This window comes from Lepidochelys kempii, chromosome 14 (genome assembly GCF_965140285.1).
Source record: "Lepidochelys kempii isolate rLepKem1 chromosome 14, rLepKem1.hap1, whole genome shotgun sequence".
Classification (NCBI taxonomy): Eukaryota; Metazoa; Chordata; order Testudines; family Cheloniidae; genus Lepidochelys; species Lepidochelys kempii.
In genome coordinates, this window is record NC_136393.1 from 10,830,511 (window position 1) to 10,891,458 (window position 60,948).

The 60,948-nt window shown below is 41.7% G+C and overlaps 1 protein-coding gene across 2 annotated transcripts; it reads right to left on the bottom strand.

The window, feature by feature from the left end:
• Positions 1-15,642: 15,642 nt before the first annotated feature.
• Positions 15,643-60,654, bottom strand: HLF (HLF transcription factor, PAR bZIP family member). Of its 2 annotated transcripts, none has more exons than XM_073311844.2 (4): positions 60,126-60,654; positions 58,137-58,472; positions 24,347-24,567; positions 15,643-19,852 (listed from the first exon to the last, which is right to left on the bottom strand). In XM_073311844.2, the coding sequence occupies exons 1-4, from the start codon at positions 60,229-60,231 to the stop codon at positions 19,637-19,639; spliced, it is 879 nt and encodes a 292-aa protein (XP_073167945.1). In that variant the 5' UTR covers positions 60,232-60,654; the 3' UTR covers positions 15,643-19,636. The 2 variants fall into 2 exon arrangements, with proteins under 2 accessions (XP_073167945.1, XP_073167944.1); XM_073311843.2 differs by having other exon boundaries at positions 15,643-19,855; positions 60,126-60,650.
• Positions 60,655-60,948: the final 294 nt, after the last annotated feature.

Genomic DNA, 60,948 nt, shown 5'->3' on the forward strand with positions numbered 1-60,948 from the left:
CTTCCTAAACATGCTTCTGATTCAGCAGCAACATGGGCCTGTTTCTCAGTGTGTGGGATTTCTTCCAGTAACTGCGTCTATCACAGAACTCTAAACAAGTGTCCGTAACCTTCACTGACAGTGAAAGAACAGCTCCAAAACATACCAGTGCTCATTTGACTTTTCTCTTCACCCCAAAGGCTGATCAGCACCCTGAACATGCCTTCTAATGGACTGCTTGTTCCTAGGTACCCAGGTACTCCTGGCATCCGAATTGCTGTAGTTTCTGAGCACCTCACAATCTCCAGTGCATTTAAATCCTACTACACCTCTGTGAGATATTGTTATCCTCATTTTACCAATGGTGGACAGAGGCACAGAGTGACTTGACCAGGGTCACACACGGAACCTCACAGTGGAGCAGGGAATTGAACCCACATCTCTAGGCTAGTACCCCAACTCCGAGGCAACGCTTCCTTCCTGACCATCTTGTATAGTGACACGTCTTGAATCAATATTTTGCAGGTACAAAAAACCCAGAACAGTTTGACTGATGAAATGAAAACCCCGGGTACTCCAGGAGTCCCAGAAGAAGTTCTGGGCATGCTATATGAATAACTGGGCCTGCTCCAGTAAAACTGGGACGTATGGTCACTGTAGGAGAACTGTGGCCTCCCTGCTCATCTATCATCCCCCCTCCCTACCCTGCACGATCCCGAGGGGTTGTGGTTGGTCCAACAGCCTGTTCTGCTAGAGAAGTACCATATAAAAGAATGGTCATGGGGAAATAGCCCCAAGGATAACCTCCTTCACCTTGATCCCCTCTAGCTTGAAGGAGAGCCCAGGCCAGACTGCTGTTAGTGATATATATTATAATCACAGCAGAGCCACCATTTGCCACAAGAGGGCACCAACTACCAGGAATATTAGAAAACAAAAAGAGAAACTTCATGAGGCAAATGGCTTCATATAGGGGCCAAGCCCTTCGACTCCCACTCACTCTTCACTCATGCCAGACTAAGGTAAACTACTATTATCTGCAACAGACATGTGTGCACATGGGGACGACGACTCACTGTTTGGCAAATGGTCAAAGAGTTAGAAGGGAATGGGGAGTGAGCCCTGTCTATTGTGGGCATGTGGCTAGGGAGTTCTGTGAGCAAGTAGTCAGAGTGGAGGTATTTTCATAATGAGCATAGGGCTATTGTGACATCACCATACAGTCACTACACTGCATTCAGATTGGCTATGGGCCATTACTATCTTGTTCAAGTGCAATCTACTGGCTGTCCATGTGTAACTCCTGGGGCCTGAAGCCCTTAAGTAGGGAGCTGACTCACTATTGACTCCTGTTGGTGAACAGGGACAAAAGCAGCCCAGAGCTGCTTGAGAACTTCAGATAGACAGGGTGGGTCCAGAGAGGAGGGAGCCCTCTGCTGGCACCACTTGGTGTGCAAAGGGAAATGAGTGAATGGGCCAGGCCTCATTTGCATTTCAGCTATGTGGCAGTTTGGGTTATTTCTGGTTAAAAGACAGGTACGTTTTGAGTTTGTGAACAATAAAGTGCTATTATGCCTGTTTGGAAATGATGGAACACGAAAACTATACCTAATGTGACTGGGATGAGGGGTCTCCCTGACTGAGACGGCAGTCAGGCACAGTGGCAAAGCTGGGTAAGGGGGCTTGGGAAAGGTTAATGCAGGAGAAACTTTTATCCTTTTTGGGGGAGTGTGTGCCTTTCTGGTGATAAGGACTCTAAAAAAAGATCCTCTGCGATATTGATTCTTCTCCAAAGACTCAGCACAGAGACAGTGTTGAGTGAGCAGATAGAGGTCAGCTAAGAGGTGAAGCTGAGCTGATGTGGCATCTAGGGTGGCAGTGGATGGCACTGAAGTAACTAGGGCTGAAGCCACAGAGAGTAATGACTTACCTGAGAGATTCCAGTGTGCTCCTCCCTCCTCAACACACAAAGCTGAAATAATTTCAGCTGGGTCAGGTGGTAAAGCCTCCAGAGCAGCACTTCCCTTAGGGGCTGGAAACTGAGTTGCCAGAAAGAATCCTTGGACTTCACCGACCCTGGACAACAAAGTGTGAGTGGGGATTCGGGAAAGAAGGAAGTGGCTAGAACACTCACAACTGCAAGACGAGGACTGAGGTCATCAGATAACCCTGACAGTTGGCATCGTACCGAATAAATAGTTAATGGATTAATTGATGGCTTTTCCAAGTTTATTTTGTTGTCTCTTTGTTCAAATCCTTGGATTCAGTGCTTGCGAGTAGAGAAGCCCATCCAGGGTGCCCAGGGCAGTGTCTCTAGTTTCCCAGGTTTCTGGGTGCAGGCTCCAGCCAATGTTGTTTAAGATTTTTGGAAAGAATCCCTAGAAAACTGGACCCAGCCCTTTTTGCTCTCAACAGCATCAGGCAGAAGTGTTACAGATGTGCTGAGAAATAATCTTGCTATCATGAAGCAACTGTGTTGTGTCTTTCCTGCATGGCAACTGACAATAGGATTCAATTAAGTATCAGAATTTCTCCTGTGATTACTGTAACCTGAAGGGGGTTGCACTCAGACAGCCAAGTTAATGTCAGTGATTAATGGGAAGGAAGATGGGGAAAGGAGGCAAAGAAAGGGAATATCAGTTGCCTTATCCTCCAAGGACCTGACCCTGCAGAGCTTGCATGCACACTTAACCTGACTCATAAAACTAGCTCTGTTGAAGCTCACGTGAATAAAGAGAAGCATGTGGGTAAAGGTGGGATCTTCAAAACACTTAGTGTTGGCCTAACTTCTGCTCCCACCGAAGTCCCTGTGTGCTGCTGTCCAATGAGAAGTCAAACCGGGAACAGGAGTGAAAGTTTTGCTGCTTTAGCATTACCTGATATCTTCTGTGGGTTCAAATCAATCAACAGAAATATAATTTGTGTTTCTGTGGATTTAGGTTAACCTAGATATTGCCAATCTGCACCCATTCAGCCCTTTCGTGATCTACAATAAAATCCATTGCCTGATCCATAATCTGCTTTCTATATATTTCCCCAGGGGAAGGTGTTTGGATCCTTTCCTGTCTGTTATCTGTGCTGTCACTGTGTAAATAACATGACTGATTAGGGAGGAGTATGGATTTAGGTATTATTCAGACATGTAGGTGTCTCTTCTCTGTCTTTTTGCACATTATAAAAGCCTGATGGATTGCTAGCTGTGGCTACACAGAGAGTGCCAAAGCTTGTAAGAATGGACTCTCTATAAATCATTGTTTAAATTACAGGAGTGCCAAGAAGGCCCAGTGTGCTAGGCTCTGTACATACATATAGTTAGAGGCAAACCCTTCCCCCAAAGAGCTTACAGCTGTTAAGACAGGGAAAGGAAGGGTTATTTTCGTATTATACTGATGTGGAACTGAAGAATAGAGAGATGAGTGACTGGGCCAAACTCTCATATGGAGTCTGGGGCAGAACCACAGTCCAATGCCTTACCCACAAGCTCAGCCTTTCTCTCTGCCAGTGTCTCTCCCATCCTCATTCCCTTTTCTTCCTGTGTACAATTCTGGTCTATCAGATCTTTGTAATTTGTAGTTTTAGGGGACTGGTTCTGCTGCTGTTGGGTTTCTTGTGGTAAAGTTTAGGCCACGATTATACAGCGCCCCCTAGGGTATTGATGAGTATGGGCCACCAGGACAAACATACTGGGGCCCTAGCACAGTTGGAAGTGGTGAAACTGTCTCCTCGGTCAAAACCACACTGCTGCCCCGGAGCTCTGCATGGAGGGGACTTCGCTGGGGTGTGAGAGCAGGCACCCGCCCACTCCCAGTGGCACAGTCCCCAGATGGCTGTGTGGAGGTAGGTGAGACAGCTCGAAGCAGTTTCATCTCCCTTTCAGTCCCCTCCAGCCCAGGTGTACCAGAGCCCAGGTGTACCAGAGTAACCCAGCCCAGGTGTACCAGAGCAGAGGGAAAACTCTGGGGAACAGAACAGACACTGTTCAATACTGACTCTGAGCAAAGACTGCCCCCTACTGAACCACCAGTGCCACTGCCCTGCAGGCCTCCAGACAAGTCCTGACTTGGACAAGGACCTGTGTAGCTTCTAAAAGCTGACGAGGGTCCAGCTTGCTGTGCTAATGGCTGCATTCTCCAAACAGCAGCCTGTAGCACTAGCTATTGGGAGGTTTATGCATGAAATCACACGTCACCTTTAATACGCTCGTCTTAATACGAAGGGGCTCGTCTCTTCCTTACAAGATCACAGGTTTGGTTCCCTAGATTGTAAAAAGTTTGTCTTCACATGCTGGGCCAAGTTCTGCTTTCAGTTATACTGATGTAAATCTGGAATCATTCCATCGATGCCAGTGGAGTTAGGCCAGACTTACACTAGCAAGATTTGAAGCAGAATTTGGCCTTCTGCTTGTAACTGGGGGACTTTTATTGTTCACTGTCTAAATGCCTTGGAGGATCAGAAACCAGTTTGCGGCTATTTTCCTTTACAAACCAAACCCATTACAAACTTTGGCTCAAATCCCCTGTGAGTTCTCACTCAATCGGCGGCCTCCGCATGCAAGTGAAAGCAATAAAATATAATTGAAGAGCTGCCACTTTTCTACTTAAAACTCAACCCAAAAGGGCTTTGCCACAGAGGTGTTTCAAACACCTGTGGCAAAAACGCATCCATTAAAACAAAATCCATCTTTCCGTCTCTCCTCCATGCCCTGAAATAGATAAATAAAATAAGAGGCAGCAGATGATAATAAAACTCACAAGTATTTTGGGACTGCCACTGCTTTGCATATTTATTAAGTAACATGCTGATTTGAAAGATCTAGGTTTACAGAAGAAGAAACGGAGTGTGAAGAACTATTGACCAACTTAAAAAATAAACCAGAAAAGGTTTGCTAGAAGCCAGCATCAACAGGAAGCCTGAGGTGTGTTGACAGGCCTGGAGCCCACTGCTGATTTCCAGGAAGGCAGCCACATTACGAGTTAGCATTGGTAAACAAGTCAACTTGGAGCTGCTGCCTAAGGTGGATTAGTGGTATTTATATAGAAAATAAGTTTTTGACTAGTAGATACAAGAGAAAAGGGCAGAGGGAAAAGCTGTAGGCAGAGTTTCTGGGCTTTTCCAAATTACTACTATGGGCTGGTGCAAAGGAGTGCAAATCACAGCTCTTCCAAAGCCAGCAGGTCTGATGCATCTATTGTAGGTTATATCTCCGTTATATCTTTACATCTCACAGTCTTGAATGTATCCATCCTCTCAGCACCCCTGTGAGGTAGGGCAGTGCTAATATTCTCATTTTACAGATGGAGGACAGAGAGACTACGGACCAGATCCTGAACTGTATTTAGGTGACTAATTCCCATTGGCTCACCCACTCTCCAGACCATTCCCTCCAGCACTGCAGTAGGGCGAAATGTAGGACTTAAGCTGCAAAGGTGCAGCCATGATTTACACTACAGCGGTGTGATCGGAACTGGTGCAGCTTGCCCTTGTTTGAAACGAAGGTTAACTACACTGGTGAAGACTATACTTGTATAAATCGTGCCTGGACTTGGGGTTTGCATTAGTGCACAGACAACAGTGACTGAAATCCCAGTGTAGACATAGCTACTGAAAGCAGCTACGTTGGCACATTTCATTGAAGATTCAATTACGTCACAAAGATTTCTAATAGTGTCTCTTATTACACCAGCAAAGTTCAAATGGGACTTGAGTGATGCATAGATCTGCTGTAGACCAATTTTCCCCAGAGCATGTACACTATCTCCATCACGGGTGTAAAGATGTGACATACCAGGGTACAATCCAGACTAATAAGTAGCTGTGTCTGGGAGTGGCTAAGTCATTATGCAAGGTAGCCTGTTTCCTCTTGTTTTTTCCTACCCCCCCCCCCAGATGTTCTGGTTTAACTTGGATTTAAACCTGGAGAATGGTCAGTTTAGATGAGCTATTACCAGCAGGAGAGTGAGTTTGTGTGTGTATGGGGGTGGGGGGATGTGAGAAAACCTTGATCTATGCAGGAAATAGCCCAACTTGATTATGTAAAGAGTTGTCACTTTGGATGGGCTAGCACCAGCAGGAGAGTGAATTTGTGTGGGGGGGTGGAGGGTGAGAAAACCTGGATTTGTGCTGGAAATGGCCCACCTGTTGATCACTTTAGATAAGCTATTACCAGCAGGACAGTGGGGTGGGAGGAGGTATTGTTTCATGATTTCTGTGTGTATATAAAGTCTGCTGCAGTTTCCACGGTAAACATCTGATGAAGTGAGCTGTAGCTCACGAAAGCTCATGCTCAAATAAATTGGTTAGTCTCTAAGGTGCCACAAGTACTCCTTTTCTTTTTGCGAATACAGACTAACACGGCTGTTCCTCTGAAATGTGTCAACTCTGACATCTAACCTGGGGAGCCCTTTACAATACTTTGCTGTTGTAGCCTCTGGACTGCAATGCTGCAATGCAATGCAAAGAGCCTTCAGCGTGCAAGTCACTCCCAGCTATGTCTGGGTATGTGCTGAAGCCAGCCAGACACACCCTGGCTCTTATCAGCAACGGTTATACTTCAGATGACCCCAATACACTCCCAGTCTTACATCTTCGCCCTAGAAATGTATGTCCTGTACTGCCCAGCCCGCTCCTGGACAATACAAGCTTACATAAAGTCCATTATTTCTTTAATAGAAATAATATGCACACAGCTTGCCATGCCAGATGGATTTTCCCAAACACTTCAACTTAAACACATTGGATTAGATAAAACAGTAAAACAAGTTTATTAACTACGAAGAGATAGACTTTAAGTGAGTGCAAGTAATGAGACATAAAAGTCAGAAATGGTTTGTAGAAAATAAAGTTAAAACACTACTGGGACCTAATATAACAAACTCAGATTCAAATAAGTTTCTCACCATGTGCTTACAGCAGTCAGGACCACTGTTCCCTCTCAGCTCCCACACGCGCACACAGATCTTAAACCCCGCGCACACGGCGAAACGCCATGCGCACTTCGGCTTCGGTAGCGGTTGCTGGGTCTTTTTGCTTCTGCTGCGGCACTCCGGCTTGGGTTTTTTTTTGCTTTGGTGGCAGCACAGAAGAAATTTTTTGCGCACATGGCCTGTTAAAAATGAGAGGGAACATTGCTCGGGACCCCTTCTCCCAGAGTTCCATCAAATGCTTCCTTTGTCGCTTCTGGTGCTGCGATTGCAATGGACAGGGAGGAGTGTGTCTTGGTCTTTGCCCCTCCTTTTTTATAGTTTCAGTTTCCCTTCTGAAAAACATTTCCTGCTGGGTACCAGGAGACAAAAGGTCTATAGGGAAGGATGTTCCCTGTGGCTTTTTTCTCACCTATTTTAGCTTCTTTTATCTCCCCTTCCTGCTTGATGACTCTGTTTACTGCTTACATGCAAATTAATCGGATCACACATTGCTTTGTTGGAGACAGACCTGTTTGCCAATCACAGTTTGGAACATGAGTTAATAACACCTTACAGTGGAATCTTATAATTTCACATACAATGTTGCCACACATATTTTATCAGGACAATATTGACAAGCAAATTATGAGTTTTCAGATGATACCTTACAAGACATACTTTGTACAAAGATTATTACAATAGTGTGAATGGTGTGGGGGACACAGGGGTACATTCTGTCACAAAACAGCAATCACCTTTGATGCAAGCCAAAAGGGATGAACTTGAATTAAGGATGATGTCATTCTTCTCCTTTTGGTCATAAGAATGCACCATCCTTTCCACTCACTGAGCTAATGGCTTTAATTCCCCCCTCAGACCAATCTACATTCCTGGATAAAAATAATCATCATTTCCAAAGAGAGGAGGGCAGGACATCTGCATCTTAAACCTCTTTGTTCATTTCTTTGTCTTCCTTCACTCCTTTTTCTCTTGGATTCCTTACTTTGGCGTTGGTCATTTTGGGGTTCTCAGTGATATCACTGAACTTCTGTGAGACCTTGGGCAAATCACATCTCCGCTCTGGGCCTCTGAGTCCCTTCCTACGGTTTGTCTGTCTTGTCTGTTCAGACTGCAAGCTCTTCGGGACAGGGACTGCCTCTTAGGGCTTGTCTATATGAGGAAATTAATTGGAATAGCTATTGCAGAATATTCTGGAATAGTTTCCCTTGTGGACACTTTTATGCTGGAATAACCTATTGCTACTCCTATTTTACTTTAAATTCACTACCTAGCTTATTCTGGAATAACTTTCCCATATAAACACGATCTTACTTTGTATGGTATCTAGCACCACGGTCTTCCTGATCTTGGCTGGCATTGATATTTCAGGTGTGCCTGTCATACAAACAACAGTATAATTTACAAGACAATTTGTTTCTTAGTTCCCTTTATGAAGCCCCTGAGCCCAATATTTTCTACATGGGCTGGAAAATCAGGGGGCTCAGCACCTCATTTAGACACTCCGGCACCCAGCCACCCATTTTAGACTTTCAGGACCCAGATCTCAATAACCAATTAGCAATCGTCCAGTTATCTCACAACATCTGACCACTGAGCCATAAGAACTCATAAGTCCCGCAATGGAGTAAGCTGGGACCCATAAAACGGTCCAGGGAAGGCCAGCTGAAAATGATGGTGTTCTGAAAATGGGCCACAGGCAGCCAACAAGTGACTCCATCTGTAGGGCCTAAGTCAAGAAGACACTTTTACCACCCTAGTCATGACTGAACCTTGGGTCTGAGGAATAAATCCGATCTTCTCTTAGAAGGTTGGTGTTGGCTGCTTGAGGATGGGATGCAGGGCATGGCAGGAGGTGAGCTGAGGAGTCTGTTTTGCCAGGGATCTTCCTGTTCTTCCCTCCCGCTTTTGTAGGGCAAGGTGAATGTAGGAGCCTTTGGAGGATACCCCAGATGCTGGCCTGAAGTTGCAACTACAGCCAGTCGCTGCATGGCTAAGTGGGGCGTTTGCCTCTCCCGCCGTGTGTGTTCACCTATTCCAGGCCAATCGCTCGGCCTGTTTGGTCGTAAGAGCAGATCCACAGCAGCTGATCATATTGTTGGCCTGTCACTTTGACTTCACTTATGGGCTAACATGCACTTTTTGCTGTTTCTCTTTGTGCACCAAGCTGCTGTACTTACAACACAACTAACATGAAGTTTAGCCTGGTCTGGGATTACCACTATATCTAACCATCAAGTGACCACTGTGATAATGGTATTATCACAAAATCATGTGACGGCCAGTTAGCATGAATTTCACATGAGTTCCCTCTGGGATTCAGTGTCTCTTGTGAGCTACTCAGACAGCACAACAAATTGTTGCTACAGGCCCTTTCAGCAGCTCCTTTACCTTCCAGTAATGGGAAAGAATAACTAAGAGGAATCTGTGGCATGTCATGGGATATTTCAGTATCTAAGACTTACAATTACACACTGAACAGCTTTAAAGGGACCAGTGGCTGCTGAGCAAACTTGTGACCACTGTGTACCCAAAACAAGTATTGCTTGCAGGCAAATCTCAGTGCAGATTATTCTTCTTAGCAGATAGTGCTACAAATGTTTTATTGTACTCTGTGTGCATGTAACACTACCCCATTTAGTTTGAGGCAGGGAAGGTAGGTTGGTGGCTGATACTTCCAAAGATGCCCCAGGGGCTGAGTGGTCTGCAGGAACCAGAAGAGAGTCCAGAACCTCTTGATCTGAAGCATAAATAAAACTCTAGTCACGGTGTAGCCACTAGAGGGAGACAAAGAACTATACAGAATTTATGTGGGTTACGTGCAGGATACTGAGCTAATGGCAAAGCTATTAACAACTCAGGAGTTTGCAAATCAGATTATACATTGCAATGTAATATTTTACCAATACAAGAGGGGTTGATAGGAAAGTATACATAGATCTGCAATGTGATGTGACAGCAAAAATAGACAATGCAATTTGGGGAGAGATTTCTGGGCCAGGAGAGACTGGGAGCTGAAGGTGAAACGTTGATGGATTCCTCCTCTTCCTTCCACTTTGTCCAAATTCCCCCGGATGGGGCACCTCATTGCACATCTGGGTCTCTCCAACACGGACCCTGCACAGGACATGTTGCAAAGGCAGAGTAAGTACAGCACAGAGCAGCACAAATTGTTATAATATACCTGTTTCTGGTAGAGCCCAAACTCTCCAAAGCAGGAACTCACAATCCCTGCCCAAAGGGATCACAGTCAAAAGACAGACAGAGGGTAGGGGAACGACATACAACATATAGACATGTGTATGTATATTCCCACATGCTTAAGGGGAACATCCACCCACAGAAATCCACACGAGCAGGAAAATGGGCAGTTAAGGTAAGAGGGCACGTGAATTATGCCCTGCCCACTACATCACTTTTCTCATGTGCAGTCACAGACACTGCCCTCTGTCAGCAAGTCCCATACCTATCCAGCATGTACAGTAACACAACGACACACACACACGCTGCAGTCCTCACAAGCACACTCTAATGCTAACCCTTAACTCCGACCTCATGGGAAAACAACATCAGACCATTCCCCAGTCTGCAGACATCTAACAGACAGGCATATAACTAGTGCAAATGGTGGAGTTCAGGTTCAGCCCATCTGTCTCCATGCTCTACCCACCTCCTCTGCGGATGGCACCCATTGACCCATGCAATTCTAGATCCACGGTCTACATAAGCTAAGACATAAGCTATTTCTTACTTCCCTGTGCTGGCATGTAGTCCACTGTCCAAGTCACGATCTAGCCCTATGTCACCATTTTAAAAGTCTGTGCTTCCAAATGAATTTTTAATCCCTTTCCACTTTCATTTTAAATCAACCCCTCTTTGATTTTATTTGCAGCTGCAGTGGCTCAAGAATTATAGCTTTTCTCGTCCTTGATCACTGCTCCATTTAGCTGGAAATGAGGTAGCAGCGTCTGTTGTTGATATAATGTTGCTGGGATTTTTTTTTTTTGCATGCAGGAAGGAGATGTCTTAATGCCCATTAGATGAAACCTGTAAAAACATTTGATGCTGTAAGGCACCAACCATACTGTATCTCTCAGTTAATCAGCAAGGAGGCAGGCTGCAAAGGGATGACTTTCTCTAGCTTGCAGGCAGAAGAGGAACAGTAACAGTTATGGGCTAGAAAAGAACACCCCAGTTGCAGAAGCGTAGACAGGTGCTGTACATTCAGAATTAGTTGCACATCAAAAGCGAAGGGCTAACTGTTTTAGGCGTGGTGGAAACCTCTCTTGGACTTAATCTAGTACGAAGCATTTACCTTTTCCGTAGTGCTTCTGTGATGACAGTTTTTTGACTGCCAATTGATTTCCTATCATGCACAGACAGTCGATTTGATACCCAGGGAACCCAATGCTAATTTCACAAAGAATGAGTAATCTACATTGAAACTACAAAGTCTAAACAGGCTTTCAGTTTGCAACCAGAAAGGGAGGTCCCTTCTGCAAATCAAATGGCCCATGCTGTCACAATTAGCCTCACCCAGTGCACACTAGATGCAAAGTTCCCTCTTAAATGACAAAGCTCAAACAAATTAAGACACATGTTGACTTAAATTGCCATATATTCTCTAAAGCTACAGCTACAGTGGTATATTGGAAGCATGGTAAATTGTTAAGCTAGTATATCTATCTGCTCAAGGACATTATTTGAGCAAGCAAGAGTGTGAACAGATACATGGATGTCAAGGACATGCTGTTTTTTTTAGACAGCAAGCAAGTCTTTGAAAGGCAAAGACGTTTGAGTGGGGGGTTGGGGGAGTGAAATTACTGAATGCTAACTGTGTGTCTCTCACCAGCATAAGCTGGTCCAATAAAAGATATTCCCTTGCCCACCTTGTCTTCCTAAGTGCCTTTCGATGTTTGCTGCAGGTAAAACAGTTTTTGAAAGAAAAGACTATTTTCTAGTATGTGATGAAATTGAATGAGAGAGCCGGGCATCCAATGCTGGCTCTTCCACCCGTTGCCAATCCATTGTTCCCCAACGTTCACAGCTGGAGGCCAGGACACCTGAGTCCAGATCCAGCCCTGCCACTGACTCAGTAATGCCCTGATCCCGTGTCCAGTGGATGTCAATGGAAAAGCTTCCATTGACTTTTATAAGTGTTGGCTGAAACCTTGGATGTGTCATTTAACCACTCTGTGCCTCAGTTTTTCCATCTATAAAATGGGCATAATACCTGTCTCATTGATGTGCTGCAATTTAATAAATTAGAAGGCCCAACCCTTATTCATAAGCATAGTGCACATGTGAGGAGTCCCACTGCCCTCATTGGGACATCCTAGATGTGGCCCGTTTGCATGAGTTCGAGTTGCTGGATGCCGTTTTTATGAAGCACTTTGAGCTGCTATGATACTAGGTGCTGAATGACTGTTAGACAGGCAAAGGCCGGGCCAATCTTTAACAAAGATTATACAGTTTACAGCCATGTGTAACCCCTGGGAAAACATGCTCATTATAATTCTCAAATCCCCTGACACACCATGAAGCCTGTTCTGCCACCCAGACGCATCGCGACGAGCTGGCTGGGCTCTGAGTAGGTGCAGAATAAGGTACGGCTCAATGGGAGTTTAGGATGTTGCCTCTGACCCAGGTATAGCAGATCCTGCGGCAGTAGTTTACAGCCTGTGGTACACAGACACCTGGGGGTCCGCAGACCATGTCTAAGATTTCCAAAGGGGTCCATGCTGCCATTTGAAATTTGTTTGGGGGAGGCGGAGTTCCACAAAAAAAAAAAAAAAAAAAAAAAAAGGGTTGAAACCACCTTTTTAGGGTCGGGGGGGGGTGAGGGGAGGGTGGAGGAATGTCCTGGGGTGGGATGTGTAGCGGGGCCTGGGCCAGCCCCCAAGAGGGGAAGGGGCCGGAGGTCCACCCAGCCCTTCTCTGCTCCCAGCTCGGCTCCAACCAGGCTTGGGCTCCCCCCGCTCCGCACTGGTCCCATTCCCTGCTCCTGGCGGTGGCTCAGGCCCCATCCCCGCTTTCAGCCTCCGCCAGCATGGACACAGTCTATTACTGGTGGGGGGGTGGGGGTTAATGAGAGGAAAAGTTTGGGGACCGTTGTTATAGGGCAAGGTGACCTAATCCTCGTATGACCCCAAACTGAATGGCTCCACCATCCTGATCACGTGAGACTCCTGGCTCGCCCCCTGTGGTAGGCAGGCGAAATCGGAACAGTAACATGGTTCTAAAGCTAGGGATGACATTGGGGTTGTTCATGTTTTAGTGGCGACGCAGCAAACCAGAAGCAGTTTCTATTAGTGGCTCTGTCATCCATGGTATGGCTAGCAGTGAGCAGTAGATGATGTAAACTCAGACAGATACCCTGGCATTTAAGGTTATGTCATACACCACTTCTGCGTCATAATAATGCAAGAGTGTTTCCACACCCTAAATCAGTGGCTTTGATTTCCCCTGTTATATAACTCCACATGCCTGATAAAAATAATCTTTTTAGCTGTCCAGAAGAAGTGTCTCACTTTATATCAATAATGCTTTATGTCTCCGTATTACTGTTACTTATAGTGTGGTAAGACCCAGAGGTCTAAGACAGGTCTCGGCTGCACGGAGCTCGGCCCTGTACAAATGTGTAGTAGCTGACGGTCCCTGCCCCAATGAGCACACTTTTAAAAATTATTTAGGAATATTATTAGTCTTTTGCGTGCCAATCTCAATAAGATTCTATGGCCTACTCTGTCCTCTCCAAATCTAGCCTAGCTATACATTTGTGGTGTGGGGGGAGGGGAAACCAAATTCGCTCTCATTGACTTAAGAGTGAATTGCAAAACACATGAGAGTAGTCAGTACACTATATGCCTGAGGTACAGCTGGCTGGAAACAGATTTGCTGCAAATTTTCAAGCTTTCACAAATTGCTCTTGGTCTGCATGGGGCTGAAACTGAGACCTTTTGACATTTTTCATGGAGAAGCAAGAGACAGAAACCTTGTAGCCAAGCGTTTCCTGGTTAGGCTACTCACTTGGAATGCGGGCGACCAGGTTCAATTTGCTGCTGTGCGTCAAGCAGGTCCCAGGTGAGTGCTGTAATCACCAGGCTATTAGCTATTCCACTTGCTCGCTTTCTTCCCTCTCCTTCCCCCACCCCAGATTCCATCCTGGACCTCAGAAACCTTCCCAAACAAAAGGTTTGTTGCACATGATGTGTTTCCATAAACATTTTTGGTTGCAACTAATTGGCACGGTTGGTCGAACAATTACCCACTTGCTCTAGTGCTGGGCTTGCTCAGGAAACGTAGCTGTAGCTTATCACACGCCAATGGTCTCACATCACCACCATGCAACTGTGGACTCAAAGGTTATGAGGTAAGGGTTTTTCCCCTCCCCCAAAAAAGTGACTGATGACTTAGGGGCACAATTTTCAAACCACACTGCCTGCTGAAAATCAAGCCCTTTTACAGTTGCCAATTTGGAACCCCAAATCCTTAATATCATTTCAAAATATTGGGTGATAATCTTTTCTTCCTGTGCATTTGCACAGACTTGAAGGGCCTCGTGGTATCTTCACCTGTAATTTTACCCCAGCATGATGCTGCCGGTGTCAGTGGAGATACTCAGCATTTACACCAGCATGACAGCAGAATGTACAGCAGGGTGAAAGCAATGCATTTAAACTAGTCTGAAAACCAGTGCAGGTCCCATGTATCTACTGCCAGCTAAAGCGAACCAGCGCTGATGTGACTATGCCATGTTGCCAATAGACAGTAGGTTGCATATCAAGCCCTCTCTTTTGTAAAGGATCAGCACAGGGGTGTGTTAAGTTCTGACCCTAAACCTCGTGTCTGTTGCTCAATCCGTAAGTTACTGGTCATCTGAGAAGCTGTCTCCTTAGGCCCCTAGGCCTGCAAGTCTGGGTAATTTGGTCACTATTGTAAGAAAGAGCAGAGATACTAAGGTAAGAAAGGTTTCAGAGTAGCTGCCATCTTAGTCTGTATCCGCAAAAAGAAAAGGAGGACTTGTGGCACCTTAGAGAGTAACCAATTTATTTGCGTATAAGCTTTCGTGAGCTACAGCTCACTTCTTCCCACTTTATGCATCCGATGAAGTGAGCTGTAGCTCACGAAAGCTTATGCTCAAGTAAATTGGTTAGTCTCTAAGGTGCCACAAGTCCTCCTTTTCTTTTTAAGGTAAGGAAGAAAACTAGGTTCCCTTAGCTTTTTCTCAGTCTGTCATGGCAAGCGGGACATTTTTTTTATTTGTTGGTTGTAGTCCTACTAGAACAGTGGAAAGTATAAACAATTTGCAGTCTACCATGGCTGCTTGTTTTTCCCCCGGGGGCAGCAGGAAGCGGGTGTTAGGAGCCCTACTGAGGAACACAAAGAGCTTAGGATGTGTATCTACTTCTTTAAAGCGCTCAAGAACTGATAGCTTTATTTAAGTAACTTTCAGTCCCCTGTAAAAATTGGGTGTTTAGAAAGTAGCTTCATGAGCAAAGGTAGTCTGGCATTACATCGCTGCAGTGACAAGTGTTTTATGGACAGGGGGCGTATTTTCACATGTGATTTAATTGGGGTATGGACCTGAGACTAACTGAAGAGGGACCTTAAAAGATGTGCCATATTATGGGTTGTTTCTCCAGGACCAATGATAACTAATAATAGACCTTCAAGTGTATGGGCTGAAAAAAGACCATCCCACTCTCTGACACACTAAAGCAAATATACAGCTGAGAGCAGAAAAATTTAAAAGTTTATTAAACATTAAGAACAACAGACAAAAAAATTTGGGCTGAACAGCATACAGGATGCAATCCAATGCATGACATACATTTAATTTGATCTTATATGTTAAACTTGTATTTAAACAGATGCTGTCTTGTGGTGTTGCCCAAAATACAATGGTTGATCACCTGTAATTTTTAAATATTTTTTTCCAAGTTTTAAAAAACAAAAAATAAACCACCCTTCTCTCGCCAATAAACCACACACAGAAATCATTTTTAGAGTGACATTAATGACTGACAAACCCACAAAGGCAAGATGATCATTCAATCCTCATCCCATTTTGCAGAGGCTTCGATCCAGTGTCTGTGATGTTATGTAGCATATTGACACTGCAATAGATAGGCACAGCAGAATGAGTTAAGTGTGAAATGTGAATGTTTTCCTTTAGCTCTGAATTCCTTGCTTTTGTGGATTTAAGTCAGCACTTTCATTCCATGATGCTGGTTATTTTAGTGCCAACAGCATCAGAAGACCCCCCTAATTCCTAAGGCAATAAAACCTATATGACTAGAATTGAAATTGAAAATGATTTATTTTTTGAACAGTGGGTTTTTTTAAAAAAAAGTTGAAATAATTGATTTAAGGGCTAGCATAATGCAAACATTTCGCCAATGCTTATTGTTTACTTATTAGATTTCAGTGGATTATCGTGCAAATACATTGTCAGATCCTTTTTAAATGCCATATAATTTGACAGACCTAAGAACTCCTTTAGAGACAATAAGGCCCATCAGAATCTTGAGTATCCCTGATACAGTGCCCTTATAAGTTGAATACAAGGTAAAAAAAATGTTTTAAAAATTGTTATTCTTTTGGGGAAGTGTCCTAGGCTGAGAATTTATATTTCAAGGTTTATCCCAGATGTTTTTTTTTTCTTAAACAGTGAGGTACCCAAATCCCGCTGTAAGAGAGTGGAGTCCCTGACGCCTTTAGGTGCCTCAGACAATCCTAGCCTAAATGCCCTAGTTATAAACCCCTAAAAATGATGGTGTCAATGGTGGTTTTTATGGGAATGTTGACACAACTCTAGATAGCAGCGCTCCTGGGCGTTACTTTATTATTATTATTAGCTACTGGACTTCCACAGCCCTTCTTGATTATTCTGAGTCTCTCCAAGTCAAACAACATGGTTTCGTTTTGTTGTGCAGGATGCATTTGTCAAATGTTCATACCATGAAAACAGTATGCATGACCTATAGATATAAGGCACCTGAACAGACTCAGAAATGTTTGTGATGGTGGATGAGGTAGCTGCGAGAAACCTCTGCTGGCACACGGTGGAAAGCCTACCTTGTTCCTCCTCCCCAACCTACCCCCAATAAATAAGTCTGAGACAGCCACCCTACAAAAACAAGTATGTCTACCCACCCCTTTGCCCCACTAAAAAAATGACAAAAGTGCTCATTTATAAAGTTTCTCAGCTGCCTGTGTATGTTTGGATGAACAATTGTGACAACAATGCAAACTGCCAATAATTCCTAGCTGATTTCACAACCACTATTTCTGTTCTTTCAGACTTCAGTTGCAGTATGTCACAAAAGATGGCATGCCAGCAGTGTTGCAAATTTGCCACTTTGCTGCTGTGTGCCCACGTTACTGGCATCTTCTAGAACTCTGCCACGACCAAAAAGCTTTTTTTTTTTTTTTTTTTTAAATCAGTTTGTTTTCTGGTCAGTGGCTATATTAACTTGTATCCAACACTTTCAGGCCAAATACATATTCCTCACAGCCCATCTGATTTAGACTGGCCAATAATTGACTTTCTATGCTCTGACCCTTCCTGAAGCTCACAGACATGCAATCCACTGAATTAATGATTCACAGGAAACTACTGAGTATTAAGGGACCCTGTGGATTTTGAGGGGGAAAAAATTGAAAAATCTCATTGATGAAAAGATGTGTTTGATGTAGAATAAATGTGTAGTCCTTTGTAACAACATCCTTAAGCAAAAATATGATTTACTGGAATGAATAACCTTTTTATTTAAAATAAAAACAAAAAAAAAGTGACAAAACCCTAGAAAACTGTGAGAGCCAGATATGGAGCACCGTATTTTACTCACATGTAAATAAATGTATGCAATACATATACGTGTATAAATGGCCAAGGCTATTTATTAAGAATTTCAGATGGAAACAAATTCTAGCAGCAGCGGATTTGAAATGAGCGTGAGATTTTTTTTGTAGTCTACATTATTTTTCTGCCTCTACAAAATATTGCATTGTCTAATACATATTTGACTAAACTCCATGTTGTGCTTTGTCTGTGTCAAACAGATTCTTTATATGTTTCTGATGGAAAATTATAAAGCCTCTTAATATTTTAGTAATATGAAGCACCCTGTCAAGCCACATTACCTTCAGAAAATTTTAATTTAAAGCACAACACATGTTGATGTGTCCGTGGTAGGTTTAAAATATTAAAGATCTCAAAAAACCTAAAGCACTTCCTCTCTGTACAATATTGGTGAATATATATCTTTGCTATATATTTTAAACATGGAATAACTTTTTCTTTTTCTTTGCTATATATAATATGTCTTTCAAAATACACTGTCAGTATTTGTGTTTGAAAAATACTGTACAAAACACCCCATATTATAATTATTCTGTATAAACTTTATACATTTTATAATATCTATTCTTTTGGTCTATAGTAAACATATAAATTGATTGGATTAACCACAGTATATGACAACACCATTGCCTTCTGAAATTCACCAGTGTTTCTTACATTTGTTTTCAGAAGTCCACTTTGTAACAGAACATATGTTCAAAAGCAGATAGAGAGAAAACAGAATAAAGTTCAGATCAGTTCAAGACATGCTTAAAATAACATCACTAGGAAAAGTGGGATTTACAAAACAGTGACTCTTCTAACTGAATAAAATTATTTTAAAACAGCAAGATATAATCCTCAGAAAATATATTACAAAAAGTGGAAAAATGAATAGTTAATTAAATCACAAAATGGGACGCCGAGCAATGCAAAATTAAATGAAAACTAAAACAAAAACTCCTCTAATTTCAACATCAAATCTGATACTTTTAAATTTTGTTCTTGTATCAACTAATTGTCCTCTCTCTTTCATACACACATTCTGTTCCAGGGATGCTTTCAGCATGCTTATATCAATAGGTCTTTTATTTCTGAGACATTATTAGGTAGGGAAGTCATCCTACGTCCACTAGGAACACCCAGGCAGCATGCGCTAGTGTACAATAGGATTATTGATTTAGGTACAGACAGTGCAAAATACACACTCTGTATTCTATTAATAGTACTCCTATCTATCTGGCATTTGTGGAAATAAAAGGAAACTTAGTAGATATAGGTAAGTCATATTGGGATCTATACCGAGCAGAGCTAACTCAGTCTAACAGCACTTTAAATCTGAAGATAGCAATCACCAAAACTTAAAATACAACAAAAGCAATCTATAAATTAATATTTCTGTAGTGTTGTACTGAATTATTGTTTGTGCACTTCATTAGCATGTTAACTTTTCAGATTAGACAAAATTAAACAATAGCTCGTTACTCTTGAAAACTGAGATCTACCTTTTTTTATTGTTATGGTTTATTTTTACTGGGATCTTTGCAAGTAAATGGTGAGGATGAAACTGTTTAGAACAACATAAAAATCCTAATCAGAAGCAGCATTGACAAAAAAAAAAATGTAAAAGCTTACTATGGCAGTTCTTAATAGTCCAGGTAAAAATGTGTCACCCTTTGAAGAGGGTTTCATTAAAAAGGGAAGTGCTGAGCTGTGCACACACATGCATACACAAATGAAAAATAATGTAAGTCAGTTTTGTTTCTGCTTCTGGTAAAGTGCTGATGACAGACAGGTTGGTTTAGGTGTGGTACTATCAAAAAGGAAACACATTGTCCAGCTATTAAAATGCCAACCCACAACAAAAAAGAAGGGGGGGGGGAATAGCCATTTACAGGGGCCCGTGCCGAGCTTCATACTTCGCCAGCACGTTCTTGCATTTGCCCAGCTCTTTCCGTAAGTCAGCCACCTCTTGGCGGAGGGCTGAGTTCTCTTTCTCCAGGAAAGAGGCGCGGATGGCAATCTGGTTTTCCTTCAGCCTCCGGGCGTCTCTCGATCGCTTGGCAGCCATATTGTTCTTTCTACGTCTTGCCCAGTATTTGTCATCCTGCTCATTAAGTACATAAAGAAAGAGACAAGATATTAGATTTCAGTAAACTAAGAACTCCTTAAGGCACAAGGTTTCACTGTTAACCACACTGCAGTCTCTCAGCTCTGAAGTGACTTTAACTTTGATATTTCACTGGCCGTTGCTGCTTTCATTTGCACATCCCACTGAACAGTGGCAATATCAGTAATTCTTGGGGCAAATACTAAATCTATGTGTAATAGTCTCTCAAATGGTCATACATGCCTGACTATTTAGCTAAGTGTCTGCACGAAGCTCACCATCATGGTATCTTGGTTCTGAAGACGTCCAAAGAATAATTAACAAGCAGCTGGAGCCTCGCTGGCAGCAGGATACCACTCATCCTGATTACCCCAGTGAGGAGCACAAACAATCTGAAATGGGGATGGTGTATAGGAGTCATTGTCAAGTCAAGGGATTAAGGGTCCCAACTCACTTCCACTGAAGCAACTGGGGATTCCACTGGAGCTGAAACAGACCCCCTAAGGGACAAAACCTGATCCAATGAATGCAAAGACCAAATCTCCATTGACTTCAATGGAGGAAGATCAGGTCCTAAAGCATATATAAATGTGTGAAGCACATGTCCTGGCCTGGAATTCCCCATCATGGCTGGGCGTGCTCTCCCCTGTGCTGATTGGCTGCCTGAGCCACAGTCTCTTCTACTCAGCCTCACTTCACTTGCTCTCCACCCTTCCCTCCCTACCCCTATCCACCTTGCCACTTCTCCCTTCCTTTGCCTTTTGTTTAGCTTATTACCCCCCTCCTTTAAAAAAAAAAAGAAGTCCTGGAAACTTGGCACTCACATGCGGTTTGCCATCAAATTGTTTGCTCTGCTGGTATGATGCATCTCCTTCCCCTACCATTTGTCTACCTTGTCTATTCAGACTGTAAGCTCTATAGGGCAGTGACTATCTTTTACTCTGTATAGACAGTGCCGAGCACAATGAGGCCCGGTTATCCGTCACTGGCTTCTAAGGCACAATTAAAATACAAGTAATAATAATAGGCCCCTGGAACGGATATCCTTGGAGAGGCCACTGTGCTGGGTTTGAGACGGGGCAGGAAGGTTGGGGGGGGGGAAATAGGGGTGGACTGCTTTTGCCTCACAGCTCAAGTGCCTATGCGGCGTGCTCACTGAGGTTTGTCCCAAAGTGCCTCAGTATGTTTCCTAGGTTAAGATGTACGAAAAGTATTAGTCATAAAACTCGTGTTGCCTTCTGGAGTTCAGCCTTGTTGGGCACCAAAGGAGACAAATGACCCATTCATTGTATCTGATTTTGCCCCTCACTTAAGAATTAAACAGACTTCAGTGAAATAAGCATTCGGTAGTTTCAGTGTTACTTTGATCTTCCCAAATTGGAAGCACACCTCTGGGTGACTGGCCACATGCTGACAGGGTCGTGCACGTTCCAAAAAGTGAACTTCATCCATCTGCAGCACAAGGCCTGTACACTAATTAAGCCCCACTCAGAATACGTCCTGGCACGAACAGTTTAGGTCAAAATTCTCCCTCAGATTCATACAGCCCATCTCAGCTCCCATGTTCTGCCTCCCTTCTAAGGGTGGATTTCCCATTGCACACAAATTGGGAGCAGAATAGTGTATCAGTTCTGAGATTTACGCAGAGAGGAGAATTCTGTCCTTAGGCTGCATTGAACTTTTCAGGTACCCCTTATGAAACATTTTCTCCCAAATGCCAATGGTTGGAAACAGAGAAGGCAAATATTTTAAACACTGCAACTGCCCTCAGCCATCAGTCAGCACACTAGGCCCGCTGTACTGCTGTTCTGTGCCTTGCATCACATTTACAATAGAGCAAAGCAAGAGGTAAACACTTCCCATTTTGCTTTGGTAACATTTTCTATCCCCATTACATTCAATTTGCACTGGTGCAAGTGACTATACCCAGTGCAGGGCAAGGGTGAGGTGGGCCCAGTGTATCAAAATCTCTGTTCACTTGTTCTTAGATGGGACCCCCAAAAAGCCCCTTAAAAAAAAAGCAAAAAGCCATGACCCTAAATCTTGGTTTACAACTTCCCATCTCATTCCTCTCCACAAAAAATCAGCTTTAAGCAATTTATTATTGTGCCATCTAGACCTCATGCATCTTTATTTTAACAAACTGCAATGGCAAATCCCTTAATCCAGCCTGAGAGAGACCAGACTGGCATTTCAGAATCACATGCAATCCAGAGACAGTTGATTGGACAAATCTGTTTACCCTTCCCTTCCCATCCCAACAGCCAATCCTCACACCAGGACAGAGAGTGCTTGGGTCAAGCACTCAGTTAACAGCCAAGGGCAACCAAATGTGATTATCTTAGACGGGAACCAGGACCCTGAGTCCCCATTCAATCACACACTGAAAACACAAAGCCTCCATGCATGAAGGATACTACGTTTTCAGTTGTTGATATGAAATACTCCAAGAGCATCCTGGCTGACAATTTTCTTTTCTTCCTCCATATACTGTAAATATAACCTAGCATATAACGATTCTTTGGAGAGAACACAATAATGATTGACACTCTGGGTCAAATTCCCACTTTCCTTACACCTGGTAACCCTTCTGATTTTGAGCACCTTTTACCTCAGCCCAAACATGAGTGATCTCAGTGGAGCTTTAAGGGTGTCACCACAAGCAGAATCTGGCGGAGTAATCATACGCTATCAGTACATATGTACAAAGGAAGGCTGGGGATAATATGGAGAAAGACAGTAACAAATCATTTGGTTACCACTTGACATGTGATTTATTTATTTTTTTACCCTTTAACTATGGTAACGCCTGCTCCTGACAACACTTTCCTGAGGGATAAAAATAGCAAATGTTGACAGACTTGTTCTCCACTGCCATCAGCCTACTGTAAACACATACCAGTTCTCTCTCTACATGATCCAAAGCCCACTGCAATCATTGGAAAGATTCCCATTAACGTCAGTTGGCTAAGGATCTGTCTCTTGGGAAACAGCGGCAGATCAATGCCATGCAATACTACACGGCGCTATGTCCTTACAGAAGCTGCATTATACAAATAGCGTTTTCCATTATTTAAAAGACAGTGTGCCCAGGTCTTCAGTAAAGCATGTCACCTGATCATGCTACTGGGGTCCCTTCTTTCTGGTAATGTGTTTGTGGCTCAGAGATGGGAGGAAGGGGGTGGTGTATGTTTTTTCCCCAAAGTTATCTTTCTCTACATAGAACTACATTTAAAATTCACACTTTTGAAACACTGACAATACGGTTCGTTAATGTGATTATCCTCACCACAGATACTCAATCAGGTTGCATTGCACCATTCCAATCACACACACGAGACCGTTTTCTGTTTTTAAGAGAACTGTTGTCAAGTCCTTTTTAAAGTTAGTTTTTAATTTGCTCTGTGATAGTCTGAAACGCTTGAAAACGCTTTTTTCCCTGCTGATTTTGGCCTGTGACTTGTGGCAACGTTCACAAAAAAGAGATGAAATTATCACGCCTTGTCTGTGTGCTAGTGTCTTCATCACACAGACAATAAGTACACAAATACTATGTTAGTGTAGGTCCTACCTAAATAGCCAATTCTAAATAAAAAACCTCAAGCCCCTGAAGAGTATTATATATTTTAAACTATACATTTAAGTGTGTGTGTGTGTGTATAAAAATCTATATAGCAGCAACAGTGTCCTTAGGCACATTACAGACAACTTCAAGGAGGTCAAATTATGGGCCTGAACTATTTGATTTAGAATCACTGTACTACATTTTACTAGACTTAGTTTAGCCCCTTCCGCCTACATTTGTTTGTCCTTTGACTGTCGTAGACAGAATTAAGGTAGCCTCAAGACTGGTGCACAGCAGAGAGAGCTTCACTCATCATTTATCAGCCACAGCTGCTCAGTATTGATTCATTTTGGGTGAATTTCATCCAGGGGCAGGTAGCTTTATGCCTCACTTAAGGCATTAATGGGGAATATGTTGTGCCTCTGTCTTGGGATCAATTCCCCCTTATGGGAATAAAGAATAAAGGAGATCCCAACTGAGATCAGGGACCTCACTGGACTAGACACTGTACAGACTTATAGTAAGAGATGGTTTGTGCCTCAGAGCGTTTACAATCTCAGTAGACAAGACAGACAGATGGAGGGAGAAAGGAAATATCATTAGCTCATTTTATACATGGGAAAATGAGGCTTGGAGAGTGAAAGTGACTTGTCCAAGGCCACATAGGAAGTTTCTGGCAGATCTGCGGAAAGGTATCCTGATCTCCTAAATTTCAGCCTGGGGCCATAACCATAAAGACATCCTTCCCCTCAGACCTGATCGGATCCCAATCTCACACCAATTTTTTCATTTGCATATTTCCACTGGCTTCAGAGGAGTCATTCCTGATTTACGTCAGTGTATGAGAATAGATTTAGACTCCAAATCTTGAGAAAATAGCTTCTACATTTTGTTCCCTAACCGCCTGGTCACCAGTTCCAATTTACCTTCAGATCTTCCGGAATGAAGACTTTACGGGCTTTCTTAATCATCGGCTGTGGTTTGAGCTCTTCCTCAGAGAACTTGCGTTTACGAGGGTCGAACATCTCCTGGCCAGGAATGCTGGAGAGAGCAAGATCTGCAGGGTCAGGTTCATAACCCACGGGAACTTGGATTGTCTCAGGGTCAATGGGACTTGGAGTGTTACGATTTGTTGGCAAGATCTGACCTATAGCAATAGAAGACGGGTTCAAGATGTGTTATAAAATAAAAAGCAAATAGGCTCTTTGCATTTGGATTTTAGAGGGTCTCAAAATACATTACAAGCAATAATTCATTAAGCATCCAAACACACCTGAGAGGAACTCTGTCTATTAAGCATAAGAATATCCATTTTATATAGTGTTTATTGACACAGAGAGGCATCTCAAGTTGGGGACATAAAATGTCTGGACATTGAACATGTTGGCCTATATTACTTAGCCAAGGTCATAGAATTAGGAATAGATCCATAGGCTCTGACTCCCAGTCCCGTGCTCTATGCACTTGACTAAACAGTCTTTCCCTCTCGTCTCATAAACACATTTGTTTACGTGGAATCAAATCAGCATATCATGTTTCCAGCAGCACATACAATGGCTGGTGTAAAAGCTATTGAGCTTTGTTAAAATATCTCATCCATGAGTGTGCAATATGGCTGTACAATTCTACTTCCACCATGAAATTCTATTAGTGATATTCTGAAAGGCACTGCAAGTAACTAGAACTATGGTGACCACTTAAAAATAACCTGCAAAGGGGAAAGAACATGAGTGAATGCCTTTTTACTGTTTTATAATGTATGAAAAGTGCCTGTTCCCAAAAGAGGTGTTAACTTCTTGTTTTTATCTTAGTAATAGTGACTCTCATCTTCCCTTTTTTTGATGGCTTCTGTGAGAACCAGATAACTGCTTCTTTGCAGAGGTGGGGGGAATGCCTGAATCTTTAACAGAAAGAGGGTTTTCCTTCCAAGTGTTTTTATGGCGTTTAATAGATATAAAAAACATAGAGTTTTAAACAATCTGACTGAAAAACCTTTTCCCATTTCCACTGCTCAGGTTTCATTCTCTTCAGTCCTATTTACATTAGGGAAATTTGCAGCAGTGTAGCCTCACCCATGGAACTATACAGGTAACTAGAACTATGGTGACCACTTAAAAATAACCTGCAAAGGGGAAAGAACATGGGTGAATGCCTTTTTACTGTTTTATAATGTATGAAAAGTGCCCGTTCCCAAAAGAGGTGTTAACTTCTTGTTTTTATCTTAGTAATAGTGACTCTCATCTTCCCTTTTTTTGATGGCTTCTGTAAGAACCAGATAACTGCTTCTTTGCAGAGGTGGGGGGAATGCCTGAATCTTTAACAGAAAGAGGGTTTTCCTTCCAAGTGTTTTTATGGCGTTTAATAGGTATAAAAAACATAGAGTTTTAAACAATCTGACTGAAAAACCTTTTCCCATTTCCACTGCTCAGGTTTCATTCTCTTCAGTCCTATTTACATTAGGGAAATTTGCAGCAGTGTAGCCTCACCCATGGAACTATACAGGTGTAAACTGCTAATGTGATGCATTTTCATAGAATTATAGGACTGGAAGGGACCTTGAGACTCGTGGCAGGACTACGTATTATCTAGACCATACCTGACAGCTGTTTGTCTAACCTGTTCTTAAAAATCTACAGTGATGGAGATTCCACAACCTCCCTAGGCAATTTATTCCAGTGCTTAACTACCCTGACAGTTAGGAATTTTTTCCTAATGTCCAATCTAAACCGCCCTTGCTGCAATTTAAGCCCATTGCTTCTTGTCCTACCCTCACAGGTTAACGAGAACAATTTTTCTCCCTTCTCCTTGTAACAACCTTTTATGTACTTGAAAGCTGTTATATCCCCTCTCAGTTTTCTCTTCTCCAGATTAAACAAACACAGTTTTTTAATCTTCCCTTATAGGTCATGTTTCCTAGACCTTTAATCATTTTTGTTGCTCTTCTCTGGACTTTCTCCAATTTGTCCACATCTTTTACTAATATGAAAACTATTACACATGCAAAAAGAAATGTTATGGACTTCTGTTCATCCTGGGCCAATCTTGCAGTCACCATCTGGGCAGTATTCCTGTTGAAATCTATTTTAGTAACATAAGCCAATGTTTCCAAAAATATTTAGGTGCTTAAGGGTAAGATTTTTCACAAGCATCTCAGTGACTTAGGAATGCAAGTCATATTGACTTCAGGCTTAGAGGCCTAACTTGAGGGGCGTCTATTTTTGAAAATGTTGGCCAGCATTATTACACTTACTATGTCAGTGAGGTCATTACGACTTTAGAGATAGATGGCTTTCATAATAACTTTACTAACATACTGTTACTTTTCATAACATCTTCATATTTCTATCCACAACTGTAATATTTACTGTGCAAATTAAATACCTAAAATCATCACTGTATTAAAGGTCGTTTGTAACAGGAACTCAAGGGAATTATCTGCAGCATCATTTTTTATTATTCTATATAAAGAACAACAACATTGCGGGAAAACTGCATTAGACAAGGTTTTGGTCTCAGAAATCATGGTTTCAGTAACAGCCATTTTAAAATAGCACCAATAACATCAGATTCTAGGAAAGGCTGGGACGAACACAGGAGAAGAAAAAGGTGGATCAAAGTAATTTTTCCCCCAGAAAAAGAAAGCGGAGACAATTCAGTTACTCGTGTTGTACCAACAATGGAGTGTTTCTTTCTCTCTCTCTAAGGATGTGGCACTCTGCTGCCAAGATCCCATTGTTAAAAATTGGACATTTCCTGTTGTGGTTCATTAACAAAACCAGAAAAAAAAATTATCCTAGCACATAATCACATGGGGACAGCAACCCCGCTGACAAATCTACCGGTAATAACTGTAGCTACAGTGTGAAAATCATGAAAGGGTGCCCAGAGCATGCATGCTGCTATGGAGAAGTTACCTATTCTGTATCGAAGCAAAGTAGTTGACTTTCCACTGTGACACATGATTAGTAGATCTCTTTATCCTTTACGTAGCAATGAAAACTCAAGTCAGATGTATTTTACCAAGTGAAGCGAAAGGAAGTTGAAAGCTTAATGGAAGAAACATGGCACACTAGTTTTTTGTCTGCTTGAAAGAATTTCATGAAAAAAGATGGTCCGTTCCCCTGGATACACAGGACGTAGTTTGAAACAGCTTTGATTAAATCATTTTTGCCTAACACATTTTATGTCTTTTTTTAAAGTGTGTGTGTGTGTGTGGGGGGGGGGGGGAATCCAGCTTAACAACTCAATAAACCAAAGGCACTTGTTTATAGTTTTATTGTAAATGGATGGCTAATCTCATTTCAGATATACGGGTTGGGGGCAGAAACAGGCCTATTTAAATGATTAAATGCAGGCACCTTCCTTTGATGTTAGTACATTTGTGTCTGTCAGAACAGAGCAGCCAGATATAGATCTTGCAAATTTTATATTAAGGGTAGAAACGAACCAAAACCATAGCTGTGAATATTTTTACATATTTATTTTTGGTGGGGAAGAGGGGTGTTCAAAGAACAGAGTGGATTTTGAAAATGGCCTCTCGCTTTCTAATGGATCTGAACCAAAAACCTGGTTCTAAATAATTCTGAACTCTGAAATGATCAATATCTGGATTAAAGATTGATATCTATCTATGGTGCTTGTATGGATTCCATTACCATAGCATCTAAGCATCTCCCAGTCTTAAACTCACAGCACTCCAATGCTATTTGTCCCCATTTTACACATATGGAACGGAGGCACAGAGATTAAATTACCTGACCAAGGTCACACAGGAATCTGTGGCAAAGCAGAGACCTGAAGCTGGATATCCAGAGTCCCAGGTTAGCATCTGAATCACTGGACCTTCCTTAAACAAATCCCTCAGATACAAAATGTGTTTTTCTATGTTTATAATGCATATATTTTGAAATAACACACAATTCTAGCAGAGATTTGTGTAAATAAAAAAATTAAATTCTTTAGGAGTTATTGTGACACACAAGTAATTGTTCCCATCAAAATTGTTTTTCAGCATAAATTTGCGGTTTTGACAACATGAAATATTTTGCAAAAAAATGTCTGGGTTTCCCAGAAAAATTAGCTTTTTCATCAAAATATTGTGACCAAAAAGTTTGGTTTTCATTCAACGTTTTCAGGTGAAAACTTCATGGGATAAAAAACTTTTGGACCAGCTTGAGTTAAGCTACTTCCTCTCTACCTACACACAAAGACACACACACAATCACTTAAATTGATCCATAGGATCCAAACACCAAGGCCCTGATCCTGCAACTCCACACATGTGTTGATGCACAGCTCATTCATAAAGCTGTCAGATGCCCTGAGATGTGCATAAACCATCTAGGAGACCACGGGCCACTTGCTTTTGAGCTGTTTACCGCTACATAGGGCCCTGTTCTGCACTCCCTTACCTTTGGTGTAAATTAGTCAATGGAATTCACAGGAACGTGCAAGACGGAGGAAAATCTATTCTTCTATGTCCAATATTAGGTCACTCCTGGCGCTCTGCATCTATGTATTTATTCTATCTGCTGTTGCCAATAACATTAGCCAGAAACCTGTCTTTGTTAGTTGCCTGGCTAATGGCCACTGCATCTACGCAGTGCTGGAACTTGTTGTAACTGAACACGACCACGTGGGCTGCTTTGGATCCAGTGCAGATATTACTGTAAAATGTACAGTATATAGGCTCATATTACTTTTCTCTGTTTGTACGGCACTTGGGACTCAGCTCCTTCTGCAGAGTTCGTGCAGGGTGTTATTTTTATGCGCTAAATTCCTCCCAATCAGGGGCAGGTCAATAGAGAACAGCGATCGAAAGGTCATGTGCCTAGCAGCCGACTAATCCCCGCATCAGTGAGTGCTGCAGCTGTCACAACATCCAGTGAAAGAGTTGGTCAACCGACCAGAGAGAGGCTGTAGTGCACGAAGGAAGCCCAGGGTACCAGTTGCAAAGGCCAGGCAAATGTAAGGCATCTCATTGCTGGACATGAGGTGCCAGAGTCTTTTTTTAAGCACTCAGCACTGGCAACTGGGGCCAAATTTCCAAAAGAACACCAGCTTCCGTTTAGGCAGCTCAGTGAAGTGGCCAAGTTCTCAGACACGCCCAGCCTTTGCTGTCAGTGGGAGCTGATGGGCGGGGGGGAGGAGAGACTGAGTGTTTTGGAAAATCAAGCAGCTTCATTTAGGTGTCTTAAATGGGAGCTGATGAGCACTGAATTCTTGGAAATCCAGCCCTAAAGGACTAGGTCTATGATGGAAGGAAGCTGGGTACAGTGGTTAAAGGAAGCCCTTATGCAGCCCAAGCGATGTGCCTCAACCCAGACTTAAAAGGAAAAGAATTATGTCAACTTTCTTTGGAAAGCTTTCCCACTCGTACAGAGCCAGACTGAACGTGCTAGTGTAGACAGGTCTCTGGGTGGCTCCTTGCATTTTGCTCTCAAGCAAGTCCACACATGACGTGTACCTCTAGTGGCCACCAATCCCTTGACTTCATTAATGCTTCTGCTGTTGCTACTCCAGGCGTTAGCAATGGTAGGACATTTTTCAGGGTAGTATGCTTAGGAGCAGGTGAACAGATCAGCATTGATGAGCTGGTTGGCCCTTAGTCTCTCTACTACGGTTGCCAATGGGAAAGCAAATGTGGTGGCAATGCGGATACTTGTACACTGAGAACTGGACTGAGGCCAGCAACTTATCTCACCTAGGTCACTAACCAGGTATTAGAAAGCAACAACTTTTGTCACTGCCACATTAATTAAGCTTCACAAACCCGTCAGAGAGGAGAGTATTTTTATACCTGCATTTTAGAGAGTGGGAAAATAAGGCCCAAAATGATCATGTGCAATGCTCATGGTCACAATGTGACTCAGTAGCAAGTGTCCTGAAACCCAGGCCCCTTGTCTAACCACTAGGAAACACTTACTACCAACATTATACACCAGAGGTACAAGTGAAAAGAACATTTTCAGAGGTGTCTTTTGTTGATGGGTTGTTTTTTTTAAATTATTTGTATTGGAGTAGAGCCCCGAGGTCCCAAGCAGGACCAGGATGCTGAATTATGTTGGTACAGCTGGTCAGAAAATTTTATATCAAAAATAAATCCACTCGGTTTCCTGGAAATTCTCTCTCCCCAGCCCCATTTTTCACCCCGGTCTAAAGCTGATTGGAAAATGTATACAAATATGACAGGGAGGGGAGAGGAGAACATTGTCTTGAAATATTTGTTGTTGTTGATGATCTAGTAGTTTTTGCACATTTGTACACGGGGTTGGAAGCAATTGTTAGGAGCCCAGCAGAAACAGATTACATACTTTCAGTTAATGGACTTTCTTATGCAAACTAAAATGTACTTTGGGTTTGTCAATTATAACACAGTCTGGACTGAATGACACACTTAAACTGACACAAAATCTTCTCCCAGAGTTGCCCTAGAGAACAACACTGCAGTGTCAATAAGTTTTCCAAGTCTTTCCCTTTGGCAGCTGTCTAGCCATTGGGGGTAGTTCTCTGACCCCGAAACACAGACAGTCCCAGCCTAATCTGTGATCTACTTTTACATTAACTCTTTCATCCCATAGATAAGCACATCTGCACACAGATCTACAGCACAGCAGTCAGGACAGAGCTTGTAGACTGGCAGAATGTAGGGGGGGAGAGTGAAAGGAGCACTTAGGAGCTTGGTAATTATTTAAGGGCAATCTCCCACTAACGAATGTAACTGCTAGCTACAAACGTGATCATGTTAACAGAAACTAAACTTTATCTTCACATTTACACTATTAGCACTAATAGTGCTTACTGAAATAGTGACAATTATATGGAGAATAAGAACATAGCCTATGCTTACACTAAATAGAATAAAAATACACAGTGTACGAGACATCAACCTTTATACTTCAGGACAATATCAAACACTAGCTGCCTGGGGTTAGGAAGAAACTTCACCCTTGGGTGTGTTATTGCAAATAATTATGATTGAGATTTTATAGTTTCTTCTGGAGTATCTGATGCTAGCAACTGTCAGTGACAGGAGACCAGTGTAGCGGGCTAGGGATAGCTCAGTGGTTTGAGCATTGGCCTGCTAAACGCAGGGTTGTGAGCTCAATCCTTGAGGGGGCCATTTAGGGATCTGGGCCAAAAATTGGGGACTGGTCCTGCTTTGAGCAAGGGGTTGGACTAGATGACCTCCTGAGGTCCCTTCCAACTCTCATATTCTATGATTCTGTTTATCTGGACCATTAGCCTGATCCTGTGTGGCTGTTCCTATATTCCAGTCCTATACAAACTGGATTCTATAATATGCATTTGTGGGCTGACCAGTAAAATTTTCTGAAGGAAGAATATCTTTGAATGACCAATGCAACCGCTCTGGCAGATTAATGGCTCCTAAAACGTTATGATGAAAGTCTGGTGAGTTTTAAAAAAAACAACAACCAAAAAACCCCTTTAAGACAAAAGTGTTGCTTATAAATTGCATCTGAGTTCTAAAAGAATCACCATACAGTATGTTTCATCTCTAGGCATTGTGTGTACTCCTGCTTGGGACCTGTATGAAAATATTGTACAATAACGGATAAGCGCAAGGTTTTGGGGGGCTGAATTAAGGCTGCACAGTGTAACCTTCATTTGTGTGTTACCAATTAATAGTTGAAGTATAAGGAATAGACAAATTGAATTCTTTAAGGGTTGAGCCTCCCGAGCACTTACAGATCATGTAACTGAGGGGAGGACTGTAAATGACATGCATGATAGAATTAAAGACTATTTAAAATAAAACATAAAATAAAATATTAGTTAAAACAAACAGGCATTATGCCACACACTGCATTTGTACTCACATTCCCAGATGAAATGGTGTATTCAGAGGTGATCACTTTCTGGATGAGAAGAATGGGTATATAATCCTCTCTCTAATGGTACCTTGATGGTGAGTGACACGCTTACCTAAAATTGGCATACTACCCTTTTTATAATCACTTATAATAATACCCTTAATTACTTAAATTTACCTTTTTCCATATCTGTATTTCTGCTACCATATTTAATCTTCTGGACCCCAAAACCCAAATATCTTTTATTGGCTATTAATATCAAACATTATTTTAATTATCATTTGCATCAATACAAATTCTGTGATTTTCCAATATTCCAAAACATCCAAAAGTTCCCCTACAATACCTGCTAACACCAGTGAAAACACAAACATCTTTAATATGTGACCCGAGATGATGCTTTGCTTCCCTTCTATTAATACCTCATTCACTCATGCTAACAAACTTAGCTTTAGCTAATACAAAGCTTAAACGTTAGGCCTAAAGGCCTACTCCCTACTTGCAGTTCAGCACATTTTCAATTAGCATAAGCAAACATTACTCTATAGGCTGCAACAGGCAACTTATCTTTTGAGTGCTTGACTTTGTAACCTTAATAGTGTTGTTTTAACAGTTTGTGTGTAATAGATATACTGTGCCTATACTATACTCCACTGCTTTGCAAAAGAAAATCCCAGGCATATGCACAAGCCATCATTTCATATAGACTGTAAGCTTTTGGGGACTGAGACTAGCTAAAATTCTTGAAAATGCCAAGGTGACTTAGCAGCCTAAGCCCCACTGGCTTTCACTTAGACCAGGACTCCTAATTCGCTTTTGAAAAAGGGGATTAGGCACTTTTGAAAATCTTTCACTGTCTTTTTTATTATGTGCATATACGGTACTTGGCTGAATGAGGCCCTGTGCATTGACTGAGACCTCAATGTGTATGTTTACACTGCAAAGAAAAACCTGCAGTGCGGAGTTTCAGGGTATGTCTAAACTGCAGTTAGACACCCGTGGCTCGCCTGTGCCAGTTGATTCGAGCTCACGGGACCTGAGCTGCGGCCAGGGCTGTTTAATTGCGGTGTAGATCTTCCAGCTTGGGCTACAGCCCCAGCTCTGGGACCCTCCAACCTCGCAGGGTTCTAGAACCCGGGCTCCAGCCCGAGCCTGAACGTCTACATGGCAATTAAACAGCCCCACAGCCCAAGCCCCAGGGGCCCAGGTCAGCTGGCACAAGCCAGCCACGGGTTTTTAATTGCAGTGTAGTCATAGTGGGTCAATTGACATGGACTCAGAGATTTGGTGCCAAGAGTTTTTCTTTGCAGTACATACCCTTAGTGCTACCATAATAAATAATAATACGTTCTAAGGACCCAATCAGAAAATAAGCCAAACTTCTCTCTTCCAAAATAAGTGACTGGGAGCAAAAACGCAGCAAGATGCCTAAGCCTCGCTGTTCCATCTCGTATGTCTCCCCTGGTCTTTCACACGAACTAGCTGACTTATGCTGTGCCATCTGAAGAAATTGTGGGGTTTTCTCTGCTGTCTGGTGGACACTGCCCAGGGTTCTGCTCTTCTTTTAAAATGAGACTTAAACATTCTAACTCCCAGGTTTTTTCCCTGCTGCTTCTCTGGAGTAAAATGATTTCTCCATAGGTACCTCGGATCCACTCAGATTCTCCATGAAGCATCTGAACAGTGTTGGTCTGCTTAAGCCTCTTTGAGCCAATGACAATGTCGGCGTTCTTACTGCTTCCTTCAACTCACCCTATCATGAGCCTTGCTTGGGTTATCCTTAATCAGGAAATCTCCCACCATTGCACCACTCCACCAGGTGAAAAAGAACTACCTGTGCTCTGCCTGCACAAGTTGCTCCCTCTAGTGGAACTGCAATGGTTGAAGATTCCATAGAAAAGGCCCGTGTAGACACAGCTTGGGTGTGATCACACCTGATTTACGACTCAATAGGCCATTGAGGCTCATGGGCCACTGCATTAAAAACAAAGCATGTGGGAGCTGATGGAATATTTAGCTGCATGCCAGATGAGCCAACAGTGATGTTCAGTGGAGGATAGGGCAGAAAGGGGGAGAGGATATATGGATGGTTTTGCATATAATTATTTCATTTTGGTTTTCATTTGACTTGGGTGTTTCCTTTTGAGTAGTGGGATGTTCTCTGACCACTTGAACGCTGTACAGTTTGTTGTTGTTGTTGCAAATACTAGTATGCTAGGCAACCTTCAAGTGCAAAAGGGGCAATTTTTCTTTCCTCCCCTTAAGGGAAAGGGCTGGGGCAGCATATGTAGTTTCACTTTGGGGCATCAGAAAGGGTAAAATCCACTCTAAGGAAGTCCTAAAGTCTGCTTTCCATTCCTTCAGAAGCTCTCTCTCCAACTTTAATCAACATAACCCACAAACAACGGACTTTACCTGATCCTTTCTCCTATGATAACAACCTCATGAGGTATACATAAGAATCCCTTAACAGGCACTATGAAATTGAAAAGATACCACCAGGACTCATGTGGCATTCATGTTACTGACAAAGTGTCCTGTGCTTAGAACCAAGAGTGCTCTGAGACTCCAGCCTCTGTTCACATTCCCCTACTGTTGTTCCTTTTATTTAGTCTCCTCATGAACACTAGTGACTGGCATTAACATCCAGGACAGGTGTCTCGCACTGAGCAACACATCTCATGCAAAGCCAGCATAAGCTGCCCCTGCCTCATGTATCTATTCCCTAATTATGGTACCCAAGCCTATCTTGTCAACTCACTGGCTGCGTGTTCTCAAAAGTCTGCAGAGTAAGATGTCCAGTGGCATGGAAAAACCCTGCACTGTCACTATGGTAAACCCAACAAAATGAGTGCATTTTCCACCCCCTTCCCAGAGCCAGTAGTTAGTCGTAATTCTTTAAATCACTGACAGTTGCTAAGAGATGCTGTACAGGAGAGTCCTTTAGCAAGGGGGAACCACTGTAGAGAGAGTTACAGATCTCTGCAGACCTTTTCCTTCCCTTTCTGGATCTGCACATCTACCGATTAGAAACTCTTCTGGCTTTAGTTTAAGGATTGTTATTCATTAAAACATAGCGTGTTTGTTACAGTGCCAAAAACAAACAGATACTTTACACAGGATTATTTGTAAGAAATGATTATCAAATTACAAAGAGGAGTAAATAGTGGTGTTCACATATCTTCCAAATAATGAATAATTTGTGGCTCAGTAAATTTCGTTTCCTCCTATTTAAATTAAGGGCTGCTCATGCAAAGACAAAAAAAATTATATCTGTAATGGGCCAAATTCTGCCACCAATTACATCCCACGGGATACCTGGAGAAGCAGAATTTGTCCCTATATTCTTATTTTGCACTTTGAAAGCAAAGCATGAGAGAGTGTATGTATCTAGTGTCTCTCTGTCTTTGCCCACAATTTACATAAGTGCATTGATAGCACAGTAGGCTGAGAGGGGTTGAGATTAGCTAGAACAACTTATAATGATGTTTAGGGCAAATTCCAAAAGAACAGACTGTTCCAGAAAGAAATTATTCCGCACATGGCTCGCCAATTACCCATCGGATGACGCTGCTTAATGTGCACCTTGATGGTACATCAAATGCAGAAGAAAATGGGCAGCCATACACAGGAAGTCTAAGCAAAAGGAACTACTGTGTCATTGAATATTGGACAAGACATTTCCTCTTTCTCCCACTGGGAGAGCCATCTAGCATCAAAAGTGTGAAGAAATACCATGTTTTGGATTAACGGCTTTCAAGAAACAGTAACAAGGGCCAGTGATTTCTGCTGCACTTAAAAATCATGTTTAGCAGAGCAACAAAAATTCTAATTAAAATTTATAATGCAGATAAAGGCACTCATGTTGAAATGTTGTGTTCGTCTCAATTTGAGGCTGTCATAAATATAAAGGGAAGGGTAATCACCTTTAAAATCCCTCCTGGCCAGAGGAAAAATCCTTTCACCTGTAAAGGGTTAAGAAGCTAAAGGTAACCTCGCTGGCACCTGACCAAAATGACCAATGAGGAGACAAGATACTTTCAAAAGCAGGGAGGAGGGAGAAAAACAAAGGGTCTGTGTCTGTCTGTATGATGCTTTTGCCGGGGACAGAACAGGAATGGAATCTTAGAATTTAGTAAGTAATCTAGCTAGGTATGTGTTAGATTATGATTTCTTTAAATGGCTGAGAAAATAGCTGTGCTGAATAGAATGAATATTCCTGTCTGTGTGTCTTTTTTTTGTAACTTAAGGTTTTGCCTAGAGGGATTCTCTATGTTTTGAATCTAATTACCCTGTAAGGTATTTACCATCCTGATTTTACAGAGGTGATTCTTTTTTACTTCTATTAAAAGTCTTCTTGTAAGAAAACTGAATGCTTTTTCATTGTTCTAAGATCCAAGGGTTTGGGTCTGTGGTCACCTATGCAAATTGGTGAGGATTTTTACCAAACCTTCCCCAGGAAGTGGGGTGCAAGGGTTGGGAGGATTCTGGAGGAAAAAACGTTTCCAAACAACGTTTTCTCAGGAACCCAGATAAAGTTTGGCGGTGGTAGTGGAAGTCCAAGGGCAAAGGGTAAAATAGTTTGTACCTTGGGGAAGTTTTAACCTAAGCTGGTAAAAGTAAGCTTAGGAGGTTTTCATGCAGGTCCCCACATCTATACCCTAGGGTTCAGAGTGGGGAAGGAACCTTGACAGAGGCATCATTAAAAACGTAGAAAAATAGAAAAATCCACATGCTTGTGGAGTTATTTCTTGAGCAAATCCCACTATTCATGTTCATTCTTAACCTTTTCCACATTGCGACCTCATAATATACCACAAGAAAGTTGTGGGACCCTCTTTGTGTCTAACTGAAGAAAAGGAAGATAGTTCCAATTCTCTGAAACCTGTTCACGACCCCATGTTGAGAACCCATGTATTAGTACATCCATGTTATATAGCATACATTATTGAATGTTGAGATTAAGACGTCTACTCAGTATGTAACTCACCTTCTGTCTATTAGTAAAAGTTGGCTTATCATGATGCCCTCAGGAAGTGTCTCAGCAGATGGGAATTGCTTATGATTATCATTAAACCTTGCTTTCTTTAAAAAGTTTTTTTTTTTAATGTACAAGTAAGTGAGTGGAGGCTGCACAATTCATTATCAAGGACACCTCAAATCTTGCCCCCCTCCCTCCCCCCCACAGCTGCCAAAAACAGATGAACAAACTGAATACAGTAGAACCTCAGCGTTACGAACACCTCTGAAAGGTTTGCAACTCTGAACGAAAGGTTATGGTTGTTCTTTCAAAAGTTTACAACTGAGCATTGACTTAATACAGCTTTGAAACTTTACTATGCAGAAGAAGAATGCTGCTTTCCCTTTTTTTTATTAGTTTAAGTTTAAACACAATACTGTACTGTGTTTGCTTTTTTTTGGGTCTCTGCTGCTGCCTGATTGCATACTTCCGGTTCCAAATGAGGTGTGTGGTTGACTGGTTAGTTTGTAACTCTGGTGTTCCTAACTCTGAGGTTCTACTGTACCATAATGATTATCAGGTCAGCTGTAATTAGCAAATATCTATATCCATTCATTGAGCTTAGGCACTTTTAAACACACATGCCTGCATTGTACAGACGTACACACGCACGTTTGACTTTGTTCATTGAGAAATAAGGACAATGTCAGTCACCATCTGGAGGTGTACTTTAAAGTTACTTTTCTCCAAACAATCCGAGCTGGGGATCTCAAAATTAATCACCCAGCCAGATGTTTGAAATGATTTTCAAACAAGGCCTTGCTCCTGAAACAGCGTGCTAACAGACACCCACATTGAACATATACCATGCATCACCTTTCGGAGCAAAGTTCAATATATCTACCATACCAATTTAAAACGATCAAAATGTTCTGTGTGGCGTATTTTACTCTTTACTTTCCAACATCCAAAACAAGCTAAATGTTGCTCAGATTAGAAAACAATATATTTCCCTAGCCTTGGTTAACAGTACAGTTAATCATTGCTATGCAACACCACTGCTTTGGGATCATTAATGAGGCCGAAAAGTAACAATGTATTTTTCTTTAACAATTTTATCAATTTCTACTATACAATGATCACCCTCAAACATTTGATCACCCTCAAGCTCATATTTTCTTAGTATGAGCCTGCTCCAAAATCAATGGGAGTCTTTTAATTGACTGGATTGGGCCCTAGTTGCACCAGTCCTTATATATTCTGTAGGGGACACTGTAAATACAGAGATAATGGTATTTAGCTACCTAAGGCAATTGACAAGTTTTTCAGGATGACCACAGCAAATTAAGGCTCTTTGCCTCCTTGTGCACCTGGCTACTGTTCATCTTGGGTTGAACAGGTTCAGCCCCTTTCAGTGCAGGAGTTGTGTATGCTTTTAATCAGATATTTGATCCTATAAGTATGGACTCTTATAGACAGGCTTTCCCAGAGTGACGACTCCATATTTGACCCTGAGGAAACAGGTAAGTGCTCTCCCCAAACAGGAGAAGAAACATCTGACGGTTTGGAAAGCCCTGCAGTTGAGGGCAGTGAAAATTCATGTGCTTGGAAAATTATGTGGGTTTTACCTTTTACACTCCTATTCACTGCAATTTTCATGAAGTAGGTGGTGTTGCCACAGCAACTGTCATATCAGATCACTTCTGCAGTCTGACATTAAGATAATTTTTTTTTTTTTTGGTAAATTCAAGCACATAGATTTTCATGTTTTTAAATGTCCTCTGCATTTTGGATATAAGAAAATATGTGGGTAACGAAGAGGCTTAATTTAAAACGATGTTTATTTTTTAATGGCTAGGCTTATGCCACATTTTTTCTTAATTTTCATTTTACAAATGAATAAGGAACAATGAAACCTGCATTGAACAGACTTAAGGAATTACAGTGTAATGAGATCTATTAGGAGTCTGTCTCACAATGAGGAAGGTATTCTGTGCCACTGTTTATTTGGGCTTTCCAAAGAATACAATTCAGTGTTCTGGTACACCTTAATCATCTATTTAGTGGTGAAAAAAAGTATGCTTCCTCATACCCAGATCTATTTAAGTGCATGCACTCCACCTAGACAATATTGCACGTTCAACGTTTGTCTGACCTAACTTGCATTCTAAAAATAATTATATTGAAATAAGAGACAATATCTTCACACCTATTTCAAGGGTGTTTGTTCTAATGGCTAGAAATGAGGACAGCTAATCTTGGCTTTGCTGCTTACTTGCTGTGTGACCCTAGCAAGTTGGTTTAACTCTCTGTGCCTCAGCTTTGTGATCTGTAAAATGGGTATAATACTCCTGCTAAAGTCTCATTAAATTGCTGTTTGTAAAACACGGCGATATCTATGAATGAAAGAAAGAAAGTGTGGTTGTTGTTAACACACATCGTACAGCTCAGGAGAAAAGAGCAGCACTGACTACCCTACAATCCGGTTCTTGCACTTAGCCTTTTCCTTGTTCTTTATTTCTTTTTACACAGTCTCTCTCTAGTTAGCAAATACACCGCTACCCTTATATAATGCAACCCGCTATAACACGAATTCGGATATAATGCAGTAAAGCAGGGCTCTGGGGGGCGGGGCTGCGCACTCCTGTGGATCAGCGTGTCTGGCTCTGACACGCTGCTCTGAGTGGCATATTAAGGGGGCCGGGCAGGGGCCGAGGGGTTGGATAAGGGGCAGAGCGTCTCAGGGGGGCAGTCAAAGGCAGGGCCTCCCCCCGCCAGGGTCTGGAAGGCAGGAGCTCTGCGGGGGCACTTTTGGGGGCCCCGCAGGCCCAGAGTGGCCTGAGTGATTAGCAGGGGGCCAGGAGCAGCCGGCTCCGGTTCCCTCGCCCCGGCCCCAGCCGTGTCGCTTGGGGAATGGGGCTTGGGGGAAGGAATTCCTCCCCCCCACACCGCACTCACCGGCAGCGGCGGAAGTGGAGCAGCCCGGCCCCAGCCCGCTCCACTCCACCAGCTCCCAGCCGCGACACTCCGCTTCCTGCTGCCAGTGAGCGTGGGACCTTTCCCCAACAGCCCACCCCAGCGACATGGCTGGGGCTGGGGCAAGGAAAGCGGAAAAAGGAAAAAAACTTTGAACAGTACAAAAAATTAGCTGAGGAGCAGGATGAAACTTGTAGGCAAGCCAAGGATGCGAGAACTCAAGCTACACACCTGTGATCCTGCATGCCCTTACTCATGTCACTAGTCTTTACACATGAGTGGTCGCATGGTACCAATTAATAAGTTCGTAAGAGCAACACCTTTCTTACCACCCTCAAGTCCCATTGCTGTTTTGTCAATGCAGGCAAATGTACACAATTCCTGAAGGCTGGGGAGGAAGGAGTTAAATTATGCAAAGGAAAAACTCATCTCAGGAGACACACCATTACTCTTTTTGCTTAGCTGGCTAATTACTTAACAAGAACCTGTCTGGTGAGTTTCAGCAGCTCCAGATCACCATCTGAGGGCACTTTTGAGAAGGGCTGAAGCTCCTAAGTGTCACCGGGCCCACAGCTCTCTAAGATTACTGTTTAGCTCACGAAAGCTCATGCTCAAATAAATTGGTTAGTCTCTAAGGTGCCACAAGTACTCCTTTTCTTTTTGCGAATACAGACTAACACGGCTGTTCCTCTGAAACCTGTTTACGGCTGAGATTTCTCAAAAGGCAACTAAGGAAGTAAGGTGCCTAGATCCTCTTAAAATTCAGTGTGCACCTAATTCCTTAAGAAATCTCAACCTGAATCTTTAAAGTCCTTAAGCACGCGTGTGTGTGCGCACGGGCGTTTTAAAATCAAAATCACAGTACATAGCCCAGTTTTAATAGGAGTTGTTCCATGTACTTATAATCAGATCAAATGTGATTATTGCCCACCCCATAATGAAGCAGTTTAGGGGCCAAATCCAGCCCAGACCCTTGCGCAAGCACGCAAGACCTGAAAAAGCAACTGAATCCTTGAGGGCTTTTTGGGACCAAATTCTCCTCTAGTTTCTATCTGTAGGAACTCCACCAAAGTGAACGTAATTAAGTGAAATGTATCATTGGTAGGAACGGGAACACAGTGTAGCCCTTGCAGTGCAAGGAGCGGGTTGTAAAGACACTGAGAAGGAGTGCAGCGAATCAGGCTAGGCTACAGAGTGTGTCCAGTGGGACTCTGACCACAGATCCTCTGAACAAAACCCTCCCACAGAGGATAACTTGCTGTCTGGAGACTACAGTGGGTGCTGTGCAGCTGCTCTGCACACTGTCTCAAGGATGGGAATTCCAACTGCCCCAACCCATGCTCCAAAAACTCTTTTACTTGGGCTTGGTGGACAAGAAACAGACACTTATCAACACACAGGATTGAATAGGAAGCGTTATAAGAAGGGAGTGACCCTTTGAAAGTTAATTCTTTAAATTTCAAATTCAGTGAAATTTGACGAGTTTAGATAGGGCCCAGCCTGACCCTCTCCATCACTCCATCAAGGGCCTGATGAAGTCAGTGGGAGGCTTTCTATTGATTTTTGTGGATCAGGCTGTGAAACCCTGATTTTTAAGTAAACACACCCTGAATGCTTCTAATGACAGTGAATTTGAGGCTTCAAGGCTTTCCCACCATACACTAAACAAACTATAAATCACTAGAAGACCTGGAGACACTACACATATTTTAAGTGTCCTGTAACAACAGAGCTTGACACAGTATTTTAACTGAAGTCTGACCTTATGAAGGTGGCACATTTTCTGAGATCTCTAGAACTGCAGGGGCTACTACAGTGTCCCTTTCACTTTGTAATCAGGAGCTTTAGAGATAATGGTCCTGCTATTCCCTTAGCATATATCAGCATAGCTCCACTGACTTTGATGCAGTTTTGCTGATTTACATCAGCTGAGGATCTGGCCCACTATTTCCTTTTTTCTACACATTTGTGAACTTAGAAGAGTCCAGCAGAGGTGATGGTTGCTATATATTCTCAAGACCCCTCTGTATAGATTTTAGAAAGGCTGCTAAATAGCTATTGTGGGACTAGCTATTTCAGTCTGTTGATCTGTTCAGACACAGCCTGTAGTTTCACATTAAGCAATCAAAAAAGTTGTCTAGGAAAACTATTTTTTAGGTATAAAAAAAAAACCAAAACCACATCACAAGAAATAGTCCCTTATAAAATACTACAGTGTTTTCTCATAGCAGCCCCAAATGCCAGAGCCGTGCTACTAACCCGTGTTTTGGATGGCTGTGGTATTTTTTAGAAGGGCATCATCAGAAATGATGGGGTTTTGACCACAATGCCAACTTTCCAAAACATACACTGGATTTTGAAAAGTCAATTTTTGATTCACTGAGAAATAAACGAGTTTGCATCATAAAGCCTCTGTCCCCCAAGAATCCCAAAGCCTCCTAGACGGCTAAAATCAAATCCAGCTTTATTTTCATGGGTGAGTCAGATTGTATGCAAACAGCTTCAGAGGAAGGCAAGTTGGGGGCAGGAGAGAGAGAGACCTTAAGAGAAACACGCGTCCATCTCCAGAATTCTAATTGCACCCTCCTATTTTCCCCAAGACATTTACTAATATTTTCACTGACAAGCTGTAGTTTCCACTTACAGCTGGGGACAAAAACAATAAACTTAAAAAAAAAAAAAGTATAAAAGATTCGAGACAAGGACAGACTATAGTAGTTTAACAATTCTTGCTATTTTCAGAGCTCCAGCAAAGCTACTTCCTTCCATATTTGGCCTTCAATCCATCCTGGAGAAGCTTTTGATCTCTCAAAGAGTAAGAGCATAACTGTGTCATTGGCACCCTGGCAGTGGGGAGGGTGGGGGCAGAGTTAAGAAGTTTGGTTTTCAAGCTGTAGAATTATAGCCTCATCCTAAATGCATCCCATGTCATGGCTGTAACATGTTCCGAACATGTATATAGGGTGTGAACATTGAACTGGGACTTGAGTCTACTGGATAAACACTAATGGTGGTGTTGTATGACCAGCATGGATGGAAAGAAAGAAGGAAAGAAGGGAAGAAGGAAAGAAAGGTTGATTACTATCCAAATATATCCTAGTGTGGATGTCCTGCCAAACTGCATATGTGTGATTGTGTGCTCCAAACTGAAATAAAAGCTTGGCCAAGCGCCCAGCACTTTGCTGTATTTTGCTCAGCTAGCCACAATCTGGCAGTACAGACTGAACACATTCTAATCCACGTGACGGTGAAGCCGATTTCCTTGTGTTGGTTAAATGTGATCTTCAGACTGTACACAGCAGTGGCTCTGGGAAAACGTGAGAAAGTGGGAAAGAACAAGCCAGAGGCTATGAACTGGCGTGCAGCAGAAAAAGGAGAAGCAACTTCAGAAATTATTTAGGGGTTTGCTTAACTGTTAGTGTTGGCAACGCTGTAAATTAAACTAGGGTCCCAGTCCTGTGAAGTGTGCCAAGCACCATTCACTCTCATGGATTTAAATGGGAGTCACAGACGATCAGCACCTCTCGGGCTTGGGACCGTCACTCCAGCACACAGGCTCCAATCCTGAAAGGGACTGAGAACTGCCAACGGAGGAGGATTCTGAGCACCTCACAGGAGTGGACTGAAAATGGACTCAAATCTTGCAAAGTGCATAGTGCCCTCAAATCCCAAAGTCAACGGGAGCTAAAAGTGCCCATCACCTCTCAGGAGCTGTCCCAGTATAAGAATGATAAAAGTACATATCTGATGACGGGCCACATGCTCACGGTTCCAATACCTTTACTTAAAGTAGTCCCCAAGTAGTCCCAATGAAATATATGAGACTACTCACAAAGTAAGGGGGGCACAATTTAACCCAAAGTAACATTTTGGGTGCCCCTGGGATAAACGATGCTACAAATGTAAGATATTATTGTTATGATGATATTAATCACAGTAATGCATTTAACTAATGGACCTAAGTAACGACAAGGGGCAGCCATTGCCAGTAGCAGTGTCAGCATGTGGCTGATTCACTCTCTTATACCTGAGAGCATGTTACAGGTATAAACAAAACAGAAAAACCTCCAGCACCAGACCGCAGGAAATATATCCTTGCTGCAGAGTAGAATGACGAAGGATGAAACAGAAGCAGGGGTACAGAATGAAAATATATCTGTTTACTTACTACAGAAATGAGATGATAATCAAGACACGTGCAGAAGCTCCTGAAATCACAGAAAGACACATACAAGCTGGGGGGAGGGATAGCTCAGTGTTTGAGCATTAGCCTGCTAAACCCAGGGTTGTGAGTTCAATCCTTGAGGGGGCCATTTAGGGATCTGGGGCAAAAATTGGGGATTGGTCCTGCATTGAGCAGGGAGCTGGACTAGATGACCTCCTGAGGTCCCTTCCAACCCTGATATTCTAAGTTCTCTCCTTTTATCTGACCGATGATTCCTTTTCACGTGTTTGATTTTCTCTCACTAGTTAACCAAGTGCACAAAACTTTTGGTTTTCTTGTCTCCTTAGTTGCAGTGCAAGAAATTAAGCCACGATAAGTGGAATCTATCAGCTTTTTCTAACTCATAAAACTTTACTATAAAAAGATATTTACATTGTGATTGCTGATTTTTAGATCAGAAAACAAAATGCATTGAGCAACCACGGAACCACTGCCAAATTTAGCCACATGTGAGTCATCTAATGCAAAATCAGATGCATTTAGACAAGTAGGCATATAACTGCCTGTTAAAAACACTGCTGAAGATGGAACTTTTTTTTTTTTTTAATAAAAGGAGGAATCTTTCCATATCAGTGATCCATTTGCACATTTAATTTTTTTTATGATTTCATACATTAAACTACATCGATGACTTGATTTTGCAAACCTTACTCAAGCAAACTTCCACTGGGATTTGAGAGAGTACGGAGTATGTGTTTCATCTCTCTGTGCTGTTTTGTGTAGACTACTCAATTTTTTAATGTCCTTCTAAGAATCAGATTAAATATTCTGGAACTGAAAGTCCACAAAACCTGTTATTAAAGCCCCATCTAACCAGCAGTTTTCCCTCTTGGGAAACCTTTTTTTTTTAACAGGGTTTCTGCTAACACAGTTTTCCCAACCAGTGTTATGGGTCATAAGTTTGTTTAGAAACAAAACAAAACTTTTTTGAGACTAGATACCTCCTAGGGTCTATCCTGGAAAACTAGCATGGCTTTCTACAATGGGTATTGAAAGTGTCTTGCCTCAGTCTGTTTAGCAAGCAGACAATTTACTACCCTAAGTGATGAGTGGGTGCAGGACCCAAGGATGACATGACTGCCAGAGACTACTAGTCTTGAGAATGGTTTTTAACAATGATTTTTAACAACCTTGTGGCTGACACAACTGAGTGACCAGACAGTTTTCCAAAAGTTTCCTAACACAGCAAAAACTGCAGTAGAGGCCCAATACAATAGAAAGGTCCGCTTTTTCAAAAGTGACCAATGATTTCTAGATGCCCAAATTTGGGGGGTCCCTTAGTTGTGACACCTGTGGTCTGGTTTTCAGATGGGCCAAACGACTCCAATTGGAGCCAAGGCCTGAGGTGTTTCAAGCTGGCACCCAAAATACAGGCACCCAACATCAGTGGCCACTTTTGCAAGTTTTCAACTAAACCTTTTCAGAATGCAGGTGCCTGGATTATCTTTAAATGGACTCAATTCTGAGTTCTCTCATTTTAACCTATAGGTTATATAGGTACAAACAGAATGCCCGTTATCATACACTGAATCTGCATTGTCCTCAAAGAGAGAACAAATTAAGGAACAACTAAAAAAAAAAGTCCCATCCTAGCACTTCTTCAGAAAATGTATCATCCAAAGAGCTAGTTCAATATTTCGTTGCGTGGCTGATTAGAGTCAGGAACTATAGCAACAGGGAGCTAAGAAACATGACCTTTTCCTTCCAACTGGCCTAAACCAGAATTGATTATTCCACCTGGATAGGTCTCCTACTCCCTCTTCCCTCTCCATAATGGAGTGCTGCTCTTTCTTTAAGGGTCTGAATAATATTAAATGTGATGATGAACAAGAATATTTAGTCAACCCTTTATTTACATAGAAACATGAATTTCCCTGAATACAAATTCTTCCAAATGTGGAGCTGCTGCGGGGAAGGGTGAATGATTGAGTGCCTTTCTTAAAGAGACAGTGCACTGTTTCTGAGATTTCCCCAGCAGCCAGCTCGCCGAGTCTCTCTCTCTCTCTCTCCCCCCTTGAGACCCATCTCTGCAGAGCAGGAGAAGGGAGACAACAGGGCTCAGGACAGAGCAGGAGAGCTTTTAGTGAGTGTCTTAAAGAGACAGCGGGGGGTGTCTCAGAATCTTTCCCAGCAGCCAGCACACACACACAGTCACTGCGTCATACAGTCTCTGTGTCTTACTCTGTGGCCTTATGAATGCTTATGGTGCTTTAGTGATTAGAACTGGTCTACATTTTTGGACAAAATGTGCTCCATGAACTCTTTGCTACTGAGCTTTCTAGAGATGGTCAGTAGCCAATATAAACTGTGAGTTGAGTCCCCAGCCCAAGTTTGCTCTTCAGTTGCCTGCGATGTAACACTGAGCATATATTTGTTGACTAAATAACTAGAAGTAAAGGGTCAATACTAGCTACATTACTATTAGACAAAGGGGGCTTGGGGTTTTCCTGCAGTGCGCCCCGCTCCTATTCTTCATTCATTGTATTGCAGTTTAAATAAATTACCAAAATAATTGAAACCAGCAGGGTTATACTGCATTATTTTAACAAATAAAATATGCAGAATTTTAAAATACTGTGCACAGAATTTTTAATTTTTTGGTGCAAAATTCCCCTGGGAATAGGCAACATCTTAAGACACAATTATAAAATAAAAAACATTCACAACATTTCCCAGTAAACTGTATCTTTGTGTCCAGGGAACAGTCCCGACTCTCTGTCAAAGCATTACTTTTTATATACCAGTCCTTCCTCACTTCACATGCCCTTTTATGATGCCATTACTAGATCCAAAGATTTTTTGGTATGTCAGAAGTTGGTCTTCAAGTGACTTGATTGTATGTGGGAAACATAATACAGAGTAGATTAAAAAGCAAGAGGAAAAAAGGAAAATCTGCCCAGTACTATACTGATGTACTACATTATGCTGCAAGGCTGTTGTGTCATTAAAGCTTTCTACCGACACACCCATATTTACAGCACACAATGTACTGTACAGTGCACCATGCCAAGAAACTCAACATATCTAATCTGGCAGAAAAACAGAAAGTCATATCAGGTTAATCCAATTCTTCAATTACACAATTTTTTAAAACCCACAAGAAAACAAATCTCTCTCTCCTTTATCCCGCTAACGACCTAGCTTTCCTCAGTCCCTGTTTCTAGCCCACTTCCACCATGTTTCTTATTGATTCCTAACCGACCCCCTCCATGCCCCAGCCTATGAGTGGAAATTTACACTGATTAAAACATGCTGCATAAGGTGGAAAGGGCTGGTAGATGTATATTTTGGAGATTGGAAGGCAAGACGTATATACAAGGTCACTCGGACACCTCCCCACAAACATTTTCCCACTACTGATATTGCAGCAGCTGTGATAAGATGAGGTGCTCAAGATCACAGGCACCAAACTGAAATGGGACATGGCTGAGAACAGAGACATTTCAGCAAGCTGCCCTCAACTACAGAACTGGGGTGGTTCTGCTTCACAAAGTGGGAAACAGGATGCTAAAAGCCTGTGAGGACAGTCTAAAGCTATCCTCTGTAATGGTTCCCACTGCCCAAGTACAGAGGGGAGACAGGACAAGCTGAGGCAGCTGAATTTTACAATACACAGACAATATTACCACACCAAAGCATTATAAACTGTGAGTCAGGCCTCAAGAAGTCATGCAGTTGGCTTAAAAAAATGACTTTTAAAAATGAGTATTGGGATCTCTTTACCTTTTAGAATTCAGTGTTTTGAAGATTTTCTCTACAGCCACGAGGACTAGAAATTGACATTTTAAAAAGGAAGCCAAGATTCGCATATCATCACAAGACTCCAGGAGGGAAAAAAAAAACCCCATATACTGAGAAACTTGTGATAAGATTGCAAGAGTTAGCAACACTGTGTACATCAAATGCCCCCCTTGCATTGAGGTACAGCTGCTGTAAAGACGAGACTCCTTGAGACCTCAGTAACAGCTGAAAGACGGAATATTCCCTTTGCCTGATCTCTGAAGAGTCCCTGGAACTAAGCCAGTTAGCATCCCAGCTTTAAAAAGGAACAGGATTTAGCCCTTAGGACGTGCCTAGTTCATATGTAGCAAGAGTTAGAATTTAATCGCTTGATATTATCATTGTAGTTCTCGATGATGCACCTCATTTCAGACCCAAATTTACCTCTGTCATACTTCAACCTGGTGTTACCCTTTTGCACATTGTTAGACGTGAGATCTTGAAATTGCAAGTTGCAGAATTTAAGATCAAGCTATTTCATGATTCCTCCTCTTTTCCTTTTTTGACTGACTCTCTGTATTAAACATTTTGAAGGCCAGTGCGACATTCTGCTCTTGGAGGATTGAGCACTATGACTTTGGTAACTTCATCGGCTACTCCTTCAAATGAGCTACGCAGGAGTGCTGTGTTTAGAATCTGTTTCACATCATGTTTGTTTCCTCCGTTTGGAAAAAAAAGAAAAAAAAAAAAAAAGAGTTACAGTCTCTTTTCCCGCTTAGAAAATAAAACCATGAAAGCAATCACTACTTAGATTCTGTTTAGACAGCACTTGGTGTTTGGTTTTACTGTTTTCATCTGTACTGCAATTACAGAGTGACCAGGCTATTTGAAATGTAGTCATTTTCATGCGCAGGTACTGAGCCAGTAGGGGAGCCTGTAAGCACTTGAGAAAGAGTGTGGTCCAATGCTTGCCCTACGAAGTAATGGATTTGCTATGAATTAAGAGACATGTTTATCCATTTGTTTATTAAATTCAGGAGCACCAACCAGTTTTGCAATGAACTACTTAATCTTTGACCTATTGTTCCCAGCTGTGTTCCAGAGTAAAGAGTTTATAGCAGACTGAGATACCTATGTCTAATTGGAAAAGAAGTCATTGCCATCCCTACCACCAAACAATATATTTGTGCCTGTCCATTTATGCATGTACATTTTTTAGGAGGACACTTTGTCACAGATGATTTACTGCTGTAGCTCATTCTGGCATCTGTTTATGACAAATGTATACTAATTGAACTAATTGAAGGAACATGCTGATTTGTAGGCACCTGGTACATTTTGTTTCAGTAATTATCTGTGTTTCATCTCCAATTAAGCACTGAAGAACTAAGAGAGTTTTCCCTGGCCCCAATAAGATTGGGGTTTTACCATCCTAAATGGGGGGGGGAGGGGGAGAGCAAATGCTACCGCTCTGGCATGCTTGTGAATAATAAATGAAATTTCATCCAAACAGAAGAACATTACCATATTTAAAAGCAAAAGATTAAGACATGGCTACAAACGGAAACCTGAGGCAATGGAATAGGGCTCAGTGTCAAAGCAGCTAAAAAATGGGTTCATATGTGATGTAAATCCGTGCAGAATTTGGCCCTTCAAATGTTTGGCGCAAATGCAGCCCAGAGTAACAGGTGCAACTCCTGTGATGGCTCTGGGCCAGTAACAGCAGTGATGTAAACCAGGGTGTACATTTGGCAGAACGCAGGAGTAAGTGGCAAAATATGTAATTTGCACCAATCTGGAATTCAATGGGCATATTGTAAATTCCATGCCAAGGAGGGGGCTACAGTAGGAAAAACAACCAAGAGAAGTAAATTAAAGTGTAATTTACTCCACTAAACACCACTGAATCTGATGCACTGAATATTTTTCCATTTGTGGTTTTCTAGCTCTTGCACTATCCAGAACATTTTATATGCTAAAGATCATAGCATGTGTGTCTCTGGGTACTGGTTGGCTAAGATACTGCTTTTCTATCCATCCCAGGCTTTTCTGGAACTTGTCTGGAATTCATAACCTTTTAACCACTGAGGAAAGTGAGACTGTTTTAATGAAATGCTTATTTTTTAAAAACATCATTTTTAGTTACTAATATGCCTGTTAAATAAATCCCTGGCAATGCACCACCAGCCAATGAGAGCTTCTGATTATACAGTGCTCCAAAGCACTCTTAACTGATCATGAGAGTGTCTTTTCACACTGTTCTTAGAACATACAGAAACGACCATTAGCTACCACCTCTCACAGAAAATCCAGAAAGACAGGAGAACGCTTCCGGTCTCCCAAGCCCCTTAGAGTTGATCGGGGACAAACAAAGTGCTCGTTTGCGCAACCCCTTTCTTCTGCTGAGCAGCACCTCAGGCCTGGTCTACACTGAAAACTTAGATTGCAATAGCGACAGCGCTCAAAGGTATGAAAAATCCACCCCCATACGTGCCATAGTCATGCTGAACTCATCCACAGTGTGGACACAGCTAGGTCGGTGGAAGAATGTTTCTGTCGCCCACTGCTCAGTGAGGTGGTGTTCCTACAGTGATGGAAAATACCCCTTCTGTCACTGTAGGCTACACCTACCCTATGAGGTTATGCCAGCACAGATACAGTGCCATGGCTATGTCACGATACATGGCCTCATCGAAATCAATAGGAATACTTGAGGAGTAAACTCCTCATCAGTGTGATTAACTGGCCAGAATCTGGCCATAGCCATCTCCCACTTTGCCAGTCTACTGCCAAATAAATAAACATTGAACAATTTAATGTTTACTCTGAGCTACTTCTAATCAGATGTCTAATCCATGTCTTCTTCGCATATACCTGATGATGTCCCCTCTCCTAACCATATCATGAAACAATATGTGAAGCCTTCAGGATACCCTGGCTTCTTAAAAAGTCAAATAACTGAACTAGTCAAACACTGCACCACATTTAGAGATGTGAAACAAGGCTCTTAGAAATTCACCTTACTCTGATGATCATGACACATACAGGTTGTTCTCAGACACCCCTAATACGTCTCTCTAGAAATAAATCACGCTTGTCGCCCCCATTGGGCAATCCTTACTTACCTTGAGTTGCACTTACTCAAACAAGTAGTCTCATACATTTGGTAAAAGCTACTCCATGTGAGGTTTGCAAACTCAGGCCCTGTATATTTCCAAATTATCACACAAAAAGGAGAACATCCGTCTTGTTTACTTTTTAACCCCTAAATATGTTAAATTTCTTGATCAAATAAAAAAGAATCTATTAAACAATCATTACAATTTAACAGCAAATATTACACAAAGTGCTTGCTTCCAGCATTAGCTCGGCTTGTGCATTCAGAATTTTTTTTTCTTGTAATGCAAGAGAGTCTATTTTTATACTGGCCAAAATGTACTCTGTATCTTTTTTCTTTGATCCCAAACCGTTTGTTGAGGATCTTCTCTGCCTATTACATTTCCCTGGCACAGGAGGCCCATGCAGTTAAACCTTTCCATTTTGCTGTCATTTCACTATCAGCTGATCGTGGCAGGAACAAACAGCCTAACCTGGGCTTGCTGCTGTTCTAGCAAAAGTCATGCTGAGCAGGCTACACAGGGCAGTGCCACGTGCCTAAAACACATGGTCATGCAGGCAACAGCCACTCAGAGGAGCCTTCATGGGAGAGTCAATGGGAAGAAGCAGCACTCAGTACGGGGCTTGCTTGATGGCTCTGCTGGTCACTTCCACGTGCTGTCCAAGGTTCAAGAAATTCAGAGGGAGGTGGTGTCCTCAGCCTCTCAGTAAGGGGGCTCATGGCATGGACCATGCACCTAGTCATTGCATTACATCTTAGGAGGAGGTTGAGTGCATATCTGTCTGCTGGGACTATGTAAATCCTTGAATTGTGAAAATTTGTTCTGGAAGAGGAGGGAATATTAAGCTATATGGGAGGGAAAAGGCAAACCAGAATTAAGGGGTGTTAAAACACACCCCTCCTTGGACTAGGCCACTGATTAAGTCACTCTGTATATGGTGTTGAGAGGCTAGATGGATCAAGTGAAAGGCCATGCCTATTTTTGCCTGGTGTCCCTAGTACTGGAACCAGACAGTTAAGAGGAAGAACTGGAAACTTCCCAACGGTAACTCATTTTTGTCATTTCGGTTCAGTATTTATCTGGCAAATAAAGGGGAAGAACTATGTCATGGATTGTGCATGACAGCACTCCATTCCTGCTGTATTCATACACCGAATAAGCAAAAATGTAAGGAAATTCTTCCTACTCCAGCTTCAACTGAGCCCCCTGTGGCCTTACCCACTCTCTACAGACCGCTCATGACAGCTGCACTATCCATTTAAATTACAAAGATGACATATAAAAAGCCAGATGTTAAACAGATGCCTGTGATCACCAACTAGGTATCACCTGATGACAGCAAAGTATTACATTCAACATTCTTCACACAAAAACAGCAAAGTGCAGTTAAACATTCTTTAAACAGCTCCCTAGCCAAATCCAGGTCTGTGTTCCTACTACAGAACAGACAAAGACAACACAAGGTCTGTAAAGATGGAAAACACATAATATGGAGCATCAACAAAATGCGTTCATAGTGAACAAGTTAATTTAAAAAACTAACTTTGTAGAAACATTTTCCTTAAGATGACCATTGATTTAAACCAACTAATCAGAGGTAAGTGCTCCTTATAGCAAAGAGAAAATATTTCCAAGTCCATCGACACATTAGCGAAGGATGTAACATTGCACTGGTGAGTTGAACAGTCACTATGCCTCATTATTAAACAAAATCACAACCAGAATCTAATCTTGCAGCACTCGCTGTATTGGATAGCTCTTGATCCAAATAAAAACTATATCCTTTATATCCAGCCTCCACTTACTCTACTGGGTTGTATTATTATTTTATTCATTCTTCACTCAGAGAGCACATGATAAATTGATGAACCTATCTTTTTGTCAACCATAATGTAAAGATACACAGTCCACTACAAGAAAAGGAGCATTTTTTTCCTAAGGAAAACTAATCCGTTATAATTCTGTACTGTCATATTTACAGTTAAGGTCAGATTAGCTTTGCTGAGCTCAACTAAGTTCCCTGGCAAATATCACTGCACGTTTCTGAATCATTTCCAGTAGTGGTAAAATACATTAGTACTTAGGAGCTAATTGTGTCATTCAAACAATGGTTAAATTTCAGTACACATACATGTGATATGTACTATCATAATTTCAACAATGCATTTTATGTTGCTTGTATATGAATGTTGTATGCATACACATCTCTCAGCCTCTGCCCCACCGCACAAACATGTATATATATACACACACACACAGTACTCACACATGTATGCATGTACTTATTTTAGCACCAACGTATATGGGCCAAATTCTGCTTGTCTTACTCATGGGAGCAGACCCATTTAAACCAATAGCCCATCTGATGGGAGGTGAGCAAGATTTGGCCCTATATATATATATTACCTGCCACACTGCAAGACAGGCAGCACTAAAAACATTACGCAAGATGAAACCCAGACAATGCATGCTGAACACAAAAGAATATAAACATTTTATTATAATTGCGGTAGAGTTATCACCCTGGCATCTTAGTTTTGCCAACACCAATAAGACCATATGAATTGCATTTGTATTGGTTTTGTAATACTTTTTTGAATTCTAATTGGTCCAGCGCCTTGTCATAATAAAATAAATCATGACAACCAAGCAGAAGCCCTTTTGGTAACTAAAAAAAGGAAGCCCACAACTATTAAACTAAGACTTCTTTCTCAAGGCACAATTTTAAAAACAGACTATAAAATCCACATGTAATGTGTAAATGGCATGCCTCCATTCTAATGCTTTTTTACATTATGAATAATAATTTAGCTGCAGCTCATGTGTTCTATATTTCAGAACAGAACATTTGTTTAAGTCTTTTCATAGCAGTTTTAATTGCTATTTTTAAATATTAAAGAGTTTTATATTTTTAAAATATATTTGTAGTCTGATTTTAAAAGTAGATCAAATACTCAAGTCCATGTTGGAATTCTGATGTTTCCTCAAAACAGAGTTTGTGAAAATAGAGATGTTTATAAAATGACGTATGTTAAAATCTATTGACGCAGTGAATTTGCATGGTCTTTAAGAAAGTTACTGCTTAAAAATTTACTTGGTTTTACTCTGCATCCAGTTATAGCACTGAAAAAATATTGTGACTTACAAACATGAACTCAGCTCCTCATCTAGAGAAAAATAAACTACATGATTGTTCGGCAATAGAAGGTGCCATGAAATTTTAAAAACTGCAATCTCAGCTATTTCCCCCCAATCCACCCACCCATCTGCCCGAGATCTGGATTTCTTTTACAACAGTATAAAAAAAAAAAAAGTATCTAGAACTGCATTTGTGAAAAAAGTTTATGAGCCCCAAGAATGTTGCAAACAGCTTGGGGAAAAAACACTAAAGATCAATGCGCTGCAAGAACCATGCAAACAGCTGACCCAGAACTCCAATTACAAATACAATCTGACAGGTGATCATTAAAAGGCTGGCTCACTTTCAGGGGCTTCTGAAAAAAGAATGGCAAGGCATAATCACTTCTTAATTTTGTGTGTGCGCACGTGTGAGAGAGAGAGAGAGAGAAAACACACGTTGTGGGCAAAATGGCTTGTTACAAATATCTCAAGAAAAGTAGGGGTGTTTTTTCTTCTTGCCAACTCTAAGTGTTATTTACTCTGGGAGAGTGGTATCAATTACTGTTAACTCTAAACTCTGAGGCCCCTTAAAACTGAGGGAAGAAACCAGTTTCACAAGAACTAGCCAGTGTCAAGGTGAGTAAATGAAAATCACAGAATAACTTCCCAGCTTGGGCCCAAACCACTGTTCACAGCTTTATATTTTTTAAATAAGAAATAAATTTTGCCAATTCATGTGATTTTTGTACATTTATTTTTCCTCCCAAACTACTGTCATTCTATTTATTTATTTTGCTTCTTTAACAGATGGTTCTAACAAAGGCACTGCATGCTGCGCATGGCAAGTGGTCAACCAGAGGGGAGAGGAGCAGTTTCCTGCTCCCAGCAGCAAAGTTGACTTTCTCAGATGTTGTCTGAGTGTAAGGTCACAATCAAAGTTTAGTAAGAATATGCCACTTTATTTGAAAACATAAGGCTTCTTACTGCTCCATTTCCACCAAACTGTTGATATTTTGCACCAGGTTTCCATCTCTAACACTGGTATAACTCCTTTAGAGATACTAAGGGTCTGCAGTGAAAAATTCCCATTGACATCAAATGGTTTTGAATTAGGCTCTATGATCAAAATCCAGCCTTAAGATGTTTCCTTCTCTGCCTATTGCTTAGAGCAGAATTAGATAAGTTCATGGAGGATAGGTCCATCAATGACTATTAGCCAGGACGGGCAGGGATGCAACACTGCTCTGAGTGTCCCTAGTCTCTTTTTGCCAGAAGCTGGGAGTGGATGACAGCGGATGGATCACTTGGTGATTACCTGTTCTGTTCATTCCCTCTGAAGCACCTGGCATTGGCCAGGGTCAGAAGAAAGGATACTGGGAAGACAGGATTCTGTAGGTTTGTCTCATGTAACTCAACTGAAGTCAATAATTACACTCTGGATTTACACTAGTGTAACAGATCAGAACCTGATGTAAATATTTGTGATTTATGTCTTGCCTGATGTTTAACTATTACTTCTCCATATTTTATTGTGTGTGCTTTTTGCCTGGCATATTACAGGAGTATAGGACATACAATGATATGGCCAACATTACAAACAAGAACCTTCCTCCCTAATATTACCACTGAAATGACAGCTGAATTTTCTTCTGCCTTAATGAATATGGTCCTGTTTACTGTACGAATTCTCTTGCGCTCTTTCTCCCTTTTTCTTCCCCTGTTCATTTTACATTGTGGCATCTGTGTATTACTATTTTTACTTCTGTTTGTATTTTTAGCCTGTCAATAGCTAGGTTACCAGTAGGAAACAGATGACAGGCAATTTTCCATGGAATTCCCACAGATTCTTGACAAAATTTAAGCAAAAATTTCTGCACAGCTGGTTAGCATTTCTCGAGATTATTATTAGGGCTGTCGATTAATCACAGTTAACTCACACGATTAACTAAAAAAAATTAATCGGGATTAAAATAATTAATTGCAATTACTCGCAATTTTAATTGCACGGTTAAACAAAATAGAATACCAATTGAAATTTATTACATATTTTGGATGTTTTTCTACATTTTCATATATATTGTATTCTGTGTTGTAATTGATATCGAAGTGTATATTACTTTTGATTACAAATATTTGCACTGTAAAAATGATAAACAAAAGAAATAGTGTTTTTCAATTCACCTCATACAAGCACTGTAGTGCAATCTCTATCATGAAAGTGTAACTTACAAATATAGATTTTTTTTGTTACATAACTTCACTCATAAACTAAACAATGTAAAACTTCAGCACCTACAAGTCCACTCAGTCCTACTTCTTGTGCAGCCAATCGCTAAGACAAACAAGTTTGTTTACATTTACAGGAGATAATGCTGCCTTCTTCTTATTTACAATGTCAACAGAAAGTGAGAACAGGCATTTGCATGGCACTTTTGTAGCTGGCATTGCAAGGTATTTACTTGCCAGATATGCAAAACATGCGCATGCCCCTTAATCCTTCGGCCACCATTCCAGAGGACATGCTTCCATGCTAATGATGCTCGTTAAAAAAATATTGTGTCAATTACATTTGTGACTGAACTCCTTGGGGGAGAATTGTATATCCCCTGCTCTATTTTACCTGCATTCTGCCATATATTTCATTTTATAGCAGTCTCGGATGATGACCCAGCACATGTTGTTCATTTTAAGAACACTTTCACTGCAGATGTGACAAAACGCAAAGAAGGTACCAATGTGAGATTTCTAAAGACAGCTACAGCACTCGACCCAAAGTTTAAGAATCTGAAGTGCCTTCCAAAATCTGAGAGGGACGAGGTGTGGAGCATGTTTTCCGAAGTCTTAAAAGAGCAACTTTTTTCCGCAAGATGCGGAAACTACAGAACCCAAACCACGAATAAAGAAAAATCAACCTTCTGCTGGTGGCATTTGACTCAGATAATGAAAATGAACATCCGTCGGTCCGCACTGCTTTGGATTGTTATTGAGCAGAACCCGTCATCAGCATGGACGCACGTCCCCTGGACTGGTGGTTGAAGCAAAAAGGGACATATGGATCTTTAGCACATCTGGCACCTAAATATCTTGCGATGCCGGCTACAACAGTGCCATGAGAACACCTGTTCTCACTTTCGGGTGACATTGTAAACAAGAAGCAGGCAGCATTATCTCCTGCAAATGTAAACAAACTTGTTTGAATGATTGGCTGAACAAGAAGTAGGACTGAGTGGACTTGCAGGCTCTAAAATTGTACATTGTTTTATTTGTGAATGCAGATTTGTTTGTTTATACATAGTTCTACATTTGTAAGTTCAACTTTCATCACAAAGAGATTGTACTACAGTTCCTGAATTAGGTGAATTGAAAAATATGATTTCTTTTGTTTTTTTACAGTGCAAATACTTGTAATAAAAAATATAAAGTGAGCACTGTACACTTTGTATTCTGTGTTGTAATTGAAATAAAAATATTTGAAAATGTAGAAAACATCCAAAAATATTTAAATGGTATTCTATTTTTGTTTAGCAGTGCGATTAATCACGTGAATAATCTTTTTAATCGTGCAATTAATCATGATTAATTTTTGTAATCGCTTGACAGCCCTCATTATTATTATTATTGCCCCTGCCAACGACTTGCTTCATGCTGGACTTCTCTATGTTGCCAGTGTCAATCATGTGGTCAGAAATAATTATTTACTTTTTTTCATTTGTTTGCCTGGCTCATTTAAGAGCCCCTAGGGAAGGTCTTACGGCTGATTACCTGGTCTGACTGGGCTCTGCATGCAATTTTGAGACACCATGCCCGGATGGACTGATGTAGATGCCCTGCTGCTGAGGTCCATGACAGAGGGTGCTGCTGAGGTAGCTTGCTGGAGATTTGGCTGGTGTGGACTGTGGTCATGTTGGGCTGGACTGGGTGGAATTCCATTTTCCGAGAGGAATTCTTCCAGGTCCATGTATTCCAACTGGAAAGTGTCTCCATCGTATGGCAGGGTCTTGTCCCATAACGTTGGCCCCAAGAAAGCTGACTGTGGGACTGAGGCGCTGGTGCTGTCATCATCTAGCTTCTTTTCTTTGTCTTTTTCTTTACCAAATGCTTATAAAAAACACAATAAAGATGTAAGTGCTGAGTAGTTAATTATTATTTTCAAGAAGATATTTTCCACTGTCTCCTGTTTTAAGAACCTAACATCTCATCACATACACAAGTCCTTTGATTCTTTTCATCTTGCACAGAATTAAAAGGTCGAACCAAATGACCATGAACTGAATGTAGGCATATTTTCATCAGTTCGGTCTATTTTTAGTTAACAATTCAGCAGCATTCAGTGTGAGCTTTAAATAAATGCTCACAGATTTCTTGAGAGTGTCTGTACTAATCCACAAAGCAAGTTATAGGGCAGATGTTGCCAGGTATTTTATTGTGTTTGAAAGGAACAGTTTTCATCTAAAACCCCCAAATATCTTAACATTATTAAATAAAAGGGCCCAATCCTGCAGTCCTTAAACAACAAATCAGCCATTGAGCTGGAGTTGTTTTGCTTGCTTTGAGGTTGCAGAATCGGGCCCATAATAAGTAATAACACAATATATCTATCGTCTGTAGAATTCAAAATAATGTTAAGCTACTTCATTTTCTGCTGTATATGTTTACAATAATGATTAAAATATGTTCGGATAAATACACTCGAGAGATGTAAAAACAGGTAAATAAATTAAGAAAAATCCTAGACTGAAATATTAAGAATCCACTAATTGTAAAACAACATAACCAAGTGCCCTTATTCACTCTTACTTTGGAAAATGCTTTAAACTCCTACTAAAAATTAACAAGACACTATTATACCATACATTTTAAGAAGAAGATTTAGCCCCTTGATTTGCTAGAGTCTAAATTATTATAGTTTTTTTTCCTATTTATATTCCCTTTAGGAACAGAATCCATAGATGTTGCAGGAAGTATGTACGTTTTCTAAGTAACACACACTTTTGTAATAAAAACACACTTGATAAAATCCTATTATATTTGCATTATTTTGTCATCCCCCAAAAGTGTAAGCTGCAACTTTTCAGCTTTAAAATTCTTATTAGTTACTATTCACACAAACACGTTTTACACACGTTCATTAAAAAGAGGGTGCAAAGTCAGGAAATAAAATGGTCACAAACCCCCTCCTCCCCCCCCCCAAAATGCTCAAACGTCAGTCACCCAGAATATATACTCATTTCTGGAAGGAAATTGTGAAGATGTGCTGTCTGCTCCTTCCTAATAAGTCCGTCTTCATTCAGTACAGATGGAATTTATTTTATTTATTTTCTGAAGACATACAATTTAGTGCCCGTCACCTAGCTAGAAAGAGCTTGCTATGTATTGATTCAAAAGAAAGACAGCTGTCTTTCATTACTTATTGGTCATGCTTATTATTCGTATCATACTATCTTTATCTAAAGAATATAAGTATTCGAATCTCCTTGCAAAACCTAATTTTTCCTGGGATTTACAGCTGAACGGTAGGCAGGTTTCTTCCTATTTATATCTGCTTTTCTAACTCTGCAGAACTCTCAAGAGGAAATGTATTGAACAGATGAAACAGTGGAATTCGGCACTGGAAACGCAGACGCTTGGCACTATCGTCCTGACCTGCATGCACTTGGGACTAACGAGTTACAATATTACGTTGCATTTAACATTCCTGTGACTCGCCCCCCCTAAAAACAATTTATACACAAGCAACTTTCTGCGCCTCACCGTCTTCGTGATTCAGCGGCAGCTTGAGCGGGTTCTCCAGCAGGGATTTCAGCACCCCATAAGTCGGAGGTAGGAAAGTTGGGTTCAAAGGGAGAGGTCGAGACATTTTCTCTGTCGCCTTTCAAATAAAAGAAGACTAAAAATCTCCAGAAGCTGTAGCTCACGAAAGCTTATGCTCAAACAGAGTTGTTCGTCTCTAAGGTGCCACCAGTCCTCCTTTTCTTTTTGCGGATACAGACTGACAGGGCTGCTACTCTGACATAGAAATCCTCAGTGTCGCTGGAGCCGGGGGCGGGGGGGGGAGAAGTTACAGCTCGTTGGAGCAGGCCTGGCCAGAGCTACCCCAGCCTCTTCTGCTCTTGCCCCCTTTCTCACACACCAACCCAACAACAACAACAACACAGGCAGCTGCTTCCTCCGCCCAGGCACACACCGCTCAGACCATTCGCCCAGCCATGTGCAGACAGGCACTGCCAAGAATGACGTCAAAGCCCAGCACCGCTCCAGGGATAGCTGGCAGCTCCTCCCCCCGCTGGTCTAAGTCCCCACGGATACAGTTACAATGCAATTGCGTTTCCTGTCACCACCTTAATGCATTTTCCACGTGCGCGTGCGTGCGCGGGCGCTGTGATTTACTTTATTTTAGGTTTCAGAGGAGCAGCCCTGTTAGTCTGTATCCGCAAAAAGAAAAGGAGGACTTAGAGACTAACCAATTTATGTCAGCATAAGCTTTCGTGAGCTACCGCTCACTTCATCGGATGCGTGCAGTGGAAAATACAGCAAGGGGATTTTATATACACAGAGAACATGAAACAATGGGTGT

Bases quoted from the DNA above. Each gene is read 5' to 3' on its own strand.
- HLF (XM_073311843.2), bottom strand. From the start codon at position 60,231: ATGTCTCGACCTCTCCCTTTGAACCCAACTTTCCTACCTCCGACTTAT. The intron at 58,473-60,125 runs GTGAGGCGCAGA...GTTTTTTATAAG, and splicing joins GCCGCTGAATCACGAAGACG to CATTTGGTAAAGAAAAAGAC. The intron at 19,856-24,346 runs GTAAATTGGAAC...GTACTTAATGAG, and splicing joins TCATTCCGGAAGATCTGAAG to CAGGATGACAAATACTGGGC.